Source organism: Mycetomoellerius zeteki, unplaced genomic scaffold, assembly GCF_001594055.1.
Source record: "Mycetomoellerius zeteki isolate Tzet28-1 unplaced genomic scaffold, Tzet1.0 scaffold312, whole genome shotgun sequence".
NCBI lineage: Eukaryota > Metazoa > Arthropoda > Insecta > Hymenoptera > Formicidae > Mycetomoellerius > Mycetomoellerius zeteki.
The window spans coordinates 234,448-306,536 of NW_017257297.1; the positions used below are offsets into that span (position 1 = coordinate 234,448).

At 36.9% G+C, this 72,089-nt stretch overlaps 3 protein-coding genes across 4 annotated transcripts; all 3 read right to left on the bottom strand.

Annotated features, from left to right (window-relative positions):
• Nucleotides 1–554: 554 nt before the first annotated feature.
• On the bottom strand, nt 555–17,946 carry LOC108724886 (transcription factor HES-4-B). 2 transcript variants are annotated; one of them, XM_018451581.1, is made up of 6 exons: nt 17,599–17,946; nt 16,650–16,744; nt 15,367–15,456; nt 11,876–12,151; nt 10,427–10,868; nt 555–565 (listed from the first exon to the last, which is right to left on the bottom strand). In XM_018451581.1, exons 2-5 carry the CDS (start codon nt 16,701–16,703, stop codon nt 10,440–10,442), a joined length of 849 nt encoding a protein of 282 aa, XP_018307083.1. In that variant the 5' UTR covers nt 16,704–16,744; nt 17,599–17,946; the 3' UTR covers nt 555–565; nt 10,427–10,439. The 2 variants fall into 2 exon arrangements, with proteins under 2 accessions (XP_018307083.1, XP_018307082.1); XM_018451580.1 differs by lacking the exon at nt 555–565 and having other exon boundaries at nt 10,266–10,868.
• Nucleotides 17,947–43,486: 25,540 nt separating this feature from the next.
• LOC108724890 (tubulin polyglutamylase TTLL4) lies at nt 43,487–56,597 on the bottom strand. The gene is made up of 4 exons (XM_018451587.1): nt 56,554–56,597; nt 48,042–48,101; nt 45,121–46,215; nt 43,487–44,846 (listed from the first exon to the last, which is right to left on the bottom strand). Coding segments are annotated over exons 1-4 (1,746 nt in total). The 5' UTR covers nt 56,556–56,597; the 3' UTR covers nt 43,487–44,257.
• Nucleotides 51,457–52,900, bottom strand: LOC108724893 (enhancer of split mbeta protein). Its single transcript, XM_018451590.1, has one exon. It carries the CDS (start codon nt 52,607–52,609, stop codon nt 51,992–51,994), a length of 618 nt encoding a protein of 205 aa, XP_018307092.1. The 5' UTR covers nt 52,610–52,900; the 3' UTR covers nt 51,457–51,991.
• Nucleotides 56,598–72,089: the final 15,492 nt, after the last annotated feature.

Below are 72,089 nucleotides of genomic sequence, written 5' to 3' on the forward strand. Positions count from 1 at the left end.
AATTCAAGTAATTTAAAGGGTGTCATTAACCTTTAAGCAAGCAAGTGGGATGTTCAGAACATCCCAAACAATTTTATTTTTATAATTACATTTTTTAATAGTAGAGGAAGGTCACTGATACTGACATAGGTGCTAAAGCGACATCCCCTTATTTCTTAGAAATTAACCTTTGCACCTTATTAATACTAATAAAAAACGTGATCTGTTTAGCTAATTAAAGAAGTACAAACTCATAATTCATATATTTGTAGCTTATTTCTATACCAAATCAGTTAAAAACAAATTCTATGAATCCGAGAAGAAAATTCTTACGTGTTCTTTTGCAAATTGCGTAATTAAAATAATAGTGACTGTATTATTGATAATATTATGTCATTTTAAATGTTTATAGTTTCATAAATTAGTTTTTTTCTTTACAAAATAGGATATGTCTTTATTTATAGAATATGAATGTTGGCATTATTGCCTACTATGTCAGTTTTGGAGCCCATTTTGTCAGACGCTCATTTTTGCATAACTTACGAAAAACTTAATTATTGCAAAATTGCAAACAGTATTATAAAAACTGCTTATACTATCTGATAGAAGACACTTTTTAGTTTGTATTTATGTTTTTGAAGTTGTATTTTTACCTTTTGTTTAAGAAATATTGTCTAAAAACAAAGTGGTACGTTGATATCGGTGACCTTCCTCTATGTATAGAGTTAAATTTACATTATATTTATATTTTTATGAAATAGAGGAATGTAAAAATAATTAACTTTAAGACTTCTAGAAAATTCTTTTTATTTTCCTTTTCCAGAAGATTTTTAAAATAACTATGCTAGAGTTCTCTCTCTCTCTCTCTCTCTCTCTCTCTCTCTCTCTCTCTGTAACCATCTACCTACTTAAAGATTAAATTAAACATGACGTTTCCTTTAACCTAAACATTTCCTTTAACCTTTAAAAATCCTGGCTAAGAAAAGATGAAATTTTACGGAAAAAAAAACAATTTCAATTAGCTCACAGTTCTTAAAATTCGGAGCAGTTGAAGGGCTTGTTTCAACAGTGGGTTGACATTTTGTAAGAACGGAGTAAACGAACTTTAAAGTTAAAGTTAAAGATGAGGAAAATTACCGATATCACGTATTTGGCTACGTTGTATGTTAGCCCTACAATGTAATTGAATATATAATATTAATATATTTCCGGATCGATTTTTATGCGTAAATGAGTTTGGGATGTTTAATTTTAGGATATTTTTTATATAAATTGAAAGGCTTACTGCGACAGTGGATTAACCTACATTTTATAAGAACGGATTAAATGCACTCTAAAGTTAAAGTGATAGGAAAAATACCAGTGTCATAAAATGTGGGTTAATCCATTATTGCAGTAGATCCCTCAATTTATAAGAAGTGTCGTTCTAAAATTAAACATCCCGAAATTAAACTCATTTACGTATCGAAATTCAACCACAGCATTTTACAATGTCAACATGCGATAACGACAGAGGATATATCTCATTGCGAGAGGCGATTTAATGTATCCGAGTCGAGAAGTCGCACATTAACCGCCACGTCGATCAACGTCGGGGATTTCCCGCGAGGATCACGAGAGAGCTAATTAATTGCGTGGCCGGTCGACGTGCGATCCGCATTAATCAGCATCGAGAGCACGAGAGAGATCGTTGAGAAGCGGGGATGAGGGGGGTCCCTTTTACGTAAAATTTATGCGCGCCCTCGCAGCGCTTCGCGGAGAGTCACCCCGATCAGACACGCTGTTGCGCCTCGCCGCTCGTCATTAGGGGGATAATGCATATCTTAATGATTACGAAACGAAACACTGACACCGGAGTGGATACGTGTAAGTACGCCGATGAATGGCGTCCGGACACACGGCGGGTGCCCGTCCACCGTTCGCCAACCGAGTGTCGTCCCACGCTCCCGCAATCAGCTCCCCATAAACTACAATCACGACACGTGCTATCGCGCTGCCCGGCGCATCGCGGCGCACACCCTGTAGAAATAGATGATAGCCACGTTGTGGATTTCAACACTCTGGGACAGATCAGTGAGGAGTAGACTTTCCAGATATCTTGAGCAGGCAGCCATAAGCTTTCTCGAAGTTAGGGATGAAAGACGGCCTAATTACAAAGAACGATCACTTGTATCGATGCCGCGGCGATCTAAAGTCTTTTTTTCAAGGACTGTGTCTGAAACCTTTTATTTTCTAAGTGCCAAACGGAAATATTCGCCTTGAATAAAGATTCGAATGTGAATATTTGTAATCAAGAATTATCTAGTAAAAAAACTGATAATTACACTAAATAATGATTCTTTATTACATCTTATTGATACTTGGAAAGAATGATTTTACTGAAGGAAAAAATTTTATTAAATTGTAGTTATAAAAATAATTTTATCCATCAAAATAATTAGGCTTAAACTGGTTATTAGAATGTCATAACCTTTTGCAGTATTACTCATTATGCTTGAGCGTCCTACATAATTATTTTGATGGTCTAACAAAATTATTGTCAGATCTTTATCTAGCTAAATTTTTAGATATTTCAGCAAAATTTTTCCTTTCATAGTAGGTATTATCATACATTGGAATATATCATACTGGATTGTGTCATTTTTCATTAATGCACTCCACGAATTGTTTGTACGCCTAAATGTTATATGCAAAAAATATTCCCTTTAACGCTTTAAATAGCTCATTGTCTTGTCCGACAATATAGAATCTGTTCCGACTGCAGATTTAACCTTCATGCTTGAAATTCGCTTCGCACCTGTCACGCGGGGTACAGTTCGCCTGTTGTCTCCAAACACGCTAATCTCGGGAAAATACGAGCGTGCTCGCGAATATTATCGCACACGAAGTTAATTATCGCGGCGAGGGAAACAAGAAAAAGAAGAAAAAAAGAAGAAATAAAAATGGCAGATGGTCACACGGCGAATACGCTTGTGGAGGAGGCTGTAACGGCGTTATGTGCCATTAAAGACAGCAAACATCGTAGCTTTTATGCACTGTGGAAAATCACGAGATTGTTCGGGGGACATTAGCACCGAAGTCCGTGGATTCTAATAATCGTCGCTCCCACGACAACGGGCTAGAGCCGGATTGGAATATCTCGTCCATCGTTACCCTCAAATCCGCGGACTCGCGCGAAGAGATATTTCTAACTCACTTAACGTAGTTGCGCAAATTGAAATTAAAGTCTAATCTACAGTATGTTCTTTGCCTCTGTAGTTTCTTGCTTTTTATCACTTTTTATCTCTTGTGTTTCTGACTTTTATTTTGTTTCTTCGTTTTTTATCTGATATGAAAATTAACGAATTTCGAAAGAGACAAGAAAGGAATAGGAAGCAAAGACATTGTAGATTAAAGGCTTTAGAAATGTTGTCTGTATTAATCTCGTTCGAGAAGATTATGTGATCAAGGATAAATCGCAGCCATCGTCGACTTATTGAAATAGCTATGAAACGACTGCAACCACGTGTTTGCGAATATATTTGTCCAATAATCATATCTCAATCGACGATCGTTCACCACGAAGCTTTTACACCTAAGTTTCCGAGCGATCTTCGATTTTCTGCGAATAGTCTACACAACTCGAGTGATCAATCGGTCTGCCGGGATCGATCGTCGCGAACAATCTCGGACAACCACAATTCGGGACTCGCTGCAATCGGACTTGTGAGATGTCCCCCGATTTGAAACAACCTCGTTCGATCTCTAGGATTCCTGTTCCCTCGGGCACGCGTCTCTCCATGCGAACAGGTCGATCAATGACGACGAGGTGTCAAAAGTGTCACTGTGTAAAAACCGTTCCCTCGGGACAATCACGCGACTAACTCTTATCTTCTTGATCAAAGAAAACCCCTGTGAAGTTTCTCGAAGGTATCGTTTCTATACTAAGAAGATTCTTACTCTGGACACAATAAACCTCTTTCTTAAACGCGTGCATGGAAATAAGTCGGAATAATATATGTTTAAATAACTCAAAATGTATACAGTTTGTGAATATCAATGTGCACTATCTATTAGCTATTATATTTATAAGGCAGATGAATGACGGGAATTACATTTGTCAAAATTAAGAGTTACAATCTATTGGCTAAGGCCATAAGTTCGTTCGATTTTTTAAGAAAATTAAACTTGAAATTTTAGAAATTTTTTAAATTAATAATTAATCTAAGATAATAATTTTCTTTTCCTCTTATTTAAAAAAGATTTATTGTTCGTTCTAAACACCCTTATTGCCAGAACAATTCTGGACCTTCTTCGCAAAATATTGCGTCAAAGTCGCCTGCAAGGCTATCATGACCGTTTGAAATTTGCTCTGTAATACAAACTCGTAAAAATAGGTCACCAAGGACGATTCTTTGGGACAAAAATATTCCCCAAGGTCAGCAACCCTCATAATTATTTGCTCATTTATCTGTTTGCGTATTTCAAGGTGCGACCATCTGGGTCAGTCTGCTTGCAGCTGCTATTCATGCAATAATCTATTTTGACTAGGTTTTTATGTTTTATAATGGCAACAATTTATCCCATGTAAGTATCGAGACGCTTCCAATGACTTTTTCATAGCGACTCAATAGAGATGTGCAGACAAATATTAGAAACACAAAGACAAGCAGCATGTCGTACAAATGTCCATTTTAATTTAAATAGTGAATAGTGGCATTCAACTTTTTGTAAAAACTACCTTGAAGTTTTTTACCTTGAAATGCAACCTTGACTTTTCTTCGGTACTTCCAAAGATAAATTATTGTTTTACTAACGTTTTGGAAAGAAAAGTTTTGCTAAAATATCTAAAAATTTAGCTAGATGTACAGATCTCTGAGAATAATTGTTAGACTATTAAAATAATTAAGACTCAAATTGGTTATCAGAATGTAAAAACATTTTGCAGCATTGCTTATAATGCCTGAGTGTCCTACATAATTATTTTGATAGTCTAAAATTTATTTTCAATGATATTAATTATTTTTTGTGTTAAATTTTTTACATATTTCTAGATGCAAAATAATTTTTTTACATCTGTATTTTATATATTAGGTTTTTATATAATATATATGAAAAAAATTGATGTGTATTATATATATAGAGGAGGCGTATAATTTTTAAACATCTGAATTTAAATCTGAGTCACATATAAATGAGTTATAAGCGAAAGGGGTTAATGAAAAAGAGTACGTAATATCTTACGATAGTAAATAAATCATTAAAATTAGCGTAACGATTGCAGAAATTAACACAGATATTCGACAATCAAAGATTCGGTTTTATTTCTGGTATCAGAAGATAATTCAAAGCTTTCTAATTACCGAGTAATTAACCTTACGCAAGAGCCGTGGCGAGTGTCACGTATTATTAACGTAACGTAAGATTCCGCTGTTAATTATGAGAGAACTTTCTCAACGGATTACACTCGTAAATCATTTTCTATGATATCTGTGTACGAGTAGATATTTAGAGCATCATCTAAAACAACGTTTGAAGGTAATGACTTGGTTGTTGATGAGAAGTTGATAAATTCCCTGATGCACACGTGGATAACAGCACCAACGCGTATGCGCATTACCGGTTTCAGCAACGCGCATTTTTTTCCGGTGCGATCGTAAAGATCGTAATGCATCGATCTTTTAGTCATAGATCATCGGCGAGTGATAGGTAGGTCGCATGAAGAACATTGTTGCAAGACTTATAGGGCGTGGGATACTCGACCGTGTTGATCTTACCGAGCGAAATGCGACTAAGTTTTAAGTTAATGATTGGCAAATGATAGTTGCAACGTAATTATATAATAACACTGTAGCTGTTTTCATTTTTGCAAGCATCAACAAAAAAGAACTAATGCGTTTTATGCATTCAAGTTATAATATTAAGTATACTAGATAGAAAAGACTGTCTGTTAACTAAGGACATGTATTTTGGAACTCATTACTTTTTTTAAACGATAACAAGATTTTTAATATTGGATGCTTAAGAAGCCAATACTAAAATTTTCTTTCCCTTTTTGTTGATTAAAATTTTCGTTATTGTTAAAAAAAAAATAATTAAATACATTTCAAGCGGCAACATGTCCCTATACGGAAAGAACGGTTTTGCTGAAATATCTAAAAATTTAACTAGATATATATAGATGTAAAAATAATTTTGTTGGATCATCAAAATAATTATGTAAAAAAAACTTAAGTAAAAAAAGCAATGTAACAAATTTTAATATTCATTTAGCTTGAGTGCACCCTATATTAATTATTTTAATTAAATTATTTTCAGATCTGTATCTAGTTAAATTTTTGTACCATAGTCTTCCCTACGAGATGGACGTGATTCTGTAGATTCTGTAATGTATGGTAGGTGTAAAATTAAATGGAAGAAGGGAACTATAATTCGCATTACAATTGTACCTCGCGTAATTTATCTTTATAACTGTTCCCATATTTCGGAGAGTTCAAAGAAGAAATTGGAATGGACGGAAGGTGCTTGCGCGGGGCTAAGTGAAATCTTATTTTCACCGGTACAGCCAATCTCCGAGAGACAAAACACGGGTGATGTGTCGGTAGGAACTTAATAATCCGCAGTTCCATGCATGCCCACAAGGCAAATAGGCGTATATCTATATCCGCGCTTCGCTACGTCACCATCGGCTCTAGGGAAGGCGGCGGCGATAGGACCGAAGCAGGATGCAAACCATTAAACAACAGCTCGCGGGGTGATAGATGGGTCGCATGCCGATCGTTCTTGTTGGCAAAGCCCATTAAAGCGCGTGGGTCCGACTCGAGCTCGCATTTACACCTGAGCTTCGACCACCACCATCACCACCACCGCCGTCGCCGTCAACACACGAGGCCCGACTCAGCGACCGAGAACGCCGACCAGACCAAGAAGGGCACGATGGAGGGTGTCAGGGGAACGGGAAAGCGAGAGAACTCGGGGCCCCGGGACGTGGCCCGCAGTTAATTGCCAGCATTTAATGAGCGCTCTTTGACGCGCCGCGCGAACCGCCACGGTAAGAGTTGTAATGGCCGCAGCAGCGCTTTCCTGACGACTTCGCATATCGTGCGTGCACCGGCTCTGACCAGCAAGCAAAAATTGCCACTCGCGAGAGTATTATCGGCCACCAACAGTAATATTCTCGCCCCGACGAAAACCGATACGATCGATTGAGATATTAGCGCAACTAAACTGCGAAGACAATATTAGCGAGATCGTTATATATTTCTTCCAGGCTTTCCAGTTTAAAAAGAGAATTCTTTAATAAATTGGATCAAGAGCGTAATTTCTTTACGATTTTCTTGCCTTTTTCGTCACGAAAACAAATCGTCACAAGCGTTCACATTCAGAATTGTTGTTCAATAATCGTTCAATAATCAGAGCTAATTTTACTTTCTTCGGAAATAAAATAAGATTAAACTTGAACTACTTTTTTGATTTTATATGTTAAATCTAATTTATATAATTATTGTAAATATATAATGAAAAATATATAGCAATTGGCTAAAAAGAAATAAAAATTTGTGTTCTGTCTTTATATACAATAAAAAAAATAAAAAATTTTAAAAATTTGAAGCAGGAAGAAAGAAGAAAAATTTAAGAACAAAAAATGTTTAGGAACTCGAAAGCATTCAAGAAGAAAGTAGGAAGAAAATCAAAGTATTTTCTTAAAGAAACCGAAAGGAAATAACAGCAAAAGACAGAAATGTCATTTCCCATATTTTCTTTCTAACATCATTTATAACATCTAGTTGGCAGGAAGCTACTTACTTAAACTGTGGTTGATCACAATAGCGTCGGCCCAATGACAAAGCTTTATAATCGCGCCTTCATTTTTTATGTGAGAACCGTTAGCAACCGACAAAAACGTCGCCATTTTGATTTAGTGACCACAATAGTGGTCATTGAAAAGGATTTGTTGGCAAACTATCTGTCCTTACTAGAAAGGAAAGACGACAGTCATCAAATTCTTTATCTGCGGGAGCTACCCCGCTCTCTTCTACCTGCGTGCGGTTTACTTGTGGTTTTGTCCTAAAAAAAAAGAATCGGCAGAATGTACATACAAAGTCAAATACATTCAAAACTGTTTACTCTTTGATGTATACGATTATATATTCATAAATATTCGAATTTTGTAAAGTTGATAAATAAACAGCCACATTTGTGATCTATTTAGAATTAATTTTTCTCTCCATATTATAAAAATATAAATAAATTATATAATTTAGATATGTATTGTCATTATCTTGTAATTATAGCAATGTATATATTTTATACAAAAAGATTATATCAAATTTTTTTATAAAATTATGTATTTCTATTGCATAAATATAAGTTTTAAAATATTTCAGCTATTGCGAGAAGTAGATAACACATGTCTTGAACAGTTTATGATACTAACAATCGATGTAATAACATTTGTTGGTATAAAGTTAAACACATACAGAGAAAACACGATTGAAATATGAAAAATTATTATTCTAAGAAATATTTTTCTTCAATATAAAGAAATTGATTTTGTAATGCACAGTTTATAAAACTGTAATAAAATAATAAAGTGTAATAATCGATTGACGGTGAAAAAGTATTTCTTATATCAGAGAGAAGCTGAATCAGTAATCCTTTCTACCATTCGCTGGGTAGAAGAAATTATACATCCATGCGTTACCTTCATTATCTTCTGAGCAAAAAAATTATGAGTAATGTAAACAAAATTATTAATAAAAATTATATAAAGTATTATAGAATGATCTGTACTTATGGAAATATATCCATAAAATGGAAAAAAGTTGAAATATAAATATTTACAAAAGTTTTCATATCTTCTTAGAGTAAGTTACCAGATATTGTCACAGATGGCGACATGAATATCTTCTTTATTGAAGAAACTGGTCAATTGATCTCATTAAGAAATACGTAAAGTTATAACAAAAAAAACTCCAAAAAGAAAATGTTTGTTAAAGAAAATTTAAAAATTTGATACTACAAATTTAAACTGATATTATATATATTATTATTTCAACGTTTCATCAGTTTAATATTTAACACCACATTGAAGATACTTCATTATTATTTAAAAATATATTGTTTCTTTTTTTAAATAAATAATCTATTTAAATATTTTTTTAGATAGTTTTACATGTTCTTTGTGTAAATACAATTGCAAAATTAATGTATTTAAAAAAATATAGATTATTTGCAAATAGATATTTATTTAAAAAAAATGTTAGAATTTTTTAATGAAGCAGGTATTCATGAAATTGGGCATAAAAGTTTTATTAAAAATCTTTCGAGTCATAGTACCAAATATTGGATTTCTTATCGCTATCACAGATTAATCACGCACGAAGTATATTTTAACAGCAACATGTACGTCAACATAAATAAATGTACGACAATATGTTTCTTTAAAATAATCATATACGAATAAACTATAAGCTATAAAATTAATTATAACGCTCTTTTTGCGTAATAAAGATATACATGTCTTAAATGAAAAACTCTTGGCATAACAAAATATGTTATGATATAATCAAAGTAATAGATTATAATCAAATTAAGATGTATTTGTATATTTAATTCTTTGAAATAATAAAACACGTGAAACTGCTAATATTAGTCATCTTAAAATACTCGAACAATAAAAAAATCGCTCTTTAACATATCACAAGTCTAATCGTAAGTAAAAATCTGAATTATCTAAAGGTAAACTATTATCTATCGATTTAAAGCCAAGTACCAAAGTAACACAGATTGTAATATTACACAGAACGTAATATTACGTAAAATTATTATATTGATGATTTCTTTATCAATGTCTATTGGTTTAGGTAAGGTATATTGCAATCAACATTTAATATAAAGACACTATTGAACAAACTTTGTAAACTACATTAAAATTATATATATCTTGTTTTTCACCCTCACTTTACTACAAGTAACACATTCTCACAAAAATTATCAGAAATAATAGATACTTAAAAATAAAAAATTAATATTTAAAGAAATTATCATTAAGAAAAATCTTTTAAACATAATCTTGAATAAAAACTCTACTATTCTCTGTTATGGTATGCGACTTATGAGTGTTTCCTTCTAATAACTTTTTATATTCTTCATTATTTATGATAACCCAACTGTAATTTGTTAAGAAATATTTTACACGATATAATACTAGTTATGATATAATTGAGATTTACTGCCAATTAGAAATTAACTTTTTCAAATTATAGAAACCTGTAAGTAACTAAAGAATAAATTTCGCACCCCATGTTTTTTATTTTCGATCAGAAAACCCACATTTGGTGCCTCAACATTTTTATTAAGATGAAAATCGGCTTTTCCTAATATGTCAAGGCAATTGTAGATTTAAAAAATGTCAAGTTCAAGACAATCTATATAAGAGGAATGCATATGATCAATTTTTTTATACATGTTTTCGCGCGCTACCATGGTCTCCACATCGGGTCGCGATCATCCACGCGCTCTACGTCGATTTCTTCATCGTCATCGGCATTAATGTTAAGTGGGTCATTCGTTTTATTCCTCGTCGTCGTTATCGTCGTCGTCGTCGGCGGTCGTCGGTCCCTCAGACTCTTCAGTTTGGCACTGTAATTTACTGTTAATTTCTCATCGTCGTTAACGAGCGATACTGAGGTCCGACATCGAGGCGTGGAGGAGGCGGTTGTTGACGCGCCCGCGTCGTGGATCCCAACAACAATTTTATCGGTGTGAGGCGTGGATCTTATCGGCGATGTGTTCGTGGAGAGTATCGCCGAGTCAATTTCGCCGGAGGTGCCGACAGGACAAGGTACCACGACGTTGGCGATGCGATCCAGATTGACCAGGGTAGGCGATAACAGGTTGGCTTTCGACTGAGGAGAACACATTTTTTATCGTCATTACGGCGGTCATTAACACTTCGCGATCATAAATCTTAGCGACTCGCGTTATTCCCGCGACTCGATAATACCCTTTTCGCCATTTTTGGGCACAACTTCGTAAGACGTAACGTCAGACGTGACTACATTTATCTATTTTTTATAAGTTTTTTATAATATATTGTACAGAATATTAATTTCTTATAAAATTGTATATAATTTATTTTTATGCAAATTTTTAGCAGAATTGCTAGGATTTGCAGAATTATACATTGAAAGATAATCATAAAACATGAGAATAGGGCCACAAAAAAGCTCAAGCAGTAAACAGTAGCATCGAACATGTTGATTTTCTTATTGCTTATGTCTTACTGCTTAAGTATTTTTGTATATCATGGCTCTATATATATATAACACAGAAAATTTACCCTACTATACGTAATTAACTATACATATAACGGTTCATATAAATACGATACAAAAAGACTCCTAAATTTTCTCAATTTATGAATATTACTCTCTGCATAATTTTCACACTTTAATCATTAGTTTAAACATTTAGTTACCAGCGTTGCAATTAAGTATATATATTAAATATAATTGCAGTAAATTGTAGGTTGCAACTCCCTCGCATACATTGTACGAACACGCGAATTCGATGTACACGCGGTGACTTTGTCATACGAGACACGTACTTCGTATCTCTTTAACAACAATAATTAGCGTTGGCAAACCAAGTCATACCGTAAACGCGATGTAATATTTTTCACCGAAAAGTGAAATGCCTCAATTAAAATTAATTTTCTTTTTGCGAACAGCTCATGCAGCGACGCGCCGGATTTAACTACGAATTAATGTATTATGAATTTATGAGACGCGATCAGCAAGAAATACGTATGTAATCGATATTCTTTGCTCGATCACTGATCACCTCGTTTATTTTTGTCGCTTTCCCTGCTGTGCCATCCATTAATTACCTACAGATCGAAAACAATAATTACCGGTGAATTTGTTTGTCGATTCGTTTGGAGACCAGCTGCGAGGTGTCTTGCCAGCCTCTCCGCGGCTTCACCTGGAAGCGACGAGAGAAATCTGTAAGCTTCCGCTGCGCAATGCCTGAAGCCGGATTGCCAGCGACTTTCCGCCGAAATTTCCTCGCCGCTCGCGATTGTCATTGATAATCCGGAGGGTCGCGAGGCCTGCAGCTTCTGCAGATGACGTACCGTCAGCTCGAGGATGTCCGCCTTCTCCAGCTTACTGATATTCTCGCCTTCGGTCTATAAATCATTCCAATTTTTTATTAGATTCATCAATTCTTATACATATTTCTCGTAAATTCATATGTATATATATATATATATATTTCATTTTTCCTGTGAAATTAGAAGTAAAATAAAAACTCGAGCATATATCGCTCATTTACTGTAATGACAACACACCTCAAAGATTATCATTTTGGAATTGCTTATAGAAAAATAAAGCGGAAATATAAAAAAAGAACATACTTTAAAATGACGTACTTTTGTTCCTCTACAATCAGTTAGTACATCAAAATTAAATTTCAAAATTGATATTACAAATTTTAATGATTTAAAATTTTCAATCTCATTTTTTTTAAGCTTTGTTTTTTTTAGTTGTATCGTTCATCGTAAATGAGCGATATAATATTGATAAGAAAATAGTTGCCGCCACTATTACGTAAAAGAATATAACGAATATTAATTTTAATAATTTTACATCAATTCTGTTTCCAATCATGTTTTAAATTACAACCAAGTGTGTAATGATCATTATATCGGCTGCAATACTCGTCTATCGTAAGTATGTACAATTTCGCGCTTCTACCGAGTTAAGTCTTCCGTTTCTGTCAGACTAGTCTCCCATCGGCCATCTGCACTAAGCATCGCGAGAAAACGAACGATTCCGCAAAAAGGAACTCGAGTTCTTCGCATTAGAAGAGAGAGAGAGAGATTACCATTAAGATGCTATCGTTACCGGCTCGTAACGCCTGCGGGGCGGTGTACTTTACGTCACTCGATTGCTCATTGCAAAAAAAAAAACGGAGACGAGCGACTCTAAAGGATCATGGACACGGCGCCTAAGCATGGAAGCTTTACGCTCGCCAGTTCACGTTTTGCGAGAAGAAGAATAGCATCCGGTCGGCGGGCATTAAGCCGTACGAAACGTGCCGATCGGACCGGGTAATGTGCCGTTGGAAAATTAGCATGGTGAAATCGGCGGTGCCTTTCACGCTGATTCAGCGAATTATCGCGCGAACGTAAGTTTCACGCGGGCGAATGTTTCGCGCGGTAAGACGGTATCGACAAATTGCCATCAGTAGTGAAGCGCATTGTAGCGAGTACCACTTAAGATGTAATGTACAGGAAATGTGTAATAGCGCTTCTTTAATGCACCATCGGTTTGCCTGTTGTTTTCAAACTCAGGGAAATCTTAGACCTCAACTTCCTTATTTTCGCCGAATACACTGAAAAAATGTCTGATAATAGCTGCCAAATATTGAGTAAAATAATCAAACGTTCAATTAATATAATCAAAAATAATTGTAATTTTCTATAAATATTTAATAAATATTATCAAACATAATAATGTAATTCACCCATGTTCGATAATAATTACTAAATAGAAAAATAAAATTATTTTTGTTAACTAAACATTTGATTGAAATCATTTTTCACTTAACTTTAGATATTACCAAACTCTTTCTTCAGTATAAAGAAAATCTAGTAATAGCTACCAAATATATTTTGTTTAGCGTATTGGTAATATTTAGAATATTTAGATATTGCCAATTATAAAGATAGTAATTAACCGTTTATTAATAATTATTTAAAAGAGTAAAGTTAGCGTTTGTTTGGTTATATTAACCAAATTGATTGAAATTATTTTACAAAACTTTAGTAACTATCACCGAGGCTTGATTATTATGAGACTTTCTTCAGTAATATATTTAACGCTAAGTGTGACTATTTAAAGTTAAATTTTAATATGCAGTACTTTACATTGTGTTTGAAAAAAATAATCTCCATAAATCTCTCATAGAGTAGAAATCACGCGTCTTTTTGTAATTATCTTGCAGCACAGAATTATATTTTCTGTGGCAAGTGCTATCTGAGAATTTAAGAGCAGAGACTGCTTTATCTTGCATTAAATAAGTTCTCTAATGTTTCAGTTGTTTATCTGAATCGCATTATCGTGGACTATCGTGGACTGTGTGGTTATGCGTAACACTGAACACGAACAAGCAATGTAAATACGAAGCGGAGCGTAACGCTGGGACGTAATTATCATTAGAGATTAGACGGCGATAATTGAGAATATTTAAATACCACGTATATGTAAAGCGCGTGTAAACGCAATCCGCTTGGCTACACACTGAATATCATTTTGTTGACACTCGTTCGCCGGGTGCAGGTTCCCACGCTCTGAGAATATTTAAAAGCAAAATCGCCTGCACGCGTAGTTGCGGCCGGAGAATGCATTTCCTGCTAGGCGCGATCCGTAAAATTGCAGCAGGGGCGGTGACGTGCAAGGGGGAGAACACTCGGTATCATAAATAGAGTCGGTGGGAGTCGAGCAAGAAACACGCGTTTCCTCCGAAGGTTCGAGAGGAGGAAGAAAAAAGAGAGCATAGCACGTGCTCGCTGAACCAGGCTACAGTATCGGCACCAAGATTCTTGCGTTCGGAAATGTCGCCACCTTTTCTCGCCGTTAAACAATTTATCTCGATCGTGCGAAAGAAGGAAAAAAAAGGATCGCGCGCAGAGTGAAAGTTAATTGCCACACACAAAAAAGTTGCAAACGCGTGAAGTCGCGTACCATTATTACAGTCAACCACGTCTCTCGCGTAACTCATAACACTCAAAAAACTTTTCAAAATAATAATATTGATTTTAGAATATAAAGAAAGACGTTACTAAATACGGTAGTATTAGTCTTTCTCTTCCTGTACGGAAAGAACGATTTTGCTAAAATATATAAAAATATATTTGACAATAATATTGTTGAATCGTCAAAATAATTTCTATAAGAAATTTAAGCATGATGAACAGTACTGCGAAAAGTTTTGATAATCTAGCAACCAGCTTGATCATTCTATATAATTATTTTGATAGTTCAATAATTTATTTTCAATATTACGTAAAGATCGACCGATGAGATTAAACACACATGAGTGAAAAATGCTACATTCGGTCAAGACGATTTTTCGTGCCTAAAAATATTTGTGAATTTATATAATTTCTAATTCAAGCTAATTGTGCGCCGATTATTTTTCTTGAAACACTTTTTCAAATTTATTTTCAGATATGTATCTATAGCTAAATTTTAAGATATTTTAACAAAGGTAGCTTCAGGTTAAAATAGAATTTAAACAGTTGTATTTTGTTGCTATCAGTTTAATGTTACGCAGCTGCTGTTTCAAATTATAATATTAAATGTTTTATACCAAGAATGAAAAAGTCAGCACACCTACCTCCAGTGCGTCCACCATAAGATCCTTGAGCTCGTCGAGACAACGATTTATTCGCGCTCGTCTCTTCCTTTCCAAAAGCGGCTTTGTTATCTGGTTATTAAACATTATATTTTATTAATCGATATCTCGGCAGCTGCTTCAAGCATTCGCGTATCGACCAAGCTCGGTGAAATCTTTCGCACCTCGATTTTGCATCTCTCAACGCGCGTGTTCGATCGTTTATCACAAAAATTACTAATTTATGACGGGACGCGCGAAGGCGGGAATCGCGGCGCCGAAGCGACAGAATGTGAGTAATAATCGAGCTGCACCGTCGCTTTATCGTTACATCTCCGGCATTAATTCAAGAATGAAATCTTCGATTTGTATAACTTGAACATCGCGACGAGCCGCGCGCGAGAGTCACGGTCTCTTGTTATTTCATCGCGGCACCGAGGCAGCCCGAAAGCAATGATTTAACTTCAATTAGCGATAAATTTACAATTAGCGGTAAATTCATTCTGCGCACCATTCCTTATCGATTACGATTTCTTCGATTAAACCGCGAGAAGAAGTACGAATTTATGGCTTAAGACACCAGGTGCCATGTCGCCGAAGAAAAAATAATCAATTGCTGATGTCGCGCCACAAATGTACGCCTGCGATGAAACACTTTATCAAGTACTCGCCTACTCGAATATCGATTTATCGAATGGTAAATGAAAATTGAAATCATCGTATACAAATGGAATTATTATGTCAATGACCACGTTCAGCAGAACGTTTATTTTGCAACTGTTGGACGTTTTCTTTATACTAGTTGGATTATATTTTTAGAGAAATAGTCCTATTTCAGCGAAGAAAATTTCTAACAGTTGCAAAATAAACGTTCTACTGAACGCGGCCCAATATATCCTTCGTATATATTTCTCAAACTTAGCTCATATTATCGACGTTACGTGTACTTGCCATTATTAAATATTACTTATAGATACTGTATCAATGTTACCGCCCAGCACGAAGCTAATTAACCGTCGCTAAGCAATCATACGCCTCTAATTCTAAAAATAGATCTTTATGTGCCGTCGGCAATTGATGAATGTGACTCATATGTGAATTTTGATTTGGTTTGAAAAATAAACAGCTGCGTGAACTTGCACAATCTCTCTTGCGTACGTAATTAAATATTAAATATATCAAATAGCACCTAATTGCCCGCCATTATACATTTCTAATTCGCATTACAGTTGTACAAAAAAAAATATGTACTTATCGTTTATGCTTAACTATATTGATTGCAATACCTTCTTGTATTGGTACGTTCTCGAAACCGGATGAGGATAATCGTACGACATCATTGCAGGTGGGAAAGATATAAATCCAGAAAGGGAACTAGAAACTGCAAAAGAGAGAAGCAATCGATGCAGCGATATATAACATAAACAGATTCTATGATAAAGTAAAATATCGCAATAACAAGAACAGGACTAATTAAAGTCTGAGCACAGTTGTAAGTACATGATTATTTATAATATAATAAATAAAAATGTCATGAGAGACAGTCACAGGAACATTGAAAAATGCAAATGCAGATGTTTCAATATATTTAGTCTACTAAACATCTTCTAAGTTCAAAATCTTTTTCTTTTTAATTTACAGCTAATTTACAGTCTATGGTTAGTTATGTGAGAATAAATAATATTGAATATATTATCAGCAATTAAATACAATCATTAACGAAGCTAAATATAGCCAGTAAAACAGGATGGTAAAATGTATAACGAAAATCAAATGCAGTTTCGCTAGCAGCCAACAAATTTATTCAATAAATAAACACTTGAACGTCATTGGCAAGTGCCAGATGATCAATTCTGGTACGATTTATAAAGCCGTAGATCAAATAGATATGGACAAACGAAAACCGGCATTGAAAATTTTATTCACACTTCGACAACCGTGTAAAATATTCATCTCTAAAATTAATACGTCTATACAAAAATATTAATTGCAATTTGAGAAATATCATACGTAAAAGTTAACTTTCTCACAAAGATATGAATGATCATTTTTGTAGGTTTCAAGAGAAAAAAATTTAATTTTAGAGAGAGAGAGAGAGAGAGAGAGAGAGAGAGAGAGAGAGAGAGACGAAAGATAGCAATCTCTAGTAGTAAAATCTCTAATGTATAAATAACGTATAGAAAATGATAGAATTTTAAGCAGAAAAATATATAAATAAAACATATATATATATACCTTTGTTAAAACTGGTAACTCCAACAGCGGATGACAATTATGAAAATCGTCATTTGAAGATAATTACTAGAGACACTGGCGTATGAAATGTTGAAGACTACCGCTTTGTTTATCCCGTCAAATAAACGAAATCGCATGCGATGGTATCGTCCTTGAGATTTTTGCTAAATAGTCCGATCATATCACGAGCCGATTTGCCTTACGGCGTCTCACCGCGACATTTTACATCTTCCGTGTCGAAATGTAAATGAATAAAATATCGGATAACTTATGTATATCGACGATACGTCGAGCGAATTGACAGGTCGGGACGGGCTGACATTAGACACACAAGCGGGTGCACTTGGTGAAGTCTCTACACCAACTGACTCGATGCTCTCCGCAGCCATTCCGGCACAGGCTACCCTCACCCGGCTACGAACCCTCCGGAGAAGTTACTTTGGATAGGAAGGTCGCTCCAAATGCTTCGTTGTGTTGTACTCACATGAACGCACGCGCGCAACTGTGTGCCGATGGGCTGACAAAAGTACGAGGGGCTGCTATGAGAGAATAATTCAAAGTCAATATATTTCAACACTATCAAATTAATTACGTCGAACTTTCTCATGAAAATCGCACGAAATCTCTTTTCGTATTTTGCAATCTTTCGTGTAATAGATTCTATTTTTAAAAAGGCATGTAAATTAAGTTAATTGTTCGTAGATATCAAAATTTATCGTTGTCGATTTTCCGCGATGTCGATTGATCCTTGCTGCTCTCTGTTATTACTGTTATTAGAGAGATTTTGACTTGAAGATAAAATTTACTAGATTAGAAATTAGAAATTTTATATAATAAATAAAAATATACGTACACACATATACATATATTATATATATATATATATATACGCACATATATTCTTTTTAAATTAATTATAATTACATTGAATTAAACACGTCAATTATAAAAATATTTATGTAATTATATAATTCAATAACTAAATTACATTGCATAATTCAAAATTATTTAAAGACATATTTTTATTACAATTCTAAAGGTAACATAAATTTTATCATTATAAAATGTAGATATGTTTTGCGAATACATATTTAAATGATATATAATTTAATGTTGTACAATTAACGCTCTATTATTGAAATGTTTCTTTTTATATAAAATAATATTTAACAGAAAGTTCGTACTTAAAATTTCAAATATGCTGATAGAAAAGACATGACGCACAGCATATTATTACAACATGCTGTAAACATCATCGCCAGAATATTGTTTATAGAGATACAAATCAAAGGTTAAATGATAAGCATGTTTTGAACTAATTGTATGACAACGTCTATATATAGTGCTTCATATAAAGGAGTTTGCAGATAAAAGGAAACTAATAATAATAATGTGGCATTACAATCGTTGAGAGTTATAGAATATAGACCTCTTAATTTCTTAACTGCTTCAACACTTTCATTAATGCTTTAACTGAGAAATTTATATATATCTATATATGTGTGTGTATGTGTGTGTATCCGACTATTGTAAGATCAAGAATCCTGTATTTATAAAAAGTGCAATATAGATGACAAAATCATATGATATATGTATATTTATCAATAATAATCTATTAACTTTTTTATTGGAAACTAGCATGTTACCATATTTACTTAATGATTTTGACTTCTCTATCCAAATTTAATTTTTTCTATGATGAATCTTGCAGACAAACTATGGACATGAAATAAAAGTGGAGGGTGATAAATTTAAAATACTTACCACAATAGATGTGCATTTACCACTTGATCCAAAGCACTATTCGGGCCGTTTAGGAGAGTCTCTCCTATTTTCGGAAACAACGGAGATAAACCTAATTAACATTTCCACTCAATACACTGAATTATACAATGACACTTATGATTTTTTCACGTTACGTGAAAATCTGAATTAAATTTAAAAAATATATAGTTTATATATGTGGTATCTAAGTACATATAAATTCTTTGTTTAACTTATGTCAATAAATCTTCTTGTAGAATTTTATTTATACTAAATAGTTGATCAAATTAAATACTTGAAACATTACAAAGGTATTGTTAAATAGCAATTGATAAAATTATGACCTTTTTTGTCTTCGTTATTTCTACAGCAATTTGTGATATTTATCATGATATCACTGGATATCACTCTCTTACTTCAAAAGTGATACAACTCAAAAAATGTAATTTTCGAGTTTATTACTATAAACGAGTTAAATAAACTTTACCCTATCGATCATTAAAAGTGAATTTAAATGTTATCAAAGTCGTCAACTCAAAAAGAATAATTTATTAAAAATCGTCAAAATTATCTCAACTAAAAAACGGTGATTTTTTTAAGAGTGAAATGAAAATGACAAAAATAACATTTGATCATATTAAAATATATGGTCCTTTTTGCCGATATTATATGATTACTCAATAATTCTCTGTTCAGTCGAAAAAATAATTTTTCCTCTTTTCTAGAAAATTCAGTTTTTTTAGTTGTGTCACTTTTAAAATAAGGAAGCAATATCCAACATAAGTACTCTGATTCCTCTTATCATCGTACACCTCGTTTATTCACTGAAGAGGATGTAACTTGTTCAAGTTGTTCAAGTTCTAGACTTAAAATAAATAAAGAATTAATTAATATTTATTAAATAAATAATTAATGTTTATTATATCAATTTAATTAATAAATAATTAAAAATATAGATATTCTTTTTTCACAAATTGTTAACTGCCAATGTAGATCTTATTTCTGATTTTGTTTGTTCGTCAACTGATACATCGCGGATGAAGATGGGGGTAACTTAAATAGTAATTACTATTTAAGTTACGTCGTATATACGATAATTAATGCTCTGCGTGGCAAATGGGATTGGATTACTAATTTTACACGCGCGTCCGTTGGCGCACGCTCGCGTCGAATTTGTTTGCAAAATATAGCGATCGTGCCGAGTTCGCAATGCGCCCGTCGTAACACGAGCTATCGTATTCAATGAAAGCAAGCAACGTTCAATCAGAATGCCATTACCACATATCCGTCGATAATGAGGCGGAAACTGCTATGGCACGTTTGGCGCTTCTGTAGAACGCGATCGTGTTACATTCGTCAATGTTTTTCTCCTTCGCTTAGATACTAAGAGCTTACGATTGCAAACTGGATTGGTTTTAGACAAAACTTGATATCCTTTTCCTGAGCAGTGATAAACAGAGAAGGTGCAATGAACGAGTTATGATTAGAAAAATAGCACAAAAAAACAGAGATTGCATAGCTCATCTTATAATTACATGCATAATTTTGCAAATTCTTGTATAATATTTTAAACATTCTCTAAACGTGAGATCGGAGAGATTTCATAAAACTTCAACCTCAAGCTATAATCACGACATCTCAATCGTTTCCATCCGCTTCGTCGGCAAATCATCCATGTTGATAAGAGTTCCTTTTATTATCACATGCACTGCTAATTAATATAGTGCAAGTAACCGAGTCGTAAGCATCATATGTACGGCAAAAATGTCGTAAAAGGTAATACGTCGTCCTTGTGATTGCGACGATAGCGTGAATCCAAATGAGCAGTCCGCTGTAATCGCATCTCGCAACTCTAAAATTATCGTACACCTAAATTGTAAAGTAGCTCGTCAGCGATTACCTCTTCATTAACTTTAAGGCTATCTTAATGCGATTACGAAGACAGCTGGTTTCCTTTGGTGCAAAAATGCTGCTCTTAATCGGGATATCTTGACTGGCAAAGAACTGGAATTTCGTCTGGAATATCGATGACAACTAATTCGAGAGTAATACGGTAATTTAAACGTTAATATTTATGTTAAAATAGAAATGGGCAATAAAAGAAGATACGCTATGATCAGAGGATCATTTTTAAAAAACTTTTAAAAACACGTCCCAACACGCAAGATAAATTATTTACAATCGTCGCTTGTGCTATTACTTCAATATATTTGCGATACTTGGTAATCAATAATTACCAGTGATATCTCGTCGATGAGCGTCGATCGCGTTTCGTGCCGTGTTTTGACGTTCCACTTCGTGACAGCGCTGAAAAGACACCATTGTGGAGGCTTCAAGAGGCGCGTCTGACGTCCACGGGATTTCGGCTGCTTCATTCGAGATGATAAGTCGAAACTCATTAAGATTATCTCTATGTACCGGAGCTGCCAGATGCTCAAGGAACTGCAGATACGCCGCGCCGACTGCATTTGCACTTGGCGTTTCCTTCTGGAGCTGCTTCGTCGCTCATGTCAACGAGGAATTTTTATAGAGATGATTTCTGGGCTACATTGAACGATTAGTGTCATGACGGCGCTACAAGATTCTTCTCTCTTGGAGTCTTCTGTTACAGATAGACCAGTACTTGACACGTCGAGGTGTGCGCGTCGAAAATTTCCAAAGCCATGTGTTCCATTAAAATGGAAGGTTGAAAGTACCGAGGGACCAAATGACTCGATGCACAGCTTTTACTTCTTTCGATATATTTCTTGATTAATAATATATAACTGTGCAAATTTAATTAATTCAATAGATCATTTAGATTTAATAGTAATTTCTAAAAAAACGTTTTTCAATATTGTATACTTTTTGCTTTATACATACTTGCGTGATGAACGTAAATCGTTATAAAAAATCAATGCTCTTGAAATTTTATTTTCAGTCGCTAAACTATATTTTTGTACGTTCTAAGCCAGTGATGCACAACCTGCGGTCAGCCTATGAATTTTTTGCAACTCACCGGATCACAGATAAAAATATATTTTTTTATTTTATGCAAACAAAATATTATGCACTCGCAAGGTTTTACCTATTTCTAAAAAAACAAAAACTTTCATTAATATATCGATAAATTGCATTTAAAGGTTCGTAAAGGATAACCATAAAAAAAAAGAAAATGTTAAACAATATCCGTACAAATCAATATTTTACAATAATTTACATTTTTTCGCTGCTGCGGTAAAACACTCTAGAAAATCACTCTCGGATTAAACAAGGTTGCGCATCACTGTTCTAAGCCATTCTAAGGGCGTATAATCGTACGATCTACTACTCTTTTTACACAGCGACGATTCGTGTGTACAGATTGTATCCGGTGCTGTCATTCACGAGACGTGCAGACGCGCTCGATTCTTCGGCGTGCTTTCATTGACGCCAACCGACGTATTAGAATCCGACACGAGTCGTAAACATTCGCACGCTTCGCGTAGCGGCCCACGATACGGCACAAGCGATAACAAGCGGTCTGATAACGTAGTGAACGATATTGCACGGGCGGTTTCAACGTCGGATGACATCAACTAATTATTGTTTTCCTTCCTGGTATTTCAAGCAGTGAACGGTTCGTTCTTTCTTCCTCTTCGTCCCTCGCTCGGTAGACCGACAGACATACGAGAACTGTGAGACTCGGCGGCGAATGCAAGGCGCGATGATCGATGAGGAAAAATAAATAAAAACTTCCGCACTGAGAGAGAGAGAACCGACGAGCTTCCTTGAAGGATATGTACTATCATCCGATAGATTAATCTTTTCTCCGAGGCCAAATTAATCTTTACACTTCTCGCGCTATCTAAAACTTACAGTTACAGTTATGTCTAAAGATAAATGTTACAAGTTCTTAAAAAAGCGATTACATTCCCGAGAAAAATAATTCATTCGTATATCTAATTTCAATCAGATAGTTTTTAAATAAAAGAAAATTCATTAAAGTAGTTTTATTTTTTTTTAATTAAATATTACCGATTTCTTGAAAAAGCACTTATGTTGTTGAGAAAAATTTTTCTTTCATATTCAAATAAATCAAATACTTTTTAAACAAGAAGACATTTAAAGAATTTAGTATACTTTGTGCGAATGAAAGGTAATCCCATATAAAAGAACCAGACCCTGAGCAACTTTCCTCGAGATGTAACATTTTCGAAGCCTTGGAAAGGATCAAAAGCCTTCGTCTGCACGCAATAATTATTGCTCTTAAAAATCGGGCAAATACAAATTTCTTTCCCAAGATACTCTCGTCCTTACGAAATTACGAGTGATTACTTCGCCGCCCGGTGAAATCAGCTTCCTTGATGCCTCCGCCGCGCGTTTCTCAGCACGTTCATTTCCCACGCACGTGGTGCAAAATTGTGGTGCACCCTCTCGCCGTTTACGATCGCCGATCCGCGGCCGCAGTCTCCTTCGCGTGCACGTAAAAAGAGGTAGTTCGGTTTGCCCCCTTTTTTTAAGTTTATTGCGGTTGATTGGCGAGGCCAAGACCTCGAATGATGCTTCACGGCACGAACTGTGGCGTCGGCAACCTTTCTCGCACGGGCCTAGAAATTGAGGTCCGATAAAGCGTCTGCAGGTTGGCGAAAAGAGCGAGGAAAAGGACGAAGGTACCAGACATTTAGAGAAAGTGTGCAAGTGTGAACGCTTGAGAACGCGGCACCGTTCACGATAGTCAAGAATGAATCCTCAGCTGGGCAAAATCGTTGTGAAAGCCGGTCAAAAGATAAAACTACCGTACGTTACGTAGAGAATGAGATTTTGGTCGGATACGAGATGTTGAGAGACGAGGAACAACGAGGCGAAAGTTGGCCAAGAAAGAAAAGGAAGTGCTAAACGCTGTTCGGAAATTTATGTGTCTTTGTCATACTTACAATTTTAGCAACGAACAATGTATACTATTGTGTTGCAATTATCATTTGGCTTTTATTAATATCTATTATTATTATTATTATTAATATGACTTTAAATACTAATGTTATAATTTTTATTATTTTTACCTTTTATTCAGATATAATTTAATTTTTTAGAACACCTCAATTTTTAATTTGTAACATTTGTTTTCTCCTCTCCCCCGACATTATTATTTGAATACAACGTGCTTCTATTCTATAATAAATCGATCTATTCGCAAAAATCTTAGAACATCTCACTCGCCAATATTTTTCAACATAATGCTGCAGGTATCAATGCCTACGTGCACATGATCGTCTAGAAGACGGCAACGCGCTAAAAAGCCGCGAACGTATCATAATGAAAAACAGGGGAAAAAAGCGCGAAGTCATCGCGAGCGGGGCCCGTCGCGGTAGCAGTCGGAGCTTGCAGAAAAAAGGACGGAAATACGAGAAGGAGACTGGTGGCAGAGCGCGGTGGTAATGGCAGCAAGAAGAGGAGGCGGTGGAGGAGGAGGAGGAGGAAAGAGGGGAGGTAGCGCCGAGGATGAAAAAAACGCGGTTTGTGTTCACGGCTCGGGCGGCTCGGACGTGTGCGAGTCGCGTGTGAGGCTCGCGCCTGTCGTTGTCTCTGTCGCGAGCACGGGCCCGAGCGGCGGGCCCCAGCGCTCGGGGGCCCGGACTGTTGCGGTCTCTGTCGGGCCCCGTGCCGGCTGAAGGGCCCGTGTGGGACGCGATGCCTCGCCTCGTTCTCACGGTAGCCTCCGACGAAGGGGCCCCCTTTTGCTCGCTTCCTTCTGCTCCTCCTTCTCCGCTGCCGCCACCGCCGTCGCTGCTGCTGCTGCTGTTGCTGCTGCCGCCTCTTTCCTCTTCTTTCCTCTCTTTACACGGCCGTTCCCGCTCTCGCGCTCTTCTCGCGCTCAGCACTATCTCCCTCCTGTTTTCCGGACCGTGCGCACCGCCGTGACTCGCGTGCACGCGTGTGCGTGCCGCGCCAAGCACGCGTCTAGTCCCTGCGAGCAATCGTCGGATTTTCTGAATGTCGCGAGCGCGGAGATCGTAAATGTCGAACGGCTTGAAGTGTGTTGTTCACTTGCGCGTGCGATTATTGAAAGCTCTTGCTATTCTATATTTCAAATGATTAATACCGAAGTATTATTTAACGAAATGGTCAATAAGAATTGTTACGTTACTAAATTTTAAGCAATTATAATTCGCGATGAAATTTGGCAGAATTTCTATTTTATAATTGTGTATATCATAAATATGAAAAGTAATCGAAATATATATGTATATGCCAAAGAATACTATGTGTAGAATACCATATCAGAAAATAAAATTATAAAAATTTTCATTTTTAATTTTGTTGCATGTTAAAAATTATGAAAAATTATATGTACGTTTTCTCTAATGACAAAAATATATATTAATTGCAGATATGATGTCCCTCATTTGACACAACTTAAAAAATAAAGTTTCCTAGCAAATAAATTTAAATATTTTTTTGAAATATTAAAATTTTATAATATTAATTTTAAAATGTAATTTTATAGATAAAAGAACATCTTTATTTCCGTGTAATTAGTTATTACATATATAAAAATCAAAATATGTTCTTTTAAAGTACGTTTTTTTATTGTATATTCTTTGTATTTCTGTTTTTTTGCGAGCAACTAAAAAATAATAATTTTTGAGTTGTGTCGTTGCAGCAAATGAGCACTGTATAAGACGGCATTTGAAAATTCATTATTGAGAAACGTCGAATCACTTCTTCCAATCCCGAATCAAATAAATTAATTGGCAATTGCCTGATTCGTTGGTAATCAAGCAGGAAATCAAATTTTATTTTTAGCACACGTTTTTTGGTGAACATTCAAATGCTTTTTTGCGTCTTGATTCAAATACCTTTCGTTTACGTAAATATTTCAAAATATCGGAGATTAAAAGACTTAGATAAAGTTTCTAAGCGCGGATGTTTAATGAGTAATCAACGAAATTGATAAAGCAGAAACGCGAAATAAAATTTTAATTAAAACGTTCAAAACAAAATCTGAATTTAATGTATCGTGTCGGCTCATGGATTTAATTGGCGCGTGATCTGAATGTAAATGACGGGATAAATAATCTACTGTAAAAACACAGCTGCGCTTCCTGTATGTGACAGCATTCGATAATTGAAGATATCGGGAGAGAAAGCGAATTAACATTGTAACGACTGTGTGCCTCAGGTTGCCTAAAATATTGATATAACGGAATACGCAAGCACTGTCTTTACCGATCAATTTTCTGTCTTAATTAGGGATCGGCTACAAGATGATTAAACGTAAACATGTATTTTCTTTTGCAGCGATAATTGATGCGTTTGATGAGGAATCGTTCGCATCTTTTTAAGACGATCTTTGAATTTTTTTCTTATCTAACTTGCAAATTTGCTTGAAAAAAATTCATTCGCGCACGTAAATTATCATAATTATTAAAAATGTACAAAGCTATTAATGTATATTCAATACTTGCATTAACGTAAAATACGGTACCGTAAAATACATTAAAGTAAATAATATTAGACAAGATAATAAGTTTTCTGTTCCCATGATTAGCCCTTACGTATTTTAAAAATATGATTATGTTGATTTACACAGGAGATTCTTTACGCAATGAGAATAATAAATAGTTATAACACAATGATAAGTGGATGAAAAGTGATAGGGACTGGGGCATTCTTGTGTACGCGGCAGTGTGTTGAAACAGAAAAATGCTCGAAAGATGCTTTCGGTTCTTTTCATCCCGCCATCGATTCCCGTACATAATTTTGACACACGCGGTTGCGGCTCACGACAAACACCGTGGCAGCTTCCGTGGGAGAGAAACAGCAGGCCGGGACGTCGCATACCCTCACGCGAAATTTCAATTTCCGGTCCAGCCGCGATCGCTGCGAGGCGTCCCGCGCTCGCCGGCGCGAAACGCGTCGTAAAATACATGCAATCGTACGCCGGTATTTTTCTTTCGTGAATGGAACCCCCCTGTCGCTATTCCCGCCGTAAGTTCGCCCCGGAGAGGGACCGGCCGATTCACCGGCTCGTACTACCCTTCATTCACGAATACGAAATTATCGGGAATCAAAGGTACACTGGACATAGTTGGTGGCACAATGAGCCGCGGCCGTTCGTGAATGAATGCACGCTCGTGTACGCACGAGCCATCACGACGTACCCCAGGGGGGACCGTTGTAGCGGGTGGAGGGTCGGAAAAGAGGGAGCTCGGAAGGGCCCAGGATATAAGCTGTGTCCTCTCTCGGTTAAATCCTGTCTCATTGTTGTCCGGCTTAATATTCATGAGCGTCTATCGCGGGAATCGCTGTTTGAATGAGCGCAGGTGCCCGTGATCGTGGGAATTTTGCTCCGGCTTCTCGACCAACCGGGAAACCGATAGCAGGTGGCAGCAGGGCGAACGAGAAAGAGAAAGAGAGAAAGAAAGAGAGAAGAGAGAAGGGATTCCACAACGGTGGTGGCGCGCCGACGATGGAGTCATTCGGTTATTGCAGAATTGGTGCGGCGTTGTTCTGAGACGGGCGATTCGCCGGTCCATCAGACAGCTGCCGATGAATGGTTTGCTTAAGGCGAATTTACACGGTTCCCTCCCGATCGTCGTCCCGATCCGGATGAATCATCCTCGGCGAAAGAACGACGAAAGAAATTCGCATAAGCAGCGTCTTTGCCATGATATTTTATAAAAACGGAATAAATTAATTGAAATGGAATCTCATCTTTTTCTTGACTTACAATGATCTCTGGAATTGATTGTATTTTAAATAAATAAAGGACCAAATATTATCGAGATTATATGTTGGTATCAAATAATAATACCATTGTCGTTAATTCCAATTTGAAAATTGCAGGTAATAAAATTATTATTATTATTATTTATATATAACTTTTAAATACATCTTCCAGTTATATAAACTGTGCGTCGATTACTGTCAGACTTGAAAGCGCAATCATAAATCGGAGCTGAAATAATATTACAAATTAAATTGATCGCCAATTTAATAATGATGCTAATAAGTATTTTAAAACACTCCGATGATAATCGGCATGCAATTTATATAACTGAAAGACATATTTAAAATTTACATATAAAAATTATTAAGATCAAGTCTCGACGATATTTGGTTCTTTATTTATTTGATTTATTCACATAGCAGTCTAAATTAACTTATTATTTATTAATCACATTTTGTCATGAAGCTTCGAAACTTCAGTGTGAAGGTAAAAAATTTTTATTACGTAATCAACACTTACGTATGTGTAATTACGTAAGTAAGATTACGCATAATGCCAGCTGTCTTCTTAGTCATATCAAACTGTTCCAGTAGAAACATTATATGAAGCATTTAACATCGATGTCATTAAATTTATTTTCTTAACGACATTTCACGTTTTATTTAAAATTTGTCATTCCTATTATCTATAATTATCTATAATATTCCACTATATTATCATCTTTCGATTCGGCTGATTATTTATTTCGCTATGCGTGTCCTTAATAATAAAAGGCTTTACCCCGCGGATGTAATAAATGATAATTCTACTCGGTCTAAGCATTGAGTCCGTAATGAGAGGAAGAGCTGAGCGTTTCGGTCATTTTTGCAGGCAGCCATTAACAACGTGCGCGTTTCCTGGACATTACTGAAACAAACATTGCGTGGCAATCCCCGCTGCGCCGGGAGTCATTCCCGGCGAAATCTCCCGGCGCCCCGACAAAGACACCCCGCTGCATCCACGTAGAGGAACCTCTTCAGCGACGACGCAACAGTCAGACCGCGAATCCACCTTGCGCGCGTCAACGTTAACGACGCCGCGTGCACCGCCCCTCGCATCTCTGCGATTTGGATCGCGGACCCGCGATGCGCCTCGCGTGCAATCTGCGGTACGCACGTGGTGCGCGCGTTCGCGATAAGAAATGGGACGCGTAAATTACGAGCCGCGTCTGCAGATACGACGTGCGTACAGATTAACCTTCGGATGCGCACATGCGGGGTCAACCACTCGATTTTCATCCGCGGCGAAGAAGAATTGAGGTGATTTTTACACGACGTTTATGACTTACACTGAGATACGTACTTGCGCTATTTGTAAATTCTATATTATTTGTCTAAAATAGCGTAATATATCTCTAAAAATTAATATTTGTTATGAAATGTTTTTTTAATCCTCTAGAGAATGTTGCATATTTGCAACGTTTACTTCAAAATTAAATTTGGAATAAGTTTGAAGTAAATTCGGGATTTGTGTGAAGATAAATATGTATGTAGCATTGAAATATAATTCTTCTAAGACTATGTGTCGATATACAGTTTTGACGAAAAACATTAAGCGTTTATATTTTTTTTCATCTATCTGAATTCTTTTACCTGAATTACTTCTTATTAATTACCGGCTTTATACATAAATTTAAAAAATTCTTAATACAAAAGATAAAATTCACAGCATAAATCAATTTTTCAATTAAAACATTAAATAGTTAATAAAGGTGTTTAATATTTTTTACCAAGATGCTTAATATTTTTGTATATTGAAATATATCCATAGAATTTACACAAAATATTTTTAAATAAAATCAATAAAACCTGTTTTCTTTAATAACAAGACGATGCCGTCTCTGAAGAGTTAAACAGTACTACACATGATGAATAATAAATATCTTTGTAAGATTCGAAGGATCTCGTGAGACGATAAAAATTAAACATTTAACTCGCAGAGTGTCGCAGCTGTTCGAAAGAAATCGAGTATTTCCGAAGACGAAATCAGAGCGTTACGATCGTAATCAGCAACCTTCGCTAAAAACGAGTAACTTTCGCAGGTGAAAGTTTCGGAGTTGTCACATGTTCCATTAAGCCATAATCGGTTTATGACTTGGAATAATTTACTGCCAATATTACATGTGATACAAAGTAATGTTATCGAATGGAACCGATCGCGCAAGCTGATAAGACCTTAACTCGATCGAGCTTAATAGCACGGTGGGCGTGTTTCGTCTTTACAAATTGCAGCCGACCGACACGATCGGGCAGACTTACTTACGTTTGAGATTTTTGTTTGGCGCGCTAACCCGCTTAATCGCCATTCATTATAGTTACAACTTGGATGGTAATTTAGTTACTGATCATTCGCCGACATAAACAGCCAAGATAAGGTCAATACGTACATATTTTAGTATTATTTTATATATCTTAATACAAAATGTTCCCGACATGAACAAACAAACAAAACATCATCATGATAAATCTTGTATATACCTTTTTCTTCTGTTTTATTTTGTAATAGCACCTACTTTTTTGTGTTAGATAGCAACGTGAAAATACTAATGATTCGGCAGAATAATGGCAATAGAAAAATGAAGTGTAATTAATAAATAAATTTTTGAAATTTCCGTAGGTGTTTTATTCAAAGAAACTACGCAGTTTGTGGATTATCTCCGTGTCTTAATACATCGCACTTAGAAAAATTTCTGGTTAATAATGAACGAATCAGAACAGTCTAATCGTAGCAATCAGAATTCTGGTTATCTCAATACTATAATTATAGTAATTTCAAACAGAAAATTCTTTGTCCATTTTCAACCAAAATTCTAGTTAATGCAATCAGATTTTTTTTCCAGTGCGTTAAATGCCAATATTTCGTGATCGTTGCAGTTCACTTCATCGAAACTAATACAGGTTACTTCTCACCTTGTTAGCATTTAACGATATATCAAGATACAGAGATAACAAATCGCGTAACTTTTTTATTATAAAATAAGTGTATAATTATTATTATAAAAAAATGATCAATCTAATATATATTAAATTCAAAATAAAAATGCCAACGTGAACCTTAGCGATTGTTCGCCGTGATTAAATATAAAACGATTAAATATGTACATATAATTTGTAAGTGATAAAGATGTACTATGATGTACTATACTTTATAAAGAATTTAATATGAAACATGCAGACAAAAAGCTCACATCTGCAGCACTTTTTATTTTATATTGCATTTAAGCAATAAATATTTTACTATTTTAATTTTAATATACTATATATTACTGATTGAAATAAAGAGGTGCACGTACTGATTGAGACTTAATCAAGTAGAATCACGTATATATACTGTGTGTAATTACGGGGCCCACTACTCGTCCGCTGACGTAAGAATCTTCCGCGCGCGACGAGTCCCCATTTTCCCGGGCGATGAGGATGCCGATTGGAGCGTGGGCGTCGTCGAAGCGATTCAAAGCGTAAGGAGGAGTCGCCGAGACGACGGGCACGGAACGTCGTTAAAGGAAGCCCCGCTCTCTTTTTCACGGTGATCGCGGGAGCGGAACACGAAGAGCTTCCTGAAACGCTCCAGCGCTGACGGCCGTTCCGTTCCCACGAGACCCACGATCCGTAAGGGCCTGGCATCGTCTGGGGTTGATCCGCGTGTAACCGACTATTCGAAGCGACCGCTAACGATCGTGTCGGTACCAGAACACGCCTGAAGCGTGGCCGACGCGTGGACGGAGACTTTTCCGGTATTACATGCCTAGAAACACATCAAGTGAAGAGAAAATCTAAATGACTTTATTTTGAAATCATGAAAATCAAAATGATGACTGTTGATTAGAAAATTTTACTGTTTATTGACGTTAAATTAAGTCATTTTGATTTTTCTTGTTGACTTTTACGTGTTACATGTAGACTCAATTTTTCGTCTTTTCTCTTCACCAGCTTGACGTAATCGCGCGGAATTATTACGATCGGCAAAATAGCGACCGGCTTTCATTTAATACATGTAGAAAATATATTATCGATTTCAGCAACCTATCATTTCGCTAATTAATTTTCTAAATTAGCCGTCGCATCTCTCACCATCGCTCGATCGTCTGGTACAGACTATAATTCCCGAGCTGTAATCTACGAAGAGCGACTGATCTTTCGCCGCACTCATTACAGGCGTCGATTAAAAGCGTTCCTCCTTGCTGAGGATAGATGGAAAATGAGATATGAAAAATTCAGAAATTCCACCCGCTTCACACACGTGAATTCTCTGTCCGGGAAACCTGTTTCCCCACCTTTCACGAGCGCGAGCGGCGTGACTGACACGTGGTCGCGCGGTTCTCGGTGTTCGCTCGAGATCTCTTTCCGATTACGGCTGCTCGTCCGTCACCTTGGACCGGCTGCTCTCACGATCTTTATAATGCAGAAGATTACGGACGCCAGCACTTCCTGCTTTTCGAAAAAGAAGGAAAAGGATGAGAGAAAAAAAAAGACTCCGATAATGCACGGTTCGCGTCTCGAGCGAAACGTGGAATTTTGCTCGTGCCTATCGTGCACTGTTTATGCATTTTATCAACTAACCGACGATTTTGGAAAGGCGGGATCGAGGGCTTTATGCAAATAAACGAAATGGCATATTGCAGAAATTCGGCAATAAGCGCTATATAATTTTCATATACGATCGGCAATCAATTGAACGACGTACTTAACTACTTACCTCATTAAGCAATTATGTTGCGCTGTAAAATTACACCTCTTAAATTGCATGAAAACTCTTGCGGAGATACTCGATAGTTTGATCACAGAATTTAATATAAGAATTTAATTTAATTTAAGGTTAAATTGTACAATCTATAAATACATCAAAATGCTTTTAATCGTAGAATACTACATAGAAAGAATGTTTTGCTAAAGTATCTAAAAATTTAGTTTGATACAGATCTGAAAATAATTTTGTTGGATCAAAATAATTACGAAGCATGCTCAAGTTGATTGCTAAGATCTATGCAAAACTTTTTGCAATATTGTTTATCAGTTTGATCGTCCAACATAATTATTTTGATAATTCAATAAAATAATTTTCAAACATATATCGCGCTAAATTTTTAGATATTTTAATAAAATCGTTCTTTCTGTGTATCAATACGTTTTACACGCGAGATAAATGAACGTTAAGTATGTTTTCAGTGATCATTAGGAGGTTCAATCTGTCACGATAAAAGCTAAGATAATAAAAATTCTGTCCGTTTTATACACATCAGTTTGGACCACATCCTTAGTAGTCTTGGTTAGTGTTATAACAGAGAGCGTATAATAATCGATTTCAATTTTTGGAATAATTTTGTGTTAGTATTTTGTCTTATTAGATATTTCATTTAAGTGTATGAAAAGATAGAGACACACACGGTTGGACTACACATTTCATATCAATTCAAGATTGTATACGACAATATGCTTATTTTTTCTTTCCTTCTAAATTAATAATTAGATTATTTTGTGTTTATATAAAAATCTAAATTATAAATATTTTATTAGTAAAAGTGTGAAATATTTATATTGTGTTACATTAATTAAGAGTGGCCTATTTCTTTGTACGTAAAATTTACGCATTGATAGCAATAGTGTTCTAGGATCAATTAGGACTTCCAACGTCTATTAATCAGAGAATCCTACAAATCTTTTAGTGGTAATAAAAATTTCCACATGGACATAACAATAAATTTGTTCGGACTCTTCGTTGAACTATTTTCAGGGTCACCAAAATCTTCATGTCAGTCAATCTAGCTTCTTCTACAGGTTTGTTAAAAGTTACATAAGACTTGAAAACCGTTTGCGCAAACATATCCGAGGGTGTGTCAGTCACGGATAACGACAGGTGAAGCAAATGTTTATCGAATCCTTAGTCGAACACCTTGAAGAAATTCAAAATTCGGTAGATTCTCACGATCTTGTAACTTTATATTTCCGTAGCCTGGTACCTAAATGCGTGCTCAATCACGTGGTGACTTTTACTCCTGGATCGGATGATCGAAGCGGAGTCGCCGGAGAAGAGCGGCTCTGTCTCTGTGGGATTCTTCCCATGGATCACAATGAGAGAGACATGATCCAGATCCTGAATATTCCCGAGGATCTTCTCGAGGATCTTGGTTCTGTGACGACCGCCAGACTGGAACGGTCTCGCTTTGGTAGTGAGAGTCGAACGCAAATAAAGTGCCACGAGCCCGTACATCGCCGAGCGCTCCCTCGACCGAATCGATCCGCGTTTTTGTGATCTCAGCGCCGTGTGATTTGTTCCAGGAACGAGCGATGGATCGATCGACACGGGCGAACGACCGCATTCGCGCTTTTTCTGAATTAGACAGGGAGAAATTTTTAATTATTCGTTTTTTCGTTCGCGGAACAGCACATTCGCTTCTCTTCGGTTTTTCTTTCTTTTTCCTCGTGCACGTAAATTCACGGCTTGCGCTTGCGCGCGTGCATGCCGCAAAACGTTGCGCAAACCGAATAAAAGAAAAATCCGCTAATTAAGAGCAAATAGTCTGCGACCGATAGCTGGCGACCGCGAGCGAAAGACAGCTTCGTCACGCACTTCGTCCTTTCGCGATCGGAACTTTTTGCCCGGCACAAAAATGCCTTTAACACGGCCAAGTGCCTTCACCCTGCAATTATTTACATACAGACGTACACTTATCGGGGCGGTCATTCCGGCGCGCCCGAACCTCGAACGGATCCGAAACCGTTCGTCATGCGCGCAAAAAAAAAGGGAAAAAACGAGGGTGTAGGGTAAGGACGGAAAGGAGGAAGGGACTCGAATCTGGTCGTTACAACTGGAGGAGCGTGGGAAGACAGAAGTCGCGAATCCTTGTAAGGAACCGTTGTATTTCCTGAAGGAGGTCCTGCGTGCACCTGACGCCCTCCCTCCGCCTGGCCCGTGAGAAAGATCGTCGGGGCCCGGCTCTTATCCTTCTCCCTTCTTTGTCACCCTCGTGTAACGGCCACGCGAGCAGCACGCTTTCAGCACGTTTCAACGACGACGATGGCGACGATGACGACGACGTGGGAAGGATCCCGTGCCAATCCGATCCACCTATCCCCTTTTCTTTGCCGCGACAACAACGTACCTTTTTGAGACAGCGGATTTCGATGTAATCGCGAACGATAACGGTCGCTTGTAACGTTCTCTTACACACTTTACTGGAAAGACTGCCAAGACTGTCAGCTAAAGTGCACAACAGATAGTTTGTATTTCGGTGTCATGTAGATGGCTTAGAGAGCATCAAGTAAGAGATTAGACACTGTCTTAAATATGATGGATTAAACGCTTAAGATAGAATGAGATAAGTATATTCATGCATCTCTTCTATCTTAATCCTCCGTCCAAGTGGAATTTTGAAGGTACAGTCGATATTTTGATTGTAAATTTTAGTAGATAAATGTAAATCTGTAAAAAAAATAAGTAAACCGCACACACTTTCCGCAATCATAAACAATAAGACGTAAGAATTAGCCAATCAGAGCTGAAAGTTTAAAAAGAATGACCTTACATTTTGGACAATTGTTGACTGTAATTGACTAATTGGCTAATTCTTACAGTACGTCTTACTATTACTGTTATGAAAAGTGTGTGCGTCAGCCCTTACCACTTATGTACGTATTATTGCCTACCATTTTTTTGTGCGTCATGCATAGAAAGAATGGTTTTGCTGAAGTATCTAAAAATTTAACTAGATACAGATTTGAAAATAATTTTGTTGGACCATCAAAATAATTATGCAGAACGCTCAAATTGGTTGCTAGAGTGTTAACTTCTTGCAGTATTGTGCTCACTGTGCGTGAGATTTCTACATAATTATTTTAATGGTCCAACAAAATTATTTTCAGATCTATATCTAGCTAAATTTTTACAGATGCTTCGGCACAATTGTTTTTTCCATGTAGGCTTTAAGAGATTGGACATCGTTCTAAATAATAGTGGACTAATAAAAAATCAGTTTTAAACTATCCAAATGATATCCAGATATCTCACTTGAGAATCTCTAGTTTCGCTATTATTTATAAGAGACAAATAACTTGACAAATTTCTACAGAGATATCAACGGATTTGCGTTAGAAAAACTGCAAGTAATATTCGTGCAAGTAACAGCCGCGTGACCATCGTTCATTATTTCCGTAAAAACTTATAACATGAGGAACACACATAAAGAGAGATATTCGCACCCAGCGCAAATATCGGTTGGTTGCTGGGACTTAACAGGATCACGAACACGAAGGTGCCGTTGGCGTGCACGAAATTGGGTCAGTGACGTCAGAAGAGGCTGCTGAAGACGAAACAGTCGGAAGAATAAAACGACACGGGCAACCCGGTTTCACGATTTCTGCGGCGGTTATTTTCTGAACTCTCGTGGGAACGGCTCCCCCGCGTCGGCTCAATCCGTCTGGCAAAAACGTGTCTGCGAATGCCGAAATGTCTGCTCGTAAAAAAAATACACTCACAATTGATCGACACCCGCGCAAGAAGTTTTAGTGACAGCTGGATAAACTTACCGAATATCGGTATTTATGTATTTTTCATATTTGTCTTTGACTAAATTTTAAACCATGTAGAAAAAAATGTCGCAAAGACTGTCACTCTTAAAATCTTTTGATAAAGGAACGTTATCGCATTTAAGAATGTATTTTAAAAAAATAGAAAAAAATACAATTAAAAATTAAATAAAGATATTAAATAATGAAAAGCGATTTCTCAAAAGGTCTAGATGCTTTTCATGTGACACAACAATGCCACGATTCATCGATCGTTCCATCAATTGCGATGAATCGTCGCGGGTCAACGGCGAGGCATCGTTTTCACGAATAATGAAGAATAGCGGAGGGCGAGGCGAATAGGGTCCGGGGTGGTATTCCTCCACAAATACACGCGTGCAACATGCATGCCGAAAATGGTGGCAGGGGCGGAGCCCTACGGGATTTCTTGGCCGCGGGTTTACATCTATGTCGTGGGGTGAAGAAAGGGGGGTGTTGCGCGCACCCCGCGCTAACCACCTGACGCACCCCGGCCGTGGGAACCGAACGAAAAACCGTAGGAATTCTCTAGGCATCACCGCGACGTGTGTGCACGCGTATACACGCGCGCGCTGCGTGCCGGTACGCTCTAATATCACGGTACTCCCGGTTCTGGAAAGAAGCTCTCCCCACACTTGTGTGGCGAGAGGATCCAAATTATAGTGACGACCCGTGCTTTTATACGTTGTCCTAGAATTTCTAAAATTTGACCAAGTTTGGCTCCTCTGATAGATCGCTTTGAATTGAAATGATTTCTGATTTTTATACAACTTATATATTAACACTGCATTACAATTTCAGTTTATAACGCATACATTTTATTTTATATATGAAAGAATGATTTTAAAGTATAATTTACAAATTTAGCGAGACAGAGAGATCGGAATAATTTAATGAGATCATTAAAATAATTACGAAAGATGATTGCTAAAATGTCAAAACTTTTTATAGCATATATTATTCATTATGCTTGACTATCTTACATAACTTTGATTATTCAGCAAAATTATTTTCAGATTTGTATCAAACAAAATTTTTAGAAACTACAAACAAATCGGTCTTTTCATCTAGTTTTTTAACGGAAAGACACACATAATATTTTCAGCTATCATTCCTCCTTTTTACAAAAAGGACTCATTAAAATTAATTGTAAGAAATTTGGTCTAAAATACAAATCAATTATCGAAACAGAAATTTGCGAATAGAATTAAAGTAGAGGAAATTTTTATTGCACCCGTTTATCATGCTAAAACGGTGAAATCGTCGACGCACGCTTCGTGCACGCGCGGCTTATCCGTGTATGGGAATGGGCTGCGTGACAATATTCGTCGGCTGGCTGGGAAAAGGAACAGCGGTTTACGAGCGTACGCGCGCGGCGTGAAAGTATGTGGGAAGTCCATCGTGATTCGAGGGAGCGTCCGGTCTATGCGTAGCCTTGTAATCACGCGTGCACGTCAGCTCGCAAGAGCGAGAAAACCGGAGGAGCGACGACTATCACGCGCCGACGAGAGAAGGAGAAGGAGAGAGAGAGAGAGAGAGAGAAGAGGAGCGACGACTATCACGCGCCGACGAAAGAAGAAGGAGAGAGAGAGAGAGAAAGGGAGGCGGAAAGCAATGAGGAAGGAGTCACGACCGAGATTATTGTAATGCTGAAACAATAGTCCCATCTGTATGTACGAGCGCACCGGCATCGCGCCGAAGGAGAGCGTGCCGCGTCGCACGAGCGCGGCGTGCGCGCAAAGTCTACATTTCACATTATTGCTTGGAGCGACCATGACGTCGCGGCCGTTGCAGATACTCGGAATCTGGATGACTTCGTAATTTCTAGGCTTATTAAAACTGACTTATCAAAACAAAATTAACGTCCACACATATTGCGTGCAAATCAGAATCGCGTAATTAATATGCCAGTAGATTTGTAAATCAAAACAAAAAGAACACTTCGCATTTTCACGTGTCCTTTTCGTTGCTACTTTATTTGTAAAAAAAAAAGTAGTAGCAACAAATTGTACAAGTTTTGTAGAATTAATGTACAAAGTGTTAAATAAATTATTTTATTATTATACAGTAACAATTATGGCAATTATAAAATAGTTTACTCAATTATGTACATAAATTTTACATGATATCAAATTTGTATACTAATTTTTCATATATGTTTATTGTTTTTTCTCTGAATGTATAATGCGACATTAACGATTTCCGATCGTTGCAGATACAGTCTACAAGATACAGTCTTCACGCGTGACTGCATCGTGAAGGAATAAATCCTCGACTGCGATCGAAATTTCAAACGGATGGACGAACGGGGGAGATAATCGGGAGACCGCCGTATCTCGAATACGAATTTTGACACGAGGCACGGGAGGAGAACGCGCGCGGAAGCGTGGGAACGGGCGCTCTTAAGCCTTCTCAAAACAAAGCACGAGTTAGCTACGTGACGGAGGTGGGGGGCACGCGACGCACCTGACTACCGCGATGCCCCCGCGCCGCTCCACGTGCTCGCATCCGCCCGCACCGCGGCCGTTCCCCTCCCGTACCCCCCTACTCGTACCTCCCCAGTGGCGGCTGCCGGTTTATTAAGTCGTTATCCAGGGTCGAGTACGTTCCTCAAGCGCACAAGCGAGTTTCGCGCGTGCAACAGTGGTGGAAGACGAATCGCCGTTAATCCGCAATTGATACGCGCATAAATAACAATAGATAATAGATAATCTCGCCTTTCATCTTTTATTTTCAGACATCTCTGGCGTAAATATAGATAGATAGATATGAAATATATTATTGAAAATTTTCCTAAAAACTTTTAAGGCTTAAGAAAAACCATGAACCAGTCAAACAAGCTCCTTATAAATACACGTTCGGACGTTTAAAAACAGCCCTTAGATGCTCAATATTATTGTACAATGATTTTGTACAATATTATTGATGCCTCTTTTAAATAATTTAAAATAAACAGTGTGGAGACGACCAATAATATTGTGCAATAATATAATTATTGACCGTCTATATAGGGATCGCTCCGTAGCTGATGCCAAAATCTATAATAGGCTTTCTACAATAAGTCATTATCTAAGCTTAAGTCTTAAGGCGTAACAAATTGACCAATCACAGTTGAATGTCAGAAGAATAATCGACTACAATTGGTCAGTTTCTTACGGCTTAAGACTTAGGTGATGACTAATTGTAGAAAATCCATAATACAATTACTGACGATGAATCTATAAGACTCATTTAATTTACATTAATTAAAAAGTATTAATTAATTTCAAGGAACTAAAATGACAACTTGTATAAAAAAGAATGAATACTAAGTATATTTTAATTAATAAGAATAATCCAATTTGCAGATGTAACATAAAAAAATTGGATTATTTGACGTTTTTAATAAAGAGATTTATATTTGAGTGGATCCAATGGACTTATTGTCAGCTCCAAAGGGTTAAAAAAGAATGCGAATAGAAAAACATAATTATGCGAGACTCCGTAAATAATTACGTAATACTGGAATGTAACACGTGCCGCAGTTAAATATCCGGTAATGTCGAAACTACACTTGTGTAGTAAAGTGTAGTATTAGAATGACTCGTGGACCGAGAACGGCCTTGGATAATCGTATGAGACCACCTCTATTCTCGAGCCAACAGTCATGATAAATGACACACTAATTATGCACACGTGCGGAGGACATATTGTAATCGCGCTTCACAATCGTCACGCGCGGAGTTCACGAGTAAAGATCGAACGTCTAATCGGCATGGAGAGAATTAAAATCATTATTCATTGATGATTGCAAATTACTTCACGTCGCTTTTACATTCAGTATAATATTCGCGAATTCTCATATGTTTTTTCATTCTTTATTAATAAAAAAAAATATTAAAATTGACTAATAAAAGACATGAAAATATATTATTATTTTTTATTGCAGTACACTCATTGTCAGAGAAAGACATAGTGATAGCAAAATAATTGTAAAGACAACTGTACAAATTTTATGTAGAATTAAGTAAATAGTTGATTAAACTATATATTTTATAGTTACGAATATACTATAAATTGATATATTCAACTATGTACATTAATTTTACATATAGAACTTGTATCACTTTTACAGTTGCCACTATTACGTTTTCTCTGCGTAAATATAGACAGTTGTAGAACGATGGCATATATTTTAACTCACGTATAATTTTGTCGCTGGATAAGAGCGAACTAAATTCTGAATCACGTTTCCACGAAATAACTTTTCATTAGGAATTCAACCGCCAATATCAATTTGATCAAGTGACAAAGCGCAATTCGTACGTTATATATACGTATGTGTGTGCGATTTAAGGACTCAATTAAGACGATTTTATAATTTCAATTTGATCTTCTGAAATGGACCAAAGTGCTTCAACGCACGATTCTTGGAACTGATGTAAAATCATTATTCCGGATATGGTTCGCACTTTTTCTGGGTCGGATAGAGCGTCGGACGGAAGGTAGACAAAGAGTTCTAATCTCGTTAATGGATGGCGACGTAAAAACGTGCGTAATTACCTGTCCCGTATTCCCAACGGCGGGGGTCTCCTTGAGATCTGTCCTCACGTAGAAGAGACGGGGTCCTTAGCCTTACGTGCTATCTGCGTTGTGTTGGTTACATAACGCACACGCGGCCGCTCGCATGAATGAATACATTCATAAAGACGGGTCCGGCCGGCTTGGCGCGCACGTCACACACATATGCGGGGCTACAATCTCAATAAGAAAATACGTCTATTATGTCGTTACAATAACGATATCAATTCGTTGACCGTCGTAGCACCGAGCGGAGCCCATTGTCTTCAAACGATAGTAGGGTGTCCCCTGACCGGTGCACCATGTAAATCGTCCTCGAATAATTTCGCCTCCGAAATCTGAAGCCCAGGAGTCTGAAGTCGACGCTGTTCGAAAGATAATTATTATATTTTTCATTAATTATTATTATATATAGAGCGTTTCTTATAATTTTTTTTTCAAAGAAAGAAGATCGGACACGAATTTGGCGAAAGAAACGCCAGTATACGCTGTTATTTTCTTCAAATATTTACAAAATAATTTATATTTGACGCAGACGAATTTACATGTTCTATCTTACTATATATAAGAAGATATTTCCGTTCCATTCATGTATAAAATGTCAAGGGTTAATAGTATTTCAGAATATTAATCATCGTGACGTAAGATTACTGGTATAATTATCCTTTAACGAGACGGAAGATTTGAGCGAATCAAACGCTCTGTCTTGTCTTCGTTTTTGAAGACAATTGGTTTGGTCACTCTATCACGGATCGTACTTCCTCTGGACAAAACTGATATATGATATTTTAAGTGACGGAGTACCCGGCCAGTAATTGAATTTAAAGGGCGGAAGCGAAGAAATCTGGTCCCCTTTCGTATTAACCTAATCAAGCACAGTTGTCGGTACCGCCGACTGTCGCGGTCACAATAGAGACATTAAATTGTCAGTACGGATTTATTAAACCCAGCGGTTACAGCCGTGAAACCGCATAGATCTTGGACGGTTCGTCTCATCGTCAGTATTATAACTGACTATTGTAACTAATGACTCCGCATACAGCTATAAGCTTCGAATGTACAATACTTTAAAAAATGTTGCAAACAAAATGTTGCGTCCTTCCTTGCAAACAGAAAAATATAAAAAGTAAACTAATCTCAATTTAACTTACTTTTTATCTTTTTCTAGTTCTAAGAATTGAAAAAAGATAAATTAAACCGAGATCAAGTTAATCTAAATTGGTAGAAGTAGACATTATTGATACACTTGTATCAATTAAGTTAATTTTATCAATATAAATTAACTTTAATCTCGGATTAATTTACTTTTTATCTTTTTTCTAATTTTAAGAATTAAAAAAAGATAAATAAATTAAACTAAGATTAAAATTAATAGAAATAGACGTAAGACTGTAATTTTTTACATTTAATTAAAATCATTTTTTAGACACGTGTATTGTTATTTATTAATTAAAATTTTGTGAATTTAGACGATAAATCAAAAGGAAGATAAGGCGAAGAGTTTCTCTGTGTCACCAGAGCAGGTGTCAAGCAACTTTGCTCTTGTTGCTGAAAATTACGTACGGTCGCTACACTAACAAAGAGATCGGCGGCTTTGAGTTTTTATTATCGCTGCGGTCGAACAACCCTCGTAAGAGTCGCTATTAGGCGTTCAACATTCAGCCGAACATCTCGTCATTCTCGGTACGATGACTTGTCAACAATTCACCGTGGTCGGTATTTCGTGCGAATGTCTCCCTTCTTTGGGACTGTCATGCTTATTTGTTCCTTATCATTGAATTTAAAACAAGTTTTTATCAATAACGAGCTTTTCGTACTGTATCGGCACATGTGTTAAACTGACTAAAGAAATAAATTCAGGGCAACGCGCGTCTGTATTTTATTAAATTCATGAATAATGAATTTTGCGGATCCTAAAGTTTTTATGAGTATCTTTAACAATCTTTTACAACATAGTCATCATGTTAAAAAGACATAAACAAATAACCTTTTTCTTACCTTTATGCACTTGATATCTTGACTCTTCACTTGTGAAACCTGTTTGTGAAATTATCAAGTTAAAACCAAAAATATTTGCAACAAGTTGTAATTCAAATTTTAAAAAGACTAAATGTAAATTTTGTACAATTTTCATTTTTTTATAATAAAATAAAAATGAACTTGTATCTCTAAAATAATTGCAAATTTATTATATCCTAGATAAACAATTTTTATTTGAGAAATCTGTTTTTAAACGGGAAAAAGAGGACAAAATTATTAATTCGCAAGGGATGGCTAATAATACGGCGTTAATAATCCCGCGCCTAATTAATGAAAAATTGTTTATTAAAGTCAAATTTCATTACAATAAAGTAAATTCGCACAACCGTGGAAAAAGGCACATAATGAATTTGGTCCTTGGTGAACCAATGGACATGGAAATGGTACGTTTACCCGTATACAATAAAGCGCACATAGCATGTGAAACAAAAAGGATTCCACACGATAAGGCGTCAATAACGGGAACGATGTCGCAACTCTATATTCTTTTTTTATGTCGGTACCATCGTTATAAAATGACGTATGAAAAGAAAAAGATTACTATCTAAAACAGTGACGCGCAACCTTAAACTTTAACCCTTGAACACCACACTATTTTCGCCACACATGGGTTACGATAACCCTGGAGTCTTCTTTTGCTTTTATTCCGGGATCTAATGCATTAATTTCAACTTTTTTTTTTTAATCGATACAACAGACAGTAAGGAAAAAGAATATATAGATAAGAATATCATAAAACTTCCGGTAACCAAGATATTTTGAAAAAAAAAGAAAGAAATTTTCAAAAATCGTTGTTTTTTCAAACGGACTGGGTTACCGTAACCCAGTCCGTTTGTGGTGTTCAAGGGTTAAGAGTCACTTTCAAAAATGGATAAAATTTTGCGGGCTGCATGTTTATTTCGTTTGGATAAAATAAAAAATAATTTTATATTTTTGGCTATAATTCGGCAGACCACATTCACAGGTAGAATAAATTCACAGGTGAGCAGCTTGCAGCCCGCGAACCGCAGGGTTCATCACTGATCTAAAAGATTTGTTCTAAATGATACTTAGTCTTACACAGCTTTTGCAATCGAGAGATTCCACCCTCCCGATTATCACTGTACTTGGCCTCCCACGCATCAAATAACATATTGTAGTATCTTGGAATATCAAAGTACTGCAAGTATTGGTGACTGGTGGTAGTAGGAAAAATCTTTTCAAAATTTCCCAACTGTGTTAACTCGTCCTCATACGTAATCAAATGTCTTACATCATCGGGAGTAAGATCATCGATTATTTCATCCAGATAGTCCTCCCGATTTCTCAGATTCGAGTACAAGGATTGCTTATGACGTTCCTGATAGGTAAAGGTAGCTCGATGCAGTCTGTAATCTTGGCACACCGGATCTAACTGATATCTTTGGGCTAGTTTCTCCGCTTCCTCCGCCGGTATGCATGTGGGCAGTTGGTATCCGGCCATATTAAAGAGGTTTCTAATGAGGGGCCCCTTGACCGCGATGTCGAGAGGCGAGGAAGACTGTAGAGAGGGTGATATGTTCACCTCGAGTAACCACGGCTTTCGGTTCTCGTCCAGAATAATATCGATGCCAAAAAGTTCATAGCAACAATACCTTAGGATTTAACAAAATACACATTAGAAAGATATTGAGTGGAACATATGAGCAAATTAATCACATTTCAGCACACAGGAAAACGAACATTCTATATTCAGCATTCTAAAATCTTGTAAAAGAAATTGTTCACAACATATTTAAATTTTTATTTTTTTTATCATTTAATTTTTGCAGTAGTAAAAATCTAAAAATATATTAGCATTAAGTGCACAACAATAAAAAGAATAATTAATTTTATGAAAAACAAATTCAACGATCGTAGAAATCTTACCTCGAAGATGTATTGGACCTCGTTAGAGTGTTGATAGAAGATTCGCCAGCTATCATCGTCTTGATGACTATGTCCTTTATCGATTTCCATATCTTGGCAACATTTACGTTTTCTTGCTCGAGATAAGACCACAGGGTTTTCAGGGTCCATTTGTGCCCGGTGCTAGAATCCACAGAGTCGTTGTTGGTGTAAGTCGCGCTAGTCTTGTTGATGCTGTAGTTGGTGAGATGCATGAAACGATCGCTGAGGTAGTTAATGTCGTCGTTGTACTTGACGGAAGCGAAGCGTACAAGGCCGTCTGGATATATATAAACCTTAAGTGGATTAAAGCTGGTGACAAACACGTAGAGTCGCAGATCGAACTTGGCGCCTCGTATTAGCATCGGCCGCGACAGATACTGCTGCACGACGATGGCGCGTTTCTTTGGTATTTGGGACCAGCGATGGACTACACGGATTCCGGTGCCACGGGCGGACGCCGGCGGTTTGATGATCCATTTCTCTTTGCCGCCGTTTTTCTCCCACACCTGGCGGAACATACGCATATCCTGAGGTAGCACGTAGGTGCGCGGCACGAAGCTGAATTCCCGTTTGCCGTACTTCATCATCATCCGGCTAAGATTGCGCCATAGCCGATCCTTCCGGCCGATCTGGAAAGTGCCGGGAAAATGGTTGACCTTCTGCGATTCCTTCAAACTCTTGTAGGAGATGGACTTCATGTGTTTGCCCCAAATACCGCACCAATATCGACATTTCTTCATTAACCGGTAACCGGAATTCACAACGGTGCGACGCACTAATATCGGTGTTACTGTAGTCAGGTGCCACTTAAGATGTCTCGTCACTTCGTACGGCAGCGCCGAGCTAGTCTTGCTGTCAAACGACTGGAAGACGACGTAAGGTGGCACATTATCGAACAGGCTCCTGCGGAAAGGCAGTTTGTTCTGTTTGTCACCATCGATCGACAATAGATCCCCGTCGATATCGAGGTCAGGCACGCTCTCCTCATCGTACTGAGTCTCGGCACTATCAGTGCTGCTCGCAATGCTACTAGTTTCGTGCTGATTATATACGATTACATCCATCTCGAATAGCCTGCAACACATGGGGGGAACAAAGGATTCGTCATGACGCACGGCAATTTAACTTGACACTTCGAGTGATTCAACATCCTTTACATTTGTATATCGGTATCTCTTTAACTCTTGAACAATCTTGTTTCAAATAACGGCAACAGCGAATCGATGCAATTATGTAATTCGTAATCGTAGAATCATGTCGATTCGCTGCCGTCGTAATGTGAACGTCTTTAAACAATTAAGGTACCAATGAATACCGTTAATACGGTACAGAATACCGCTACCGAACATCTCTAAGAAGAGGAATTGTTAAAGATGAACGGCTTGTCAAGAACTACAATTGGCTGAGCTTCATGTATACACATGTCGACTTAATTACCGAGACATTGCAATCATATCTTTATTGTTATAAAGAGATGCTTATTGGAAATTTTCACTGTGATTACAAAGTGTGACCAGTTTCCTCAGATCTTAGGGGCATAATTAAGCAGCATCGCAGTGATCTCATATACTGATATTATAAATATATTGTCGGATGTGTGTATGTATGTGTGTGCGCGCGTGTGTGTGTGTGTATGTAACCACAAATTATTAGTAACATGAAACAAGCAGCTGTTAAAATCGATTTACTTGTGTCACAGTGAAGAACAAGATTAACATGTTAAACTCGATTAAAATTTAATTTCGCCGGCAGCCACGTTAACTTGAACTTTTCTCTTCATACTCTTTAAATCTAAATCAGTGGATAATCACTGATATCAGCCAAGTATACTACTGGTAATCAGTGAATTAAATGTGAGATTCCTAACCTAGCTAATCTTTATTATGTGATCTAACAAACCTTGTTTTAGTGCTTAAATTCAATGAATATGATATTGGAAAATTGAAATTAACGTGCAAATATCAGTATTTTAGTTATATAATGCTCAAACATTCTTTCTTTTTAGTTGAACTTCACTGATTATCAGTGCCAAATATACCACTAGGTAATTAGTGACTATCCACTGATTCAGATTTAGAGAGTAATTTATCGCTAGATTCTATCTCAAATCTTATTTAACATACATAACTCCACAATATAGAACACTCAACATAAACAACTCCACAATGCAGAAATTGTTACCGTTACCTAAATTTTTTTAGTTTATTTAAAAAATTTTTAAAATAAGTTACATCAATTATTATGGAGAAAAATTACAAAAATTCTTACGAAACATACTTTGGATATTTTTGGTCATTGTATATTTGATAAAAATATTAATTTAAACATTTGATGTAATTTTTTAAGAAACATATACCTCACAAAAATTCTTGCAACTTATATTTTGGATATTCTTGGCCATTGTGTATTTGGTAAAAATATTGATTTGAAAATTTCATGTAATATTATTCTTGAGAATTATATGCATGTCTCACAAAAATTTTTACAAAATTTTTACTTTGAATATTTTTGATCATTATGTATTTGACAGAAACACATGAAAATTTAATATAATATTTTTCTTGAGAAAAAAAGAATAATCCGTTGAATTTACATTCCTTAACTCATGATCTTCTGAACACGTTTGATAAAAAGTCGTATAGTAAGACGTCAATATATGATGGGAATTATAAAGAATGAAGGTCACGAAACTGAATGATGTAAAACATAAAGCCATAAAATGTTATTATTGCATTGGCAATTACACCGCTAAGTAATTTCTGCGGCTGCGAGACTGATTCTAGATCGAATAATGATGCTTTGCGATCGTATCAATGCATGACATAAACATCTTAATACACGGATTAGAAAATAGCGCGTGCACAATCATGAAGGAGATTTGTAAAAGAAAAGGTACGTACCAATCTGTATTGTTCAAACGCCAGCAGCTACCAGCATTATGACGACGCGGCCACAAACACCTGAAACATAACAATTAATTCGCGATTATTACAATTGCCGAAAGATAATAATGGATTCTTAGAAGGATATCCTTCGTATCTCTCATTGATAACAAGGATTAACATTTCTTTGTAGCATGCATGGGAATTCGTGGAGAAAACATTTCGAGAAACGCACGCAAAAACATGGAGGTAATAATATCTTCTTAACCGATCTTATAAAAAAGTCTGCTGGTGTGTAATTGCGAAATCGTGAGGTTAAATACCGCGAAAAAATAACAAGAATATTTACACCATAGCAATAATTTACATTTCGATAGACCACTACGGATAACTTACAAGTCAATTCAAAGATCGTTGAAATTTGAACTGCCAACAAACGTTAACTTGCATTTCACAATCTTATGCAACTACGTTCATCCCAACTTTCTAAGCATATTTTCAATATTTCATACATGATTAGAACATTCGTGTTGCGTTAGTGCATCCTATGTTCATTTGATGCATCTTATGCTTGCTTTTATTCCATTTATTCTTATATTATACTTTATTATTATTTAAAAGTCCAACAAAGATATAAAAAAATAATTCTCTAGTAGCTTTTTTTGATTACTTAATTCCTTTAACACGCTTTAGCTAATTCTATTGAAAACAATTTTGTTAATAATTTGAACACAATGTTACGTCTCGTTAAACTTGTGAATCAACTAGTGGCTTGTATAATACATCCTAATAATTACGAGTGCAATCATTCGCATGCGAGTATCGCGCCTGTCAATTGCACATTGCGCTTGAATGAGAAGTCGGTACCACAACACCGTTTGTGAAACGATAGATATATTTTGCCGTATGATTGTATTTTTAAAGAGACAGTATTGTGGAAACAATTAAAAAAAAATTACTGCTGTAATTTATTCTATCCTAGAAACTTCGCTTGTCTTATTTTTCATTCGTGGACTAACTTTTTTTCCTGAAATTTGTCGTAATTTTCTATTTGTAAAACAATTTGAAGAACTAGTCTTCCTCTTAATGGAGGAAAAAATATCATCTCCAATATGATAATTTCCCAAATTCTTCAACGAGATATTGTCTGTAAAACACGATAAAAGATAAGAACTCCGAGATAAGAAAATATTTATTTTATAGTAAATTCTTTACAAGCATTAACTTATTTCGCACGATTAACAGTCATAAAACTAAAGTTACGACACTTTCCCTTTAATGATAAGTTTGCAGGAAGGTACAGGGAAGGTAGAAGAAGATACATTGCAGAAACCATAAAATGGATAAGCTCGATGATAGACATCAAGATGCAGATGTGCGCATGCGGCGGTTGAATATAAAAAGCGAGAGCTGTCAATTAATTCGCCGCCGCGAAACGCATGTTAAGTAAATATGCCGGCCACCGTGTGGCAATTAAATACTCGTTATCGATCGCGCAGTCGCCGGAACACGGTAGTGCATTAATCGGAAAGTAAGACAGGGGACTCGCGGAGAAGAAAGAGTTAATTTTCTTTCGTGGCCCACTTACGTAAAATCAAATTAACGCGATGCTTTAAAAATACAACCAGAACGGAAGACTCGAAAAAGTGTGAAAGCGTCGCGCCCATCGATTGTCACGATTGATCGATGACTTTTGGAGCAATCCATCCGCTTGCTCTGCAGATTATTCCTCTTTTTTAAATATTAGATCATGATTCCAATTCATGTAGAAAAAGGAGACTATTCGATTCATTTTAATGACACATGTTAATTAATATCGGAGAGAACTAGAGATTTCTAAAATTAATTCATGAGGTTTGGGTCAAACTGGAAAAAAAAAAAAAAAACCAGAGCAAGATTACTCTTCCTGTGGAGTGTGTGTACGAAACAGACATTGTGTTTTTGACGCCCGTGGAGAATGAGGGAAATTGATTAAATCGTGTTTTAAGACTCGGATGCAAGAAAGCTTTCGTATTAAGTCGCATAAGACGCATTAATATTCATGTGTCAGTTTCGCCACCTCCGGATACGGTACCTGGACGGTTACGGCAGGTGACAGGCGGTTTTCGATTTCTTGCAATGTCGCATGGCGCGATTAAAGCCGTCGGCCAAACATTGTAGCCTTTTGCATGCGCCGAAGGTGACTTGCTGTAGTGTTTTCGTTGCAGTGCTGTGCAATTTGAAGCGATTTAATCTTGTTGCATCCCCTGTACCGTAACTTCCGTGATTTTTTGGCGATACAAGAAATGGCCAGATCGTGTCTTTATAATTGGATATGGACATAAGAGTTACGAAAATATAATGAAATATAAAATACATTTTCCGCTTTTTCTTTCAACGACAAACTACGTCTTCCATTATTTATAATCTTAGTAATTTTATAATAAAGCCTTGCGCTCGTAAGATGTATTTAATGCCAAAATTCCGAAGTTATATCGGTCTCGCGAATATTTATGTATCATATATATGCACATACTTGATTTATTTTATATAAAATAAATAAGATATCCCAGAACAAAAAAGATAACTTTTTATCTATAGACTAAACAATTAATTTCTTAATCGCGAAAATACCATCTGCGATATATGTCTAACCTCGACCGTTATTTTCAAAATTTATTAATAAAGTAGAAGATTAATTAAATCCATTGAACAATCAAACGAAATCTATTAATAAATTATGTGAATTATTTTTGTATATGCTGCTAAATGCTTTTAAATAAATTAATAAATATCTAATTAAAACGAATCGATGTAAATATCAATATCGATTCTTTCTTATTTTTTTAATATTTTGAAATGTATATGTGATTCTTTTGCTATTATCAATAACAGCTTTGACACTTTTTTCTTTTTGCTTTGTTTAATTAACTTATAATTTGCACAAATATATTAAATTTGTTAATCGCAAAATACGGTTTGCGACAAACTGTGTATACGACATACATATCTAATTTTGATCGTTACCTTCAAAATTTAATAATAAAATATAAGATTAATTAAATCCATTTGAATCGAGTAAAATCTGTAAGTATGTTAAATTATGCAAATTATTTTTGTATAACATATTCTACAAATGCTTTTTTAAATAAATTAATAAATAATAGAATTAACGAATCATCAGAATAAATGTCAATCTCAACTTTTGCTTTTTTTACATTTTAAAATATATTTATAACTCTTTTTATTATCAATAGCTTGAATGTAAATATTAATTTATTATTAAATAATTAAAAGCTGCAACAGATATTTTCTCTTTTTTTCGTTTGATTGACTTATAATAATTTGCACAAATAGGTATATTAAATTTCGTGACATGATAAAGTTACGAATTTAAATTCTGTAATATAAATAGGAATGTACTCTTTGAATGAAGTAACGCTTATCGCGCTGTGTCATATAGCCTTTTCATATATCTATGATTCTGTCGTTATAAGAAGATTAATAAAGAAGAGAAGGATGCGGAATATATTGTGGGTGGTGATTCGATATCGTTTATCATTGAAACAAGACGTTTATTGATGATGATGATGATGATACTGCCCGACGGCCTCAACAGAGACGCCGGACGGCATTACGTCGAAAAAGGTTCTTAAACATAACAAGTTAACATCTATATAATAGTCGCTATGTTTTACAAGAAAATAGTCATCTCAGGTACAAAATGGAACCCTATCACAGACGTCACTTAAAGCTTTAATCACCTATGTACAATGCGACCGAGTAAACCGCGTAAAGAAGTAAAAGTTCTCAAAGAATTCTCAATGAGACTTCGTCAAAAAGTTTCTTTTGGAAGACAGCGATTCGTCGTTTTTCTCCTGGTGCTATTCAGCGGGAGGATCCTTCGTCATTGGATTGTCCGTCTCGATCACTTCGAACGTCCGCTCCGGAGATCTCAGGATGGTGTACATTGTCGTTTGATTGCCTCATCACCAGGGTCTCCAAACTGCGTTGGAAGACTCCGAAGACTCACCGGAGGAGCTCGCGACACTGACAGGGCTCTGCGGAGGAGTGTACACGTTCTGGGGCACGTTTGTCTGGCCCGTCGGCGCTTGAGTCGTTGTCGTCGCAGCTGCCGAGGTTGCCGTCGGCAGCGCATGCTTGGTACCAGCTGGACCCTCTAGTCGTCGAAGGCAGCCACCGAGATGTCGCATGAGCTGAGCACCCGCGGCGGGATGCACCGCTGCAGCGACCGGCGTCGATAGGAAAGTTGACACTTCCTGGGCGCACTGGGTGAAGCCATCGCGAAATCGGTCGGCGTAGCTATTTTCCGGCGTGAGTGTGAGTCTCCTGGCAGCGCGTAGCGTGTGAAGATGACGCACCGTCAACTCGAGGATATCTGCCTTTTCCAACTTCGCCACGTTTTCACCCTCGGCTTGCAGCGCGGTCACCATCAGATCCTTCAGCTCGTCCAGGCAACGATTGATACGAGCACGTCGCTTGCGCTCCAGCATCGGCTTCATCACCTTGCGGTACTGATAAGTGCGCGACACTGGTTCCTCGTACTCCATGCCGCTGACCGGCGTGTAACCCGTGTGCGGTGACATGATCACACTTTATATTGTCACTGGTCACAAAACAAGAGATAACTGAGTCTAGTGAGAGTGGATTCTTCTGCGGATGTCCTGCGTTGATCCCGGGCCGAATCACCGATCGACGATTCGATCAAGGCTCTAGGGGAATCCGCGGTGTTCTCTTGTTAACGTGTATCTCGTTAACGTATAATCGGTTCGAAATCAAAAGCACAATCGAAAACGTTGGACGTTTATATTACTCTCTATTCGAACAGTACTGTCTCGCTGTTCTCGGAGTGCCGAGAGTGCGTCTGAGTCCGTACGTATTCGTGACGGTTCTGAAGCGCTGGTGGGGTACAACCCGTTATTTATATGCCGCGTGATACCCCACCCGTGCCGCCGTCGTCCTGCGCCCCACAGCTGGGTGACGGAGGGGTCCGAGGGGCACGGTGTGCTGAACCCTGCAGCCCGCGTGCACGGCCAGCCAGCAGCAGCCGTGGCGTATCGTGGGAAGCTCGCGGGCCGGAGCGTTCCCACAGATCGGGGGGCCTGTTGGGGCCTGCACAGGTTCTGTGCCGCTTAACGCCTGCCGGGTCGAGGAGGGGGGGCCCTCCTTGCGAGCGAAGAGTGCGAGCGTGCGCGCGCGCGCGCACGGGAGGGGACACTTCGCTCACCGAGAAGAGAACACACCTGCACGCGGTGCCCTGGCACGACACGACGCGCCAAACCGCGCCGAGAAACACGGGCGAGAGGCGAGAAGAGGAGAGCACACGCCACGACGCGCGACCAGCACGAGGACGACTCGCGCGATCCGTCGCGCGGTAGAGCGGCGCGAGCCTCGATTCTCGCGCCGGAGGTAAAGATTATCGCGATTGAATCTACGAAGGATGCCGCTTCGCGAGGATGCAGGCTAGATTGAAACATAGTGAGAGAAAACGAACTTTCTCGCGATTTCCGAGTCATTTGGAGATATATCATTTGCCGATCGTTTGTAATTTTCAATGACTGATATGCATTCTGTTATACGAAGATGTTATACACTTTTATTCAATATCATACAGATGGAACTGATTTTGCATATAATGTAAAAGATAAGGTGGTAACTTTAAAAGTTACTCACTGCAAAACCATCAATTTAGTGATTAACCATAGCTAGAAAAATACAATTTTTATCATCAGATTAAGCCTAATCAGAAGTTAATCAGAAAATGAAAAACTGGGACTAAGAGATGTATCTATACTTTACAATCGCGCGTTTTCACCCAATTATTATATATTGAAATATCAAAATTTACAGAAAACTGTTTGTAAGAAGAATATTTATTCGATCGCGCCTGCGGACTACGATAACGATGTTTTCAATCGGAGAAACGATATTTATAGGACATCTAAACACCGCTGTTGGTTCGCGCATCCGCGCTCGAGGCGCATGACACTTGTTGATTTACGTCGAATTACCACCGACGTGGTGCACGTGCACGCGCGTGTCGGCAGCACTCCCGGCACTTCCTCGGAGTGAATCACGTCTTGGCGAGCAACGTCGTGTCGCGGACTGGACCATTTCGCGTTCCTCTTCGTGTGGAACAATGGAAATAAACATCACGTACGCGGCCCGCCCACGCTTGTTTCATCGCGATTATACGAGATCATCTGTTAAATTGCGTCCTCTGTTGCATTACGTCATACGAATCGCTGAGAACGTATTATAAAAATTTATTTGGGAAAAAAATTTTTAGAAAGTTTTAATGAATGAATCTCTTCTACATGGCAGCTCTATCTAGAAAGATAACGGATAGTGTTACTGGACGAATTTGGCCAGAAACACTCTTCCGCGTGGGAAAAAAATTCTGTCATCTTCTATCTTATCTAGTTAGATCACTTTTCTATTCTGCAATAAAAAAATTCTGTGAACGTATCCAGTAGGTTCTCTAAATTTTTTACTATAATTAACCTATGATTTCTTCCTGCTCTTAAAAGATTCGCGTGAAAGAACTTGAGAGAATTTTGCATATATACCACTCGAGATCAGTCCGATATTATAGAGAATGTCTCGAGGGTTTCTGACAACCGGTTCCGGTGCAATCGGAGCGGGGCCCAGGAGCCGATGTTTTGAATTATAAACGTACGTTCTTAATGATCCGTCCATTCTCGGACTCGGACGGGCCTTGCTTGTGGGACTTAACGAGGTGTTTAGCCCTTTTGGAAGCCGATATTCCAAACAAGGCCCCGCTGAGTGGGCCGGTCGAGTACGTTTACGAGCCGTTGGGTCTAAACGCAAAAGTAGCTAGTCGCTTCGGAGGCGTCCGCGCGCGCGCGATCCGGATATTACCACGATGTGTCGTCTTCATAAAAGGAAAAAGAAAAATCCGCTTTTTCAGGCATGCGGTCGTCGCTTAATCGCCGATTTGTTCGTGATTGCGATAGAAATTGATACCAGTGGAATTTCGTCATAGAAATTTTTAGGATTCGAGAAACTCTGCTCTCGGAAGAGGTTCGCCATAATATCTTTGTAAGTGAGAATCTCCGACGGTCGAGATAAGTCTGTCCTCGATTTTAAGAGGCTGCGTTAATCACTAAAGCTCTTCACAAAAAGATAGTATGAACTTAAAGATAATATTTTAGAATACCTAGTTTGCTGACAAGTCCACTTTTTGGGATTGCCACAGAAAATGAATTTAAAAATTCCCTATCTTTTTCAGGTTTTCCAGATGAAAATAGAAAATTTTCCATGACCAATATAAAATATCTAAATTTTAACATTTAGAATCAAGTATTGTAGGAAAGCTAGAGAGAGAGCCTACATTATTAAAAACAACGCAAAAGAAGTTTAGTAACATAATAAAATTTCAAGCCAACAAAAAATAAATTAATATTGAAAAAAAAAGAATGTAGTTAGGACGAAAAAGAGCGATTAAATAAAAATACTGAATAAAATATAAATTTTAGTTATTTTATTAAAATCATTTAAAATGCGTAAATTTTGAACGTATTTGACTATAAAAAAAAACGTCAGATATAATATTTAAAAAATTAAAACAATTATTTTTTTGAAACGAGAGCAGTTTAAAGGAATTGTTAGCAAATTTCAAAATTTCAGACTTTTTTACATTTTCCCCTGACTTTTTCCGGTTTTCCAGGTCTGTAGCAAACCTGACTATTTTCTCTTTCTCTCTTTTGAACGAGACTACTAAATGTTATTCTCTCTGTCAATATTTAAGGCGGTTCTCGCGCTACTTCCTAGTCAATAGACAGTTTATTCATAATAATATGTAAAATGATTAAAATAATGGAAGATTAATAACAATATCTCATGCCGTTATACATAATTATTGTTAATTTTATGTTATTAAATATTTTCAAAATGACAAAAGTTGTAAGATGCTCATTTGATGTACACGATGCATCGTCCATTTTTTATATTCTAGCTTTCTTCATTAAAGTAAATTTTTTGTAAACTGTACGATCAGTTTAAATGAATCTTTACGAGAACAAACTTAAATGTTTACTTTATATAATTATAACGATTTTTAAATTGTTGTCTTATACTCAATTTAAAAGAGAATAATTACAGAATAAAGTTATACCTTCAACTTGTAATATAAAATTCTATAAATTTACAATTAAATATCTTCAAAATGGTACGGTAAAAGTCAATGAAATTTTTCTAGATATTATTGATATTATTAACTTTCGTATTACATGTATATTATAGACTTGTCTTATATTTCATCAAACGTGAGAACCTCTTTAACAATGAGAAATAATAAAAAAATGTGAAACAATCATAATTCTGTTATAAAGATAATATTTTAAAATAGTTTATCGTAACAACAAAGCCTACTTTCTTTCTTCAATTCCCTTTTAAATGAGATATTACTAAATATTATTCTCTTAGTCAGTATTTTATAGCAAGAAATAATATAAAAACATGTAAGTGTCGTAATTCTATGATAGCCGTTAGATAAAATTTTTCTTACATCGTTTTCAGCGGTTATCTTCGTTTCCGTACTGCACAATTATACTGATCGAAACACTTCTCTCGTTGACATTTAACTGCGATACAAGAGGTTTCAACGAAACAGTCTCAAAACGCTCGCGACATATATGTATCTGCTTATTCTGGCGAAATGCCAGGCTTCTAGATATGCTTGAGCAATTTCATTTTAGTCCATGCGTGTGTCACGTATTTATTATTAACCCTCTAGTAGCAAGATGGACTTTCGGAATATATATTCGGGTCCAGTCTTTTTTATTTAATCAATATACAAAATAGTTTCGAAAATAATAACTGCAAATAAAACTTTTTTCCCTGCTTATTTATAGATAAAAATATACAATAATGTTTACTAAAAGACTTTAAATAGTAGCAGTAAAATACAACACATTTTAACTGACGAAGCCGTAGATCGCATCCAACCCCAACCTTACCATTTAGAGGGTTAATCCTTGTACTCTATTTGTCTGAACACGATCCATATTACGTGTCTCTTCCCTCTCGATTCAAACTCTATCTCTCTATCTCTCTTTCTTCCTCTTTTGCTATGTCTTATTTATTATTATCAATTCCCCTCTTGAATGATAGTTTCTGCGCGGTAAGTACGTGCGTCGACGGAAAATAAGGCAGGAGCGACCGCGCGCCGGTAGAAGACCGGTAGGATAATTACATTGATTGGTCATACAAGCCGGATGCGGCGGTACGCGCGTACGCCAGTTAAAGCCCCGACGAAACGAGCGTTATCCGCGCCGATGCGGCGCTACCGCCGGGACACCGGGTACATATTATTGCCCCACGTTAACAACTTGTTACGCCCGCTCACCATCGGCGGCGAATGAAATGAACGTTGATATTCTCGCGGCGGGAACGCGTCCTTATGTGATCCCCGACGATGAAGTTCGTAATTCGTTTCTGGGTATGATGGATTTTTTGTGCACTCATCGGTCGGTCCGTAGCAAATCGTGCGCTTCCTTCATCGAGAGATCGAGGAAGTCTTGACCTTAAGAGCGAGGAAGAGAAGGAGGGGGGAAAGAGGAAAAAAAGAAAGAGATACGTCGGGATTCATCGTGATTCGCGTTGACATTACACGCGACCGTTAAGTCGACATTTTGGTTGTATAACAGGTTTGTCAAGCATATTAATTAGTTGCGAGATGGGAAATTATAAGGTTTCCAAAATTTTTTTGAACACTCGGTAAGTCCTGCATCTGACATTTTACCGTTTCGATTGGCTTGATAAGCGCGATAAGCAAAAAATCGACGTGACGTTAATTAAGTATAACGTTGATGCATGTATGAACGATAGAGGGTATTTTTAATTATTATTACGATACGATAGTACATAATAATGTTAATAATTAGAATGCGTAATATTAACTTGTAATTTTATTTTTCGTGAAATATATATTGCACAGAAAAATTAGCAATTAAAAAAACACTATAGTGTTTTTTAATTGCTAATTTTTCTAATAAAGCTTTGTAAGTTATTTTTTTAAACCACGTTGAAGCAAGTTACGATTTAACACCTATACAAAATATCAATTTAGTTATTTAATATACAAAATGTTGATAATATTAATGCGAGACAAATAACGTGTTGACAAAGAGAAAAAAAGATAGCAATAAATTTATAAAATCACAGTTGCATTACCGCGCGAGTTAAATAATCACTAACAATAACTGCAGTCTTTGCACAAACAGCAATTAATCGACAATTTTCATCTAAAGAAACATCGATTATTTCTTATTATTAGTCAAATATATCCCAGAGCGGTGTATAAGAAATATACAATATAGAATCATAATCGATCGCGTCTTGTAAAAAAATGTAGAAAGATATTCCAGGAAATAATCAAGCCGGCGGGCTCGTTTAAACATTACAACTTATAATTTATTATCAATCGGTATCAATGAAGTAACGTGAATTATAATAGCTCAGAGTTATCCCTCTCTTGCCTTCTCCAACCGCATAAAGCGAAGCAGTACAAATAAACGATAAATGTATTTTCCCCAGGCTAAAGCAACAATCCTCGATCCCATCACTTCGAGCTACAGTAATATTTACCGGATCCGAAGTCTCTTCAAGGGGATTTTCTTGACGCTCCTCGACCTCCTCGTGCTTCGCTTCGCCGAGCCTCTTCGCGCTCCTTCTCAGCGACCCCGTCTGTCGGCACGGAGGAAGATACGAGGTCGTCGATGCTAATTCGTCGGCGTGTCGGAACACTTCCGCGGAACAGACCTCTACTTCGTAAAGACGCGGCAGCCTCTTCTCTCCCCATTTACCATGTTCCCCTAGCCTCAATCCCTCCCTTCTGGTCGTCCATCATTTCTTTCCATCCCTTTACTCGCGAGATTCCGTCCGTCTCTTTCTTCCTCGGCGCAGAATGGGTAGCCTCGCCTCCAAAATTCTTCCGGTTGTATACTCTTGGCTCGTGCTACGGAACGTGGGAATGTTCTCAGGCCTGGAAGCCGACCCCACCACACGGTGGAAACACGCGTTGCAACGGACTGCATGCGGTGCGCGCAGCGATGGGGTCGAGCGGGAATCCTCGCGCAAGCTTTACCTCTGACGATCGATCGACTTTGTTCGAATTAAACCTGAATATTTATCGATTCTTGTAATCGGAATGGAAAGGATAAGTATAACTAATGTGAGTACACCGAAAAAAGTTATTAAATCTCAATATATATTTTTTAATTAATTAGGATTCAGTATATTTTAAATTAATATATGTTTGCTCAAAATTAACGTAATCGAATTTTTTAATTTAAAGGTCAAAATCCCAGGAATAAAGTGATGTAATTTAAAATTATGTAAAGTTGTGAACGACATTTATTATAAACAATTTTTCCACACTATAGTTGAAGAAAATGTCCGGGTCTACTGAATCCATCGATTAGAATTAAGAATTTATTTTTAAGAAAGATTTATTTATTATTATAATTACTCCAAGGGAACTTGTTTCATACACGGAGAGAATTTTTTCTTAGTTTGTCCTGAAAATATGATAGGGGGACAACATTGTATTTCGAAGAATTTTAATGTAAATCTCTCTCATTCATTGATAAAACTACAATAAATCTCCGTGTAATTTTATTCACGTAATACGGTTATTTGAATGTCTCTTGTGACACAAATTTAGTATTAAAATATATTCGTGTATTTATCGCCAACAGAGTTCTTCAGCACGACACCAGTTTCACCCCATCGCTAGGTCGGCGTACACGAGCGTGGCGTATTGCGTGCGTGTGCGGGGCGCGTACACACGCACGGGCGCACTCTTCCTCACTGATCTCATTGTGTGCCGTAAGGTCCTCTTTGTGAGAGGAGGAGGCAACCAGCCGGTAATGTAACCTTAGCACTGCCCCATCGCCGCGTTGTGCACATAATGCGGAGGCTATTGTACGCAGCACGGGCCATGTTGTTGTCTGCATCTTGCAGGCACCCTATAACGCCGACGGCGTTGTTGAGGGAGCCGTCCACATCGTTCTCTCTTTCCTTTTTTCCTTCGCGGCTACCACGTTTCTTCTTCTTCGCGAGCTCGTTCTCGTGGCGAATTACGCCGGTATCCTTGGAGTAGGTCGCGAGACCGGTATAATATACCGTGATAATATATTAATACTCTTTTTGTAATGGGATTGAATGATCGCGACAAGACAGCCATACATGGATAAAGAAATGTTTCCTAATGATTTTATCACATAAGCATTGTTATTACAAAAATTCGCGTAGGACGTGCCATTATTGTTTTATGTATAATAGATAGTCATTTTGTTATTAGATTTGATAATCGCGTGTGAGGCCGAATTTAAAAATCACTTGTAATATATCAAATTTGAAATATAAACTACTTTATAAAAATTTATTTTCTGTTAATAAGGATATTTTCCAATGTCAAAAATTTTTTATTAATTTCACAAATAACTTATAGGCATTCATAAGCCATTCTTATTTCAAGATCATTTAAGTCTTAATTCTTAAGATAATACATATAATCTCTGATTGATTCATGATATTTTAAGAAACTGTACTTAAGACGGTCTTAAATATAAGAATTAATGATTAATACTGCTCATAGAGTAAGAAATTAAATAAACAACGAGCTTTATGCTTCCACTTCACAGCATAAAGATATAATTTGTACGTAAATTTACGTATATAATTCCATCCTTCTTATCTATATTGTATATTTAAATATAATATATAATATTGATACAATCTTCATAAATGAAGTTAACAAATTATTCTGATATGACGCAAAAATAATATTGTATCATTTCTTGTTGTCAACACCATCAGATAATTGAGTATAACTTCACAAATTAAAGTGTTCGACGAAAGCACTGTTAATAATACGTTTTGATGCCAGCTGCAACCTTGACAACATTATTGCTCAATAAAATTTGTAAGAATTGTAGCTATTAAAACAACGTTGATATAAATAAAAGTGTTCTCATTACAACGAAAGATCGTTCTTGCCCGCATACTGAATTTTCTGTATAAAGAAAATATATATATATATATCGTATTATAATATATTTTTTTCTTTTTTCATTCTTTCCCTTATATTTCTGCATATTTAGCCTTCAATAATTTTTCATCGCATTAAATAATCTCAAGCCTGAATATTAAAGACCATTATAAAGTTAGAGAGTGGCAGAGCGCAAAGATCTAAATCGCAAAATAAAATAAATCGCAAAAGTGGATCGCGTATGGGTAACATCTTTCAAGTATTCCGCTGGCGGATCGTAAATTTCGAATTATGCGTTTCGTTATATTCAGAGCATGATTTTATGACTTTTGCGCACGCACACAAATTACGTCGAATGGAGGCAAGATTCTTAACCTTATGAAAGCGTCCTCGCAGTTTAGTTCGCTTTTTCGCATCTCTTTAGGCAAAAGTCTGCCGAGTGTCTTTTTGAACGTCTCATTACCGCCCCAATTACGCGCTTGCATTTAGCATAAAATTAACAACGATATCAGTTACATGGTTAAAAGCGAATTTCAGGTTTCAACGAATACATCAGACCCATCTAATTATCAGCAGCGGGACGCATGTCACGATTAATAAAGCCTGTCTACATCTCGTATCGTGCAATTCGCCGACACTTTCGGCGTCTCAAAGAACCTCAATCATGAAAGAAATCAGAATCACGTCCGTTTATTTTCGCACGTCGCGATTACTTCGAGCTTCTGCAATTTCGTCGCGTGTTTCTTATTTCATTTCGCGCGGAGTTACGCGTCTGCGCAAGGTGCCACAATCTCGCCTGTATTTTGAGGAGGCATTTTTCACTGTTTATCTTCATCTTGCCTTCATTGTACATCCTTCTCGCGGTCGCACCACGATTCCCGTCTCACTTGTGCCATCCTCTACATAGTGTTTACGTCGCACGCTGCCTACATTATTCTAACGTCGGTCGCCGGCGGCAACGTCCGTCAACTTTTCCGTCTTTTTGCCGAACTTCTTCTACGTCTTCTTCACGTGCTCCTCGAGGAATCTACCGCGGGAGAATTCTCTTGCGCTACAATTTGAATAATTATACTACGCGCGCGATGAAGTCAAAAATCGGCAAGTTATTAATCTCGAAGTACTACCGCGCGAGTCTTCAAAGCTTAGACTGTAATTTTTATCGGACGAAACAGTCGCAACGATTATGCGAAACTTCATGTTTCCTCAGACGGGAGAAAGTCTGAATGCGAATGAAGCTCTCCTCGACGTTGTTACCAGCTTGTATCATTGAAAGTCATCGTACGCGATTACATCCATTTAAGAAAGGCTGTGAAATGAAAGCGACACTTCTGTGAAACTTCCAGTTATTAATGACACACATCTGATCCTCTCTGTTGCGTGTTGCCCTATTGAGGGAAGAACTCTGCGAGTGTTTCATCCAAAAATATTTAGCTTGATATACAACCTTGATAATAAATATAAAACAGCTCCAATTTCTTGTATTTTCTTGGAAAGGACAATAAGAGCAAAAGGAAGATTAACAAAATATTAACTATGGGATGAATGCTCGTTTCTTTCTATCAATGTAGATTAATTTTAATTTCGGTTCGACTTGATCTTTATTTTTTTCTAATTCTTTAGAACTAGAAAAAGATGACGAGTTGAATCAAGATTAAAATTAAATTATAAAATAGGTATAAAAGAAATACCAGTTTTATGTGAGTAACTGAGGAAGATTAAATAAGTCGACATGTTTTGCTTTGTACATGATATGACAATAAATTGAATTATAATCTATAAAATCAACTGTACTGAAAAAAAAAAAAAAGATTGGCTGCTGCAGCAAATTGGATGGTAAAATATGGTATAACATTTTTAATTAGCTGCAGCAGCCAATCTTTTTTTTCAATGATGTTAATGCTCGTTATAGATCACGAGTCTGATTAAGCAAATTTTGAAAAATATTAAAATCGTTATAAAAATAACTTTTTTCACTAGAACCGTCTTGTTTTTTGTTAGATATACAACGTTTACGTCGTTTTGTAAGAGTGCTTCATACTTATGTTCAAGGCTGTAATTTATCTTGGTATTTGCAATTAAATCGAAAAACACAAAAGTTCCAGAAAGTTGTAAACGCAAAAACTTTGATACGATTCTTCAATATGGGCAGGATAATTATTATGCTGACGTTAATTCGTTACGGATCTCGAACGTGTGCTTCGCTACATAAAATAGTGGCATGCTTTAAATCATCTTACGCGTCGGCTACGTATATTCTGCGGATTCCGCAGACAGCGTGTACATCCAATCGTAATTAAGGCCGCGAAGTCTTCCACTTCTTCGCTTGCTTCGTCACTCTTCTCGTACTTATCTTCTTCCTTTCCCCTCTCTCGGGCTTGGCTTACCGCTGGGCTAATGTAGGATCAAGAGTTACCTTTTACGCCCGGCAAGTAATAACTCTCATCGTTTTTCACATGCTACAATGTTGAAGCCGTATTCGTGACGTGCACGCCTTACGTGCCAGCTGCGAAAATCTTTTTATGCGGATATACCGATCCTCGTAGACTGCCGCGAGGCATTAAACGAGCCTTTAATTACCGGTGTTAATCTTTTTTCCCCGATGTTAATACGTGAATTACGATCTTTCATAGAATTAAGGGATTATCTCGTGCCTTCAATAGCAATTGTCAGAGGGTAGGATACGTGTCGTTGAACCTTTCTAACTAGAAGAACTAGTTCTCGTTTCGACACGTCAGTCGCTTCGGGCGAGTGTCAGTCACGTGTCTTTCAACGATGCGAGCACAACTTTCAATGCGTTTACCGCTGGTACGAGCAAAACAACATCGGTAGCCGCAGTTCATCCTGATGCAGACAACATTTCATTGGGCTGAGTAACGCAGTCCAAACACTCACCGGGAATTCCAGAGACGCTTATCACGCGACGAAACAATCGCCTTCCGCTCCGAGCGAATTGCATGAATGGACAACGAAGTTATCGCTACGTTCGAGTATGTGAAACATCAAATAGCTACGTCAATTTCCTATCGATTGATTAATACATCGCTTGCCTGTGTTACGTGTACAAACGTCAGCAATAATAATGTCATAACGTTTCATTAGCAAAATCGCTAATTTAGTTGATACAAGTCTTATCGGTAAGAACAGTTTTGCTGAAATATCTAAAAATTTAGCTAAAAACAAATTTGAAAATAATTTTCTTGAACCATCAAAATATTATAAATATGTAGAATTCTCAAATGTTGATGGCAATACTGCAAAAAGTTCTAATTTTCTAGCATTTAGTTTGAACATAATTATTTTGATGATCCAAACAAAATTATTTTCAAATCTATATTCATTAGCTAAATTTTTAGATATTTCAGCAAAACCATTCTTATAAGAATAAAGAATGTTACGTTTCCAATTAATTTGCTTTGATGCATTTTTTGCTGGATTCAATAATTATCTTGAAAAAATTGATTGCATGAATGAATATTTATCTGTTGCATATTTATTCTCCTCTCTCTCTTTCACTCTCTCATTGAACGGTACAATATATTTTAAAATATCAATTTTAAATTAATTATATTTCCATTTACGGTTTATAGTGCGCTGAATATGATTGGGTCTGAGTACTTATGTAAGAAAAATCGCGTCGTGTTCATCACCAGCAAGCTTCGTGTCGTACGCCCAACATGGTCGATTTACGGAAGGCCGATACAACCGACAGGCTCACGGCGATTAATCGAGCTCGTGCTGATGGGACGGAGTGCCTGCGCGCGCGACTGAGCTTACGTAAGGCTGACAGGCTTTACTGCTCAATCTGGCCGATGAGGTGAAAGTCGTCGAGGATGGTGCTGCGAGGAAATGAGTTTAACAACTTCGAAATCGGCCGCGCCGGCAGTCAGATTGAGATTGGGCGGCCGTTGCCGTTTGTAAAACCGTCGTTTTCCGTGATTTACGTCCACCACGGTTGACGCTGATGAGACGTCGCGACGTCGTTTTCGTATCGAAAGTGTAGGACCGACTTTTATTCCCGTCGGCTAATGGCATCCGGTTTTTGGAACTGGATGCCATTGGCCAACTAAATCATTTCAGGCGATCGACACTGATAGTATATAATAAACGAGAGACATCTGAAACGGCTGAGATAGGAGTAAAATAGAAGTTCTTACTTAGAGTTTATATCTATACTTTATCTTGTATTTGTAAGATAGAGAATATAACACTGCAGTCTTTCATATGCGGAATAAAGTAAAATAAATATAGATAACAAATTATACATCAGAATAACTTGTAACAGTTAACATTTTAAAAGAATAGAATGTTTATCTTTTTTACAAAGTTTATAAAATCTTTATATAATAATCTTATATGAGACTCGAAAGAAACATATATTTTGATAAATGCATACCTGTCCCTGGTAGCAGCATTCAACTGAGAATTTAATTATAAGATCCGCCTATCTTATCTAAAAGCCCATCGGCAACTAAAAAAAATAAAAGATTACGCTCTTACACGAAAATGACTCCCTTTATGATCCTTTAGGTTTCGAGTCCGTTTGATCTTTGTATCCAATCTCCTTCCCACATCTATCTCTCAATGTTCCTCTTGCATACGATTACATTCTCACTCAAAGGAGCCGCTCCGATATCGTAAGACAACTTAATCCGTATATAGCACATACAATCAGCCATCAAACGGATCTCCTTCTTGCTGAAACGTTAAGTGACCAAGATCCGACATCGATCCTATTTGTTACATTACATCATCCGTTTGACTATGAAGCAGAAACAAGCTGCGATTAAATGATCGATCAGTTTAATTCTCAGAAAGTGCACCGGAGATAGTGTGAAACGACTTTGAACGATTAACCTTGCAGCTACGAATAATTTGTTCACTTCTACAATACAAATGAACTTAATTTAATTTAATTTACGATGAGCTATTTCAGGTATTCGTGTATTAAAGCGTTACTTACTGGTTATGTAATTGTTAAGAGAGGATAGCGGTAATCGGAACACATAAGTTTCTTACACTCAGGACACTTCATTTTTGTTCGCAATGACACTTTTATATTTTTAAACCTATTCTACAATGTGCTCTTTGTTTCCTGTTTTTTATCATTTGCTATTTTTTACATCTTGTCTTTTTGCCTCTTAATCTGTTTTTTATTTTCTGTCGCTCGAAATAAAAATTAACAAACTTTAAAAAAAAAGCAAAAACAGGGTAAGGGGCAAAAAGACAAAATATAAAAATAGCAAAAAACAAGAAATAGGAAAAACAAAAAATACATTGTAGAATAGGCTTTATATTCTTGAAACAAACATATCTTGCAATGAAATGGAGAAAGATAATCCCACTTTTCTCATGATTCGGTCGAAAAAATATTCCTGTTGATACACAGGTCACACAGGTGCGAATTTGCACAGGTTTATTTTATATCCTGTCCGAAGACTCGAAGGATACTAAAAGCTTTTATGTATGAGAAGGGTAGCGCTGCCCCAACTTTTTTTACGGACGAGTGGCAGCACTGTAGAATTCATTTTAGGACTAGTTCTACAGCTATAAAGAAGTGTTGATGCAAATTCGCACTATAGTATCAATAAAGGATTAATATTGTCTGTATATTTATTCGCATTAATTCACGCAAAGTTCTAATCACAAAAAATTTTTTCAAAAATATCTTCAATATTAGTTTTATCAAGCATACGAATTAATCTAAAGTAAAAAACCGGTCCGCAAATTTATTAATTTTTACTGTACTCTTTATGTAACGATGCATAACATCCTCATTTAATATTGACATAATTCTGGCCTGAAAAATTGACTGTATTTATCGAAGAAGTCTCATAATAGATTAATGACAAAACCGAAATGGCTGAAATTAAATCGTCTGGCAAAAGAAAACGAACCGATCATTAATTTAAAGACGTTTGTTCGATTCTCGCGAAGAAACGATCAAATAAGGCTAGCAATTCCGAAGCAATGACTTCTGAATTCAGAACGATGAAGCGGAATGGGAACCTACTATTTGCCATCGATTGCTAAATGTAGTCGAATCGTTTCTCAGAAATTAGAACTTCTGTCTGCACTTTGTAATCGCTATGAAGAATCTATTGATTAAAATTTCGTTCGACTGTGATTCCAGAAACTCAGAGCAGACAGTTTCAAACGATTACTGTAACCTCGTAACCACCGCAATCACGTTCAAATTCGCTCGTTTAACCGTGAGATGAGAATTAAATTGATTCACAAGTCATTCAAGATAAGCTTTCTCAACAAGCATCGATTACTCCGAAGAGAATCTGCTGCTTGAAAAATTTTTGATCAAACATAATTTAGCTTTTCTCTTATTTTCTCTTCAATACACTGCAGATGAATTGATAATTGTTTAAGGTATTGCAAAAATTGTTTCGACAAATGGTTAATATTAACTTTCCGTCAACAAAGTGAAATTTTCATTCTTCGTCCGCAACCTTCGAACTTCAAGATTTTCGAACTTTGACTATCAGATTTTTATATTGTTCTACATAGATTGTACAAAAATCTAAAAAAATTCTTACATATTTGTAAAAGCTTTAACACGTTTCTATCATCATAGAAGTTGGATTATATTTTTATTTATTTTTTATAGATTTAAATTTGTCTACTAGAATTCACAATCAAAACATCAATTGTGCCTTTAAAATTTAACATTATCGGCAGAGAGTTAAAAATAAACATTCAAACCGAACTCTTTACAAAACAGAGTGTGTTTACTCGCGATTAAAAGCGATCACAAGCCCAGGTGCGATAATCGAAAAAACATCGAAAGATGCAAGAAATAATTACTCGCCATCGCAAATGTAAGACACAAATGTACAACAGTTTGATTCCAGGGCCATCGATGGAACAGTTATACTTCCTGTTGCTTCGGCAATTTAATTATTCGAGAGAGAGAGAGAGAGAGAGAGAGAGAGAGAGAGAAGGAGAGAGAGAAAAAGAAAGATGGAGACATCGAGAGGCGAGATCGAAAATACTCACTGGTGGCACGCGAATTCGATAAATATCAAAGTGACCGCGTGACCCGTTTAGCAAGACTCAAGTACAAGCATCAGGTGAAGATCGCGCCAGCTGCTCGCCCTGGCCCTTGTTGACGACAGTCCGCAACGAGATGCACACATGATATGTGACTCACGTGGCTCGGCCTCGCCCGGTCATCACGATGTAGGATGTACTGTTACGGACTTGGATGTACTGTTCACGACGCGATGAAGAAGTGCCGAGGTCACTGCGGTGCGCTGCAATTTTCGCGGTTGGAATTTTTCTCATTTCTCGTCGGTACGGGTAGTACCGTTACTTCTCGTGTTCGGGTCCACCGTAATCGTTTTCGTTGTCGCCGTGAGGCCCGACTCCTCTCGACGCGTAACCACCTGCTTCGCGGATCGGTCCGATATCAGCTCCGGCGAAGTCAGTCGGCCAACGGTGTCGGGCGGATACCCGTAACTTCCACTTTTAATCACGCGTGTGGATCGCACAAGCTCCTCGAGCACCGCGACGACATCGTTGTCGCCTTTGGTCATCGCGGCGGCTCGTAAAGTACAACAAGGTACGCGTATCGTGTTTCACGAAGTAATCGAGATCGCGATAGAAATTATGTGCTGCAGAAACTCGTCGATTGCAGTAAAATTTAGTTGTCAACATGCATTTTCGCGAAAACAAACATAAACAAAATAAAAATATTCTAAATTTAAAATTAAAAAATAATTAATTTTTTTTAGTGTTACGATGTAAATTCTAGATTCAAAAGACAACTTAATATAAACTAATAAATATTCGATATATTAGATTTTTAAGAGTATTATATATTATTAATTTATTATACAACTTTTTCAGCCTAGATCAATTATTTTTTTGTGTTTATTAAAAATCTCTTTCATTTAAATGTACTATAAAATATCTTAATTAAAAAACAGATTAAAGAATAGGATATGAACAATTAGATAATTATAAAATCGTCTCTTTCAGCTAATATTATTAAGATTTAAATAAATGGGAGGAGTTGGTATTGAAACCCCGAAATGATTCCGTCCGAGAATAGAGAGACCTTCTTTTAACTAATGCCGCCCGGTAAGAGGCAGAGAAACGATGTACTACCCTCCTACGGCGTGGAAATGTAGAACACGCCTGCGATGTAGAGCCACGATGGATACCACGTTAATTGGTAGTGCTTGTTAATTAGTCCACTCATCGTTTGCGCGCTGACGAGGGGCCGCCGTCAGTGTCTAGAAAAATAAGGCGCGGCTACGGCGGTGGTATAGGAGTTAATTTTAGACGGCCACTTTGAGAATGGCATCTTGCGCGGCGGTAGAGTCATCTGGAGGCCCCTCGATTTCTAATGAGTGAGCCCAGAATCCTCTAACTCTATTAAACGCCTCAAACTTTCTACATAATTTGTTACTCGACATGCGACATTTCACGAAATTTAATCCCTCGGTTTGGATGGATCTCAGAATATAATTCGAAGGTTCACACGAAAAATCTCTATGAAGAAAAATTTGCATTTCAAAGATACATGATGGCTAAGTATCGAGATTCATGACAGCTACCCTGAATAACAAATCAAAGATTTTTTGGCTATACGTGAGTGCGATTGAAAATGCGCACAAAAGACGCCGCATAAATCGAGGGATAAGTGGAATTCATGAATTTCCGCGATCCTTTTAACCCCTCTGCCCCTATCCTTCTTGTTAAAATAAATTCGCTCCCTCACCTTCGTATTGGCATTTAAAAAATCCAATCTCACCCTCGCTTTTCAGATTGAAGCCCTAACTATCCGCGCGTTCCTGGCTTAACCCCGGCTCGTTTAACACCCTTCTCTGCCGGCCGCAGGGGCTGAGTGGGCAGCTCCTCTTTTTTGGATCGAAATTAGGGTCGAAAATCATAGCGTCCCTTCAGCCGATCCACGGGGTTGCCCTCGTCCTCGTTCTGACGCACAGGTGGTGCCTCACCTCGTGGGAACGCTGCAAACGGTGTCTTCCCGTGTTACAAGGGGTCCGTTTGCAGGGTTCCTTCGAACGTAGTGGACCCAAAAGCCCCGCAAGTGTGTCCCAGCCAGGATTGTCTCGCGATTCATCCGTACCCCGAGTCGCTCTTAAGTGATTGCGAAAAAATCTTAAAGTTTGTGAATTTCAAAATACTTAGCAATATTCCTTGCGACAAAAGATTCTCGAAAAGTACTTGAGACAATAAATAATAATTGAGAATAAAATAAATAAAGTAATATTTCACGGGAGTGTCGTAAATCTGCAATTATCATACATGAACAATATGCGCGATTTATACATGTAATTACATATATTATTGTTATCTAGTATATAAGTAAATATGTTCTGTGAAAGTAAGGATGCCTATGAAAGTAGGTCTTTAGTTTTAAAAGGCGCCCTACGAGTGTTCTTTTTTTCTTTCTGCATTGAGCCGATACTGGAGCAACCCCGAATGGGACCATTCTGGCGGGTGTCGGTAAATAGAGATGACCCGCAGGCTCGTTTACCTCCAGTCGAAGCTATTCTTTTTCTCCCTCGCGCCACGCATGCACGCACAATGCGTACACGAGCACGAAAAGCACCATGGAAGGAAGTGTGCTGCTCGTGTGCAGCTCGTGTGCTGGCCTTGCATCGGCATCCTACTGTCGCCTGCGGGGTTCGCCTCGATCGATCGTTACCGTAAAAAAGGCCAGCTCTCGGCTCTTTCTTATTTTCGTTCAGTTAGCCACGTGTGACTTGCCTCGATAAATTGATCATCTTTTGCTGTACGCATTCGACGACGTTTTCTAATTAGAACGAACACGACCTACCTTGTAGTAATAATCTGGTTAGTCGTAATAGTCCCTATTATTTCGTATGGCGGTCTTTGCATATGCAAACCTCTCTGAAGAATTAAACGTACGCATCAATATCCTCCCTTTCGCTGTTTATACGCGAATATAAAGTAAATACGCCTATAGACTATACTCGGTAGCAATTTGAACGCTAATTATTACACTTTTCATTATCGCTATCTATCGTATTTCCGATACTACTTATTAAGAATCGGACGACAGCTCTTAACAAGTCTCGTTCGATTCAGTTTACGACTCTCGCGATAATTATTATTGCTTCTAATTACTGACGATCGTATAAATAATTTCCTCGTTGTCATATAGTTGAAAAATGCTAATGTGTTCAATTGACCTTGTTTTTCATGGATGAATATTGGCATGAATGGATGGACTTCGACCAGATGGTCCTTAGAAAGTTCATTATCGCGACCGATCTGTGCCGACTGGAACCCAATAAAATGCGGATACTTGTTTTTGTAACGCGTACTTTCGAAAAACCTCGTTTCGAATTTCAAGCATCTTGGTACTGCAAATGTATGATCTAATTGGCGAGATACTTGAAGCTGATTGGCGTTTATTGTCGTAGCAACGCGATGAACAGGTAGATATAGTGTGAATTCCATTTATCCGTCTGTAAATTCGCACTTTCGATACTACCTTCCATAATGAGACGTGTCGTTGGCACCAATGCTTGATAAAACTTTCGATCATATCGAGTTTCAATTGCCTTATAAAATTTTTAATCTACGCTCACATAGAAAGTAATGATCAAATTAATAAAGATATCAATATATCGAGATAAATCTTTAAAATAAGTCAAAATTTGTTAGAATTTGCAAATATTTACAAATATTAGAATGACTATTTCTATTAATGTAGATTAATTATCTAATTTTTAAAAGAATCCAGAAAAAAATAAAGTGTAAATTAAACAAAGATTAAAGTTAATCTACATTGACAGAAAATCATTATTTTAACATTTACATATATTGCAAATTCGAATAAATTTTAATTTACTTTAAAGATTTATTTCGATATATTGATATAAATTTATTATTATCTTTAAATTTGAACATTAAACATTAATTAAAATATCTAAACGTGGAATATAGGTATATATAAATTATAGAAAATTTCACAATGTGTTTAGTGTGCATTCATCTTCAATGCCACGCCACTGATTTAAATGTACAAATGTCGTGATTTT

What these genes read in the sequence shown, in the direction of transcription:
- LOC108724886 (XM_018451581.1), bottom strand. Translation starts at nt 16,703, where the DNA reads ATGATGTCGTACGATTATCCTCATCCGGTTTCGAGAACGTACCAATAC. An exon ending in GAACGTACCAATACAAGAAG is followed by an intron (nt 15,457 to 16,649) that starts GTATTGCAATCA and finishes TTTAATAACCAG; the next exon opens with ATAACAAAGCCGCTTTTGGA. An exon ending in TTATGGTGGACGCACTGGAG is followed by an intron (nt 12,152 to 15,366) that starts GTAGGTGTGCTG and finishes AATGATTTATAG; the next exon opens with ACCGAAGGCGAGAATATCAG.
- LOC108724893 (XM_018451590.1), bottom strand. Translation starts at nt 52,609, where the DNA reads ATGTCACCGCACACGGGTTACACGCCGGTCAGCGGCATGGAGTACGAG.
- LOC108724890 (XM_018451587.1), bottom strand. An exon ending in CGTTTGAACAATACAGATTG is followed by an intron (nt 46,216 to 48,041) that starts GTACGTACCTTT and finishes CATGTGTTGCAG; the next exon opens with GCTATTCGAGATGGATGTAA. An exon ending in AGGTCCAATACATCTTCGAG is followed by an intron (nt 44,847 to 45,120) that starts GTAAGATTTCTA and finishes TTAAATCCTAAG; the next exon opens with GTATTGTTGCTATGAACTTT.